General features: G+C 48.5%; 2 protein-coding genes across 8 annotated transcripts; one reads left to right on the plus strand and one right to left on the minus strand.

Moving 5' to 3' along the window:
- Nucleotides 1-3,075: 3,075 nt before the first annotated feature.
- TJAP1 (tight junction associated protein 1) lies at nucleotides 3,076-43,129 on the plus strand. 7 transcript variants are annotated; one of them, XM_088161401.1, is made up of 13 exons: nucleotides 3,076-3,155; nucleotides 4,304-4,380; nucleotides 25,990-26,084; nucleotides 28,133-28,186; nucleotides 29,170-29,242; nucleotides 30,237-30,395; nucleotides 33,435-33,463; nucleotides 34,122-34,283; nucleotides 34,892-34,958; nucleotides 35,428-35,457; nucleotides 36,673-36,780; nucleotides 37,466-37,549; nucleotides 39,224-43,129. In XM_088161401.1, exons 6-13 carry the CDS (start codon nucleotides 30,270-30,272, stop codon nucleotides 40,538-40,540), a joined length of 1,923 nt encoding a protein of 640 aa, XP_088017527.1. In that variant the 5' UTR covers nucleotides 3,076-3,155; nucleotides 4,304-4,380; nucleotides 25,990-26,084; nucleotides 28,133-28,186; nucleotides 29,170-29,242; nucleotides 30,237-30,269; the 3' UTR covers nucleotides 40,541-43,129. The 7 variants fall into 7 exon arrangements, with proteins under 7 accessions (XP_088017527.1, XP_088017524.1, XP_088017528.1 ...); XM_088161398.1 differs by lacking the exon at nucleotides 29,170-29,242; XM_088161399.1 differs by lacking the exon at nucleotides 29,170-29,242 and having other exon boundaries at nucleotides 3,142-3,266.
- Nucleotides 43,130-44,503: 1,374 nt separating this feature from the next.
- LRRC73 (leucine rich repeat containing 73) lies at nucleotides 44,504-50,872 on the minus strand. Its single transcript, XM_014876142.2, has 6 exons — nucleotides 50,360-50,872; nucleotides 49,730-49,890; nucleotides 48,572-48,694; nucleotides 47,282-47,382; nucleotides 46,540-46,723; nucleotides 44,504-44,941 (listed from the first exon to the last, which is right to left on the minus strand). The coding sequence occupies exons 1-6, from the start codon at nucleotides 50,629-50,631 to the stop codon at nucleotides 44,871-44,873; spliced, it is 912 nt and encodes a 303-aa protein (XP_014731628.1). The 5' UTR covers nucleotides 50,632-50,872; the 3' UTR covers nucleotides 44,504-44,870.
- Between the last annotated feature and the right edge of the window lie 467 nt (nucleotides 50,873-51,339).

Raw genomic sequence — 51,339 nt, forward strand, 5'->3', positions numbered from 1 at the left:
GCAAGCATTGATATGCAGTGTATTCTTCAAGCATACAGGTAGGGGGAAAGTGCCCCATGTATGTCTGAAATACCAGTGTGAGCTGTACGTCATGCTCTCCTCAAAACCCATGGTGGCATAAAACCACTGAGCTGTGCCAAGCACTGGGGTGCTGCAATGATGGATTTTTGTCATTGTTCCCTAGTTCTGCCTTCATCTTCCGTTTCATATTGCCAGAGGTGCTTTGAGAGAGATTCAAGAGATTCAGAGATTCAAGCCTCGAGAGCAGGATATTGTGTCTGCTTGTCTTTCTGTGCAGTGCCCAGTACAACTACATCCCAACCATCATGGGTGCCTTTGAGCAGTCCCATAAGATAAACAGCATTTTGGGTTGGGTCAGCACTGTTCTGTTCTTCAGCCACCAATGCTGGGGAATGTGTTTGCTTGTGAGAAGACTCCAGTGTTTTTTTGAGTGTTGAGTCTCTATTAAACTTAAAATTGAGTCCCAGCCGTCACTCTTACGTGGTGGGATGGCCTGAACTATACACGTGGGTATGTTTTTAGCAACTGTTTTATTGGCGGGTTGGCTGTATTTGTCTGGTAGGTGTATGCTCCAGGCATACTGGCAGAATGTGTTTGGCTGTCCAATTCGGCATCCACAGACTTGTTTGACTGTCACAGGCTGGCAGTATTTCGCTGATCTTATTGTTCCTGAAATGCTGTTAGTTTTGGGTGCTGAGCTCCTCTTGTATTGGCATATCCCAGAGTTAAAGCTCTGCTCAAACTAAGTCTCAGGTCTTTTGGTTTTGGTGGGCTCAGCCTATTCATGAAACATCCTTTGCCTCTGAGGGTTTCCCAGCTGATGTCTGCTGGGGAATCCTCTGTGCAACTGGAGTTAGAGAAGTAGCCAAGAAGACAAGTGTTTCACAGGAGTCCCTTCACCACTGACACTTCTAGGCAGGTGACAGCCTCCAAGTCAGCCACTAAGGGATTGTCCAGCACCTGCCATCTTCCCCACTTGACCAGGTTTGATGGAAAACTTGAGAGGACCAAGCCTGCACTGCCTTCTTCTGGTGGGGAGACATTATTTCTGTCATCTCCTTTTTCACTAGCCAGGACCATAGGCACTTCAGAGGGATTTGTCCCTCCACAGGGTGGCACCTGCCCCTCCAGGGGTTCCTTTTATTCCGTTACAAGGGTCTATATAAAGTGCTGCCAGCTGGAAAGTATTTTGAATAGATTCCTCCCTGCTCTTCACTAAGGGTCATAAATTCATCTGGTATTTGAGGGAATCTCAAATGTACTTCCAGGACTGTTTGCTGAGGGCTTTACATCCGCCAGAGGCCCCTTAAAATAAAAGGATTATTGGGAGTCAAGTGTTAGATTACCTGGTGCTTGTTAATTGAACTTCAGAGGCTTTAGCGAGCAACTGGCTCTAGCAGGGAGCTGCTCTTTGGTATTAATGGTGTTATATAAATGAATATAATGTAACCTAACGTCATGCTTCTGCATCATGTCACATCTCTGGGCTCAGGGCAATAATGAGTCCGGCTCACAAGCATACCGGATATGGGGGAAGGCAGGGCGGATGTATGTGGAGAGGAAGAAGGATTGGGAATCAAGGCCTTGGGGATCTGAGGGAAGTGTTTTGTGGTGCTCGGAGCAGGTGACTGGTGCTCAGCCAGCCCAAGTCGAGTTCCTGTCTCCCTTTGGAAGTCTGACCTTGAGATCTGATTTTGAGGAGAGTTGAGTTTAATGGAAGCAGTAAATGACGAGACCATCTGAAAATCAGCCTCTCTCCTTCTTACAGGACTTATTTCACCTAGACTTGGAAAAAGCTTGAAGGTCCTACTTTTACAAGTCACTAAAAGAAAGCAAAGTACTCTAATCATTGCTGCCATCAGTGCTCACCCACGGAAACCTGAACAGACCACAGCTGTGAAGGCTCCAAGGCAGCAAGGCCCAGTGGAAATGAGAAACCTCATCAGCTATGAAAATTTCATCAGCTGGTGCTCTGGAAGCAAGAATCTGGAAGTACAGAGCAGATGGGCAGCCTGGATTCTTGGAGCCATTGTCCTTCTGCTTGTTATCTGACTCCGGCACAGGGAGGATTTGGAGAATTTATGGGGGCACAAGTACCAAAGGCTTTCTTGAAATATCCCTGGCTGACGCGTGGTATGGTACAGACGGCACTTGCTGGGCACTCAGCAGACGTTTTTGCACAATATTCCCAAGGTCATGGAAGCGAGGTCCTGCTGAGCACCTGTCATTTATTGTGTAAGAGAGGGGACCATTTGGGCAGAGTTTGCAGTACTATGAGCCTGTTACTACCTGAATGTAAATCTGAAGGCTTTGTAAATGTAGTAGTACACTGAAGAACATTGTGTAAGTTCTGTCAGGACTTTTCTGAACCAGGCAAATTTCCTCAGAACTAGGCTCCGTTATTTACTGTGTGAATTATTGATTCATGAGATGTTTGTGAAAGAAAGGATAACAGGAAATGGAAGCAGTGGGTAAGTCTATGCACTGGGCAAGAGAAGCAACGGAAAAAGTACCTGTCTGAGCTCGAGTTACATAAACGGGGTGATTTGGTTAGAAATTTAAATGTACTGATTTTTCAAAGACCCAAGACTAGAACAACACAGTGAAAGATTTTGCAAATGAGTACCAAAGCACATTGATAAATTGTGTCAGGGTTTGCCTAGCTTTTGCCTGGCACATGCTGTCCTCAGCACCTCTCCTTTAAAAGGCAGACAGTTGTCCTTGGGGGGGTTTCAGGTGGGTTTCTCCATTTACTGCTCTCCCTTTCTCCCTCCCTCTCCACCTAGTCCCACGGTTGGGTTTGTATTTCGCTAGTGACAGGCTGGGATAAGTCCCAGTCTGTTGGGTCGTTTGTCCGAACAACGGATGCGTAGGAAGGGGCAGGAGCGGATCCCGGCCCTTCCCGTTCCGCCGCCCCTCAGGGTGCTCCCAGGTCCCGGGGCAGGCGGGAAGGGCCGGGAGCGGCTCCTGGCCCCGGGCACTGCCGGCGGCAATCCCCGTCCCACCGCCCCTCGTGCTGTCGGGACCGCCCTGCCCCGCCCCCCTGCGCGTGCCGTCCGATGACGCAGGCACGCCGCGACGTGGGGATTCCGCCGGATTACCCGGCGTGCCCCGCGGCAAAATGGCGGCCTAAGGCGAGAGCGCGGGGCCGGGGCCGGGCGGGGGCAAAGTTTGGGGCGGGCCCGAGGCGGGGCCGAACCGGCCGCAAAGTTACTGGGACCCCTGGTGGAGCCGAGCCCGACCGGGTCAGAGCCGGGCTGGGACTCCGGGGGCGGGGAGCGGGGAACGCGACCGGCGGGGGACGAAACCCCGGGCGGGGGCCCCTACGCCCCTGGGCATCTGCGGGCTTCGGGCGGCGCCCAGCGAGCGGGGTGGGCTTTTCTGTCCACGTGTGTGGCGAGGAATTGTAGAGTTCCCCGAGGACAGCGGGTCCGGGCGGGTCGCACCGTGGGCGGGGGGGGGGGGGGGGGGGCGCCAGCCAGGTGGGGCGGGGGCCGAGTACGGGAAGGCGGCGAGGCCGCAGCCCTGACCCCAGGGAAGGGACAGTCTCCGTGGGGAAGAGTGGTGATGCCACTGTCTCAGCCGTCAGGGCGTTACAGAGCTCTCCCCGGGAGAGACCCGTGTCAGAGAGCAGCGCAGGCACGGGATCGGCAGGCAGAACCTGGTCCACGCAGAGTGTAGCCGTTTCTGAGTGATGGAGAGTTAGGTGGTGTGATGGAGAGTTAGGTGATGTGGGGGATGAGAAGGCAGTGTATCTGCAGGGAATGTTGCTGGAGTAGGGGCTGCAAAACAGAGCAGGTCTGGACCAGCACGTGTGTTAAAGAACCGGAGTGTAACTGGCAGAGGCAGGTTGGAAGGGAAGAATCAGCATTCCTCCCGTGTCGGTAGGGGTTAATGGGAAATTCTCTGCCCGGTTGGACATCCTCTCTAGTGCAAGGGATGCTTTCTCCTATAGAACTAATGTGCAGCCTCTGGGAACATGGGGAGATTTTAAAGGAAAACAGGTGAACAGTAAACATTGTACGGCTCCTGGCTCAGAACTTGACCACTCTGCGTAGAGTGGAGTAAAAGATTGAGGGCTAATACGGATTCTTAGGTGTGCATGATGTTGCATTGGTAGGCATCAGGGTGTGCAAATGATACACAAATTTGGCAAGGCTGAGAATTACCTAGATCTGAGAGATGCCAGGTGAATCTTGTCCACTGGAAAGTATCATCCATCACGTGTAGATAGTTCTGTGCCAGTGAAAGCTTTTCAGAGCTGTGCATTTCTGTTTTACAGATTCAGAGAAGGAACCAGGATAAAGGGCCTATATAAGATGAAGCAATGAATCCTTACTGAAGCATCAGACTTAGCAGGTAAGAAAGCCAGGAAGGAGATAATGCTGAGTCAGACTGTGTTCTTTCTGTACCACTACTTGAATTTTTTGAGAACATGTGAACCACATACTTGAAACACTGCACCTCTCTGTGGTGTTCTCTTCATCATAGTAGGCCTGTGTTGCCAGAATTGAGAGGCCAGGGATGTCAGTGAAATGGGAGTGACCCTGAAAAATTCAGCAAGAGGTTCTGGAAAGAAAAGTTCAATTAAAGATGTAAGCCAGTGCTCTTGACATGCCGTCTGGGAAAGCAGTTCTTAAATGTGCTCTATCAGTGCCAAAGTAGCCATGCTGTCTGTATAATTCACAAGGGATCTGCCCAGCCATAATCCAAACGAAATCCTTTCTTGCAGTCCTGCTCTTGCAATAATGGCAATGTCAAAGTTAGGTGGTTCTAGTGACCCTCTGTTCTGTCACATTATTTTTCCACAAAAATTTTAACTGTTCCTGTGATGGGTGGTGCAGGTGTACCTGAACTCGCTGTTGAGATCCAGTTTAGAGGAGCAGTTATTTGGTACCCAGCAGCTGGTTTTTTGATTGTACACTGTCAGATCACCTTTATAACAACTCCTTTCTCACTTCTTCACTTCCTAGTAGATCACTGCAGAAAGCATTTGTATCCCAGCAGTGCTTTGCATACAGCGTGATTTAGCTTCTGGATGTTAAATTAAGCATGGATGTTAGTATTTAAGCTACCAAGTCTTGGCTGTGGTATCAAGAGGAGTTTTTCATTCCTTCCCAGGCACACAGTGTTCTTGAAATCCTGCAAATGCATTTCAGCAGGGCCAGTGTTCCAAAGTGCAGCCCATGGTTATCTTCATCTTTAATATTAACAAGGCATTGGGTCAGGAGGGGATGAGTTACTTGCCAAGACCTGTTGCCTCTTCGCTCTCCAAACCAGCTTTCTGAACTAAAGATGACCTTGCATGCTTTTCCACTCTGTTTCAAGTTGTTTGTTGGTTGCTGCTAAGTCACTTGCTTTGCAGCCAACAAACCCTCAATTCTTATCTCTGCCATCCACTCTAAATACAATCATGGTGTAGCTTGTCAGGGAGATAGGCTAAAGCTTTGAAAAAGGTGTAGTCTTTTGCAAGTCTGCCTGCTTCTTGTCCCAGAGCAGAACAAATCAAGTCAGATGGGACGAGTGATTTTTGGTCAGCATGCTGGTCTGAATGGTACCAGAGCTGGCTTGGAGAAAGGCAGCTGGTGTGGCATATAAAGTGTTTTTAGAAAGGTGAAGAAGGCCAAGCTATTTGAGCAGTACAAAGTAAACAAATTTTGATAAAATATAACTGTATTTTTTGGTAGTTGATTTCATGGCTGTGAATCTTGGAGGCTGATGGTTTTTCTGAAGGTGAGCTCCCTAACCTGTTAAAATGTCTGCCATATTTTATGGAGAAGCTGCTGAAAACTGGATTCTGAAATTTCCATGTATCACCACATCTAGTGTAGAGCCAAGAAGCAGTTCTGTAGGTTAGGTCCTGACAAATTTTCTGTGTTGTGTATTTGTTGTCACAGGTCTCACTTCTCCAGCCCAGAGTGACAGCAGAACTCTGTGCCTTCCGTGTTGCTGGGAGAAATGCAACATGTGGAGGTCTCAATAGGATTCCTCTGCTAATAAATGAGGATCTGGCTTGACACCTTTTTGATTCATCTTGCTCTTTTTACTGGGCTTGTCATAATAGAGCAGATTTTCTTGACCATTTGACTTGATTAATGCTTTGAGAGTAAATTTAAGGTTCTGAAACTGGGTATATTAATCTCCTTGCTTGAGGGCTTTTGGTTGGGAAGGTATCTCCTTTCAGTATGACACCCTAAGCTTTGGAGAGAGTGCTTGTTGGCATTCATGCCAGCTGTGTGTATTTCAGATCACTAGTAACTGGGTAAATGTGATCCTCTCTGAGATTCATTTTACGCAGGACTGCAAAGGAACTATGTGTGGAACCTATACAAACTGGATGAATGCCTTAGGTCATGAAATAATCCATCCTGTTTCCCTGCCAGTTCCCTTACCTGAGGGCTTTTCCTTAGATCTAGATTGGCTGAGTCTGTAGTAGGAAGAATGTTACTTTTTAAGTTGAAATACCTTTACAGCTTGTTGGAGGAGAAGGGCGATGCTATGGTCAGAAAGATATCTAATTTCTGCCACAGATTTATTTTGTTCAGATCATCGCTGTTTCTTACTCTTCATTCTTTGCTTGGAAAATAAGATTAACACTGGTCTTGCTAGGAATTTGAGGATGAACCCATAGGTGTGTAGATGCTTAGATACTGTGGTGTTTAATGCTTTAGTAAAGCTCTGTGGAAAAGAAATGGAAAGGGTATTTCAAGCTGTGATTTCAGAATGAAGCAGACCCCTGTCTGATCCACTGTCCTGTGTATTCTGTAGCATGGTGAAATTGTTATGGAGTTCAAGTCAGGCCCTGCCTTGTTCAAGGCAAGTGGGCATTCTGAGACCTCACCATTTTTGCCTTCCCAGGAACTATTTGCTTGTTTTGCTCACATCTAACATTGCCTGAATATTTTTGACTTCAAGGACAATTTTCTCTTTTTTGCTTCGTTGTTTGTTCCATTCTCAGAAACCATTCTCTTCATTGTTAGGATATTCATGGATGTATGGTTTTATTCCAAATATGCTCAGCCAGAGAGGGCCAAAAGCAGCAGCTTGCAGGATGTTTTGTATTTGGAATGACATGAGCCAGCCTCTCTGGAGTGTCCTCCTGGGAGCTGCTCTTCGGAAGGAAATAGCGTGGAAAACCATGTAGGAGTGTGAGAATAGCTTTGCAATGGTTGGAATGCACTATAAGCATCACTTGGGTGGGCTCAGTTTTTCTCTGCTTTTCAACAATGCTGGGTGCCAAGCCTGAGGAAGACTGCTGTGCAAGGGTGAAGGAGCTGGAATGTATTCTTCAGTTGAGGTGAATGCAATTCAGTGAAACTGATAGGCATCAAACTGAATAATGATTTTAAAGTATTTTCACATGATGTCTAATCTGTGGAAATTCACTACCACATAATAGCACTGAGGCTAAGAACTGAGCAGGATTCAGAAAAGATCAAGCACTTAGGAGTGGAAATGTTCAGACTTGCTTTAGTTAAAGAACTTGTTTTAGAAGGTGTATTTTTCAGACCTAATCCAATCTCTTAACAGGTAAAGGTTTGAAGAAAGGGTAGTGTGTTCCATAAATGTCCACTGAGGCTTCTTGCTCCAGCTACTAAACCACCTTAATGTATTGGTGTCAGGGGCAAGGTATTGAATCACTTATGTGCTATGTTAGGTTGCTCGCTGACCTTGCTTTTTGTGGTAACTGCATTAGGGTAAAAAAAAAAACAACAAATCACCAACCAAAGAACAAATCCACAAAGCACTGCAGCTGCTCTGATTAGTCCTGGTAGTTGAGGATTTTAAGCTGATGAAGAGCAAGGTCTGTGGATAGATAGTGTGGTTTGTAGAGGAGGACCATCTTACTGATGAACATGGAGACAAGCAGCTATTGTCTTTTCATGCTGAGTAGTCATGCAAAGCACTTGCTGCTTCTTCCTTTCGCTTGTAAGAGGGAAAAGAATGCGTAGAGTTTGGCCTCTCCACGTTGCAGTCTTCTTGTGGACTTTAGTCCGTAAGGTGTCTGAAAGGCAGGGCATTAAGGCTGTTGAAGTGACTCATACTGCAGCCTGAGTCTCAGTGTGCTAATGTCTATGAAGACATTTTGTGTCCTGTGCTCATGTCCAGTCTGTTGAGGATCAGGAGAATCATCAGTGCTGCAAGTACGTATAAATTCCATTTGATGCATAGGCTAATAAACATAAGTGGCAGTGGCATGAAGATTTTTAATGTTTGCCTAAATGCAAGGGAAACTGAAGGAAAGAGTCTGTATGTGTATTTTCAGAGACAGAAGCAGGATATTTAAGCCTCAAGATCCCTGTATGGGCCCTATTGGCTTCTCTGGGAACAACATGTGCTTTAAGGCACAGCTTAACCCTTTTGTGGCAGGGCTAACAGCTGAGAATAAACAGTTACCGATTTTCATAGAAGTTTTGTGTTGCTGTTAAAGTGAAATGGGTCAAGATTGGAAAATAAGTTTTCTTGCAACGCTTAGACTGATTTTTAGGCAGAGAGTATCTGACCAGCTTCTGGTGGCAAGAGAGAACTGGTTTAAATTTTTGGTTTCTTAAGGGACAGCAAATTCTGACCTGGAAGTCCTACAGTGACTTCTGTGTCTTTGGTTGAGTTCTGTATTTGTATTTTAGCTCTGTGATAAAGCTGGCTTTGGTAATGCCGTAGGAGTCATAACCGGATTTTCTTACTCTCGTGTTTAAAGTCTCAGTTGTCCAGCTGTGTTAATGTAACACTCATGCACAAATGGGTTTGAAATCAAAAGGGGCAGATAAGGTTGTCTCTGCAACTATTGAGGAATTACACATAGGCTCATAAAAAACCTTAGGCGAGTTTTACTTTATAGCATTTGTTTCAAAAGAATATGTTATTTTCCCAAGGTAATAATTAGATAATTGTTGTGGCTGTAAGGTTTTTGACCATTATTTTGGTATATGCTACTCAGAGTTAATGATTTTAGACCTGCATATACCTTGCTTCACAAGTTCTATTCTCAAATTCTCAAAGATGCCTTGCTGCTCTGTCTCCTAAATCAGACTTCTTCCTGCAGCTTTAATGTTCATTAGTGATGACTCTGCTGCTGCCCAATGGGAAGGTTAAAAATATTCTAGGGAGATGAGTTGAAATCTGGTGTCTCTCACATAACTGAATAGTGATTGCAGTTAATGCTACTGTTCTGGGTTTTTTCCCCTGGAGTATTTTATTTATAATTTTTTCATTATTGAGAACTCTTCTCCCTTATCTTGTATCTGTGGGAGACTTGTACACAGTGTACTGTATGAAAAGTATTTTCAAATGTAGGAAAAGAACAAAAAAGGAAAATGACAGGATTTTTTACTTAAAATTAGGTTGTTTTAAGTAACCTTTGTTGAGAATGGACTTCAAGCTTATATCCTGCCTTTAAGTGCATTTATTTTTCTGAGCAGAAAGTGTCTTGTGCGCTAAAGTATGCAAAATATCTTTGTCTCCCTTTTAGAATTTTACCATTGCTTACACTACAGTTATGTGACTACTGGGAAATGAAAACTTTGCTCAGAAGGGTTTTCTGAGGTAACTGCATTTTGCCAGAGCTAGCTCTGTTATTAGATGTCTGTGTAGGCACTCAGTCCAATTTCTTCTAGGACTAATGTGGAGAGTCATTTTTGGCAAACATCTCGTACCAGTTTGGTTTGATTCCTGAAAGCAAATCACCCTTGCTGGGCTGCAGAATTTTGGTAGATTCTACTTTTAAGTGTATTCATTTTTCCATTATTAGATGATGCCTTTGCAAATTGGTCCCCAGGTATATCTGAAATGGCTGTAACAGAATTCAGTGTTGTCAAGGCCCCAACTGGATGGGGCTGTATTAGTGTGCAGCTCCAGAGATGATTTACTGCCTGACTGACAACTTGCAATATAAACATTAGTCCAAGCATGATCTTGTCCCAAAACCCCGCCTACACAGGGAGCCAAGAGTCTTCCTGCCACGCGCCATAAATCGTTTATGGTTTGCTCATGCCCGTACATTTGAAAAGCAGCTGTGGAGTGGGGATTAGCAGTTTGCAGAAGGCCCGTGTGGGGCTAAATTAGGGTCTCTTGCTCTGGTGGTGAATACCAGTATCAGAATAGCAGGAGTGCTTCTCAGCAGTGGAAGGCAATTTACTCTGGGAATGGGGGTGGGTGCAGAGTATCTGTGAAGGTACAGCAGCCAGGAGAGAGCGTTGGATTGCAATGCTCCAGTTGGAGCTCTGATGCCTGATTGATAGCTGCCCAGCACTGTGTGGGATTGAACAAGTCATTGTTAGTTCTGTGGGTTTAATGTTTTATTTATATATTTATTATTTCTACGCATTTTACACACACATATATAGAGAGAGAGGGCCAGAAATGTAAGCCTACCTCTTCTGTCTCCTAGGAGCTGAAGGGTGATAGAATTTTTTGGTGTTTTTTTTACAGTATGAAGAGTGATTTCCCTTTTGCTAGCCCACGGTAGCAGAATCAAATTATATGCAAGGCCATTTGGGGCTTCACAACTAATTTTAAGCTTTTATAAGAAGTTTTACTGTGCCACTTGGATTTATTACAGCTTTGCGACTTCAACTCCCAAAGTAAAACTATTTTTGTGCTGGCTGCGATAATTTAAATTACCTCCCGGAGCTTCTAATGACTAACTTGTGTTCATGGTGAAAGCTCCCATTTATCCAAACCCTGAAAGTACAATCTGTTTCATAATGTAACTCTAAATGTATTGCTGCTTTATATCAATGGCAAATACATCAGCGCTTAAAGTCAATTGGTACCTTCAAGTCTTCCTGTAACAAAGAGAATATGCAGGTTTTGCTGTACAGATGGGACTAGGCAGTAGAGTTCAGAAATCTCCTGTGTTCTGGCTGAAGGACCAGCTGTTGAGCAAAGCAGATACAAGTAGATCATTTTCAGCTGTGTTGGTTACTCATTAACAAATCCTTTCTTGGGTGGGTTGGGTAAGAATCTGGGTGGAATGTGTCAGCAGGGTGTCCCCTCTGGATGCATATACTGAACGTAAGTGCTTCGAGATGGTACCATGAGCATCCACAGGGCTATGGGCAAAAACATTGGACTCTGGATAAAGCAGGTGATTGTTTCCAAAAGGACACAATTAGGAGACTTCTTACTATTTTGTTAAAGCTTCTGCATGGGCTTCACTCTCAAATAAGACTATTTTCCTGGAGCTTTCCACTTTGCTCTCTTCTGTTGGAGGTTTGGGGAGAGTAGCCGGAAGGGCTGATCCTAGGCTTATTTTAGTCTCGGAGTTGCCACCATTTTTCTTACTGCTTTTGGAGAAAGAATCAGACTATACAGCCGTTCTGCTCTGCTGAGATGGAGGCCAGATAGCACCAAATATATTTGTGGCTGTTTGTGTGGGCATTTTTAGATTTGGAAGGCACTTTGCTAATGAGCTGTCGGTCATTTCATGTCAGATTGGCTGAGTTTCCATTGAGCTGGTTCTTTGTTGTGGCAATGCATATGGACTCTCTTATGTTTAGGGATCCCTATTACCTATCTCAGATGGAGAGGGCTTTCCTCCTCTTTGCTATGTCCTCTCTCCCCACAAGAAAAAAATCATCACCTGGAGAGCTGTTAACCTCCAGATTGAATTAGGTGTTTTGCTGTTACTTATGTAGACCTTTCAGATGTATTCAGAGGTTAGAGAGGGCGTGGATATGTGATCATATTTTGAGCTTTCCCTCCTTCTCCTTGTTTTTGATACTGAAGTTGGAATTCAGCCTTCCCTTTTCCTGGGAACTGATGTGAAGGAATTGCTGTCACCCAGAGCGAAGCTCAATCTGCTTGCCTCGAGGCCCTGCCTCTCCAGGTTAGGACTTTGTCTGACTTCCATAGGCAACAGTTTGTTTATGAGCTTTTGTTACCTAAACCTTGTGGGGTAGGTCTGAGGGGTACTATTGTTCAGAGCGATGGAAATCTCCACTCAGCTAGGACGGGGAAGGGAAGGAGTAGAGTTAGTGCAGTTAACTCTTCCCCCCCACACGCTCTCCTTTCTTCCCTGTTTCCTCACCTGCCCAGCTGTGTAGTAGGTTAGCAGTACGTGTCTGTTCTTATTCTTATGAAAGTAGACTTTGTTCTCTGAAGACTGCTAATCATGCCCCATGGGGGTGTAATCAGTTATAAGGTATTTAATGCAGTGCAGGCGGGAACAGGCTGCCTGGCCGGGCTGGCAGATTGCAACACTACAATTATGAAGGGCCCCTTTCCCCCACTCACCCACCCACCGGTGGCAGGATGAGGGTACCTTGAAACAGTATTGAATCCACGAAAAGTAAAGATATAGTGGGGGAAGGGAGAGGAGAGGCTGTAGAGGCAGCTCCTATTCTGGGAAACAGGCAGACCTACATTCTGTGAGAGCTGCAGCCATTGCAGGTTTCACTGTTGAGACTTGTGGAGTTCAGGTGGCGTCACCATCGAAGTGATTGCACAGGGATGGCCCCCGGCAATGTGTACAACAGCAGGGGCTTCCATCCTGCCTGAAATGGGTTTTCTTGTGGTGGCTGGGGTTGGAGAGGTATGGAGTGGTTAGAAAGTGAGAAGCCCATTCTCCTGCATGCAGTGATTTGGACACCTAATCTGTAAATCCTGCCAGGCTTCTATTTATATCTTTGGATATAAATCTATTGGTAAATTTGGGCTTTCATGCCTCATTCTTCCAAGTGCTGGAGCTACTGCAGCTTACTGAAGGGAACAGGTAGCCTGAGGCCTTGAATTTCAACAGACATGAGAGAGTCTACTGGACCTCGGTCTGATCTGTTCTTGTTACTTAATATCAGATCCTTTACCTCTGAGGGCCTTGAAATGCACATGTGGGGTGTGGAGCAGCTGGGCTGCAAGCGTTATAAATCATCCCTCTTCCAGCAGCCTGCTAGATGCGTCGGTATGCCTCTGGAGCTTATGGCTACATTGACCTTTCCCCTTTCGGACTCCCCAGAGGTTACAGTGTTTCAGCCCTTAATTGGTCCTCTCTGAATTTCTTGACACTGTTTTGTGTCTGTTACATTCAAGACAGTTATGTTCTTGCTGCAGTGCTCTTGAGAGTGTTGGTTTTCCTGTCTGCTGCTGAGGGAGCCGTGGCTATTGAGTCTCAGAGTTAGCCCTTAGCACTGGGTGGTGGATTTTTCGTTTTCAGAAGTGGGTTGTTGTTATGTTGCAGAGAGTAAGTGCAGATTTACAATGTGGGGAGCTCACAATGTAGACTTGAGAATTCTGCTGACAGTTTCACATCTGAGGCATCCTTCAAAGTAACTTCATATTTGAGAATGTGAATTCTTTAGAAAGCTTTAGGATTGTAGGAGTGCTGCATGATGGAGGAATAATGTTTTTTCTGACTAGGGCATGGAGTCTCTTTGCAACTTTAAAATGATGAGGCTCTGAGATAAGAGGTACCTGATGTCTTGGGTATTTGTACGTTAAATTTTTCTTCTCTTGATCACTGAAATGACCTGGTGTCAGTGCTGTAGTGGAAGAATGTTGTACGGTGAAGGTCAAATCTCTGTATGTGGGCAGTGGAGACAAGCATTTACAGAAGGATTTTCGGGTAATGAGGAAGTGCCTCCATCCCAGAGAAGCTACTTGGCTTAAGGTAGGATGTTTTCCTGGGGATAGAAAAAGACCTTGGATTCTTCCAAGCATTCCTGTTGCCCAAAGTCAACTTCTTATTCAGCCCTGCCCCCTCAGCTCGAGAGGTCTCAGTGTTATATTTGCCCCTTGTCTCTTAGGGAAAGTCAGGGCAATTCACTTCCCGGGCTAGTGCACAGAGCTGTTCCTGCCCTGGACTGGGGCTGCTTCCCAGCCCGGGCGGCAGCTCTTCTCCCTGTGGCTTGCGTGCCCAATCGAGAACTCTCCTGCCTTGCTCTGTTTCTCTTGTTCCCATGGGCTCAAGAAATTGTTTGGAGAGCTTGACCCTCACACAAATGAATTTGAGGCTGAAGCTGCTGTTGGGGTCCTGACAGTGGCCATGCAGACAGGTGTGGGGAGAGAGCATGGCGGGTGTGTGGGCTTGCTACTTGTTTTCCTTCTCCGCCTGGTGAGGAATGCAATGTGTTTGCCTTCCTTGGCCTGCGGTTGCAGCTGCATTCCTGCAGTGGGAGTCAGCACGGCGGCGGGCGGCGTGCTGTTCATGCCCCGTGGCTACATGCTTTCAGCTCCACATCAAAGGTGTGTTTAGTGTGTAGCTTGTGCCATTCCTGGCCACACCTGGTGGCCTGAAGGCATGCAGGAGGTGGAGTCTGGCTGTGTTTGCAGATGGCATTCAGGGTTCAGACTTCTTGCTTGTGGAAAGGCTGGAGCTGAATCCTTGCTAAACAACCCCAGGAATGCACGGGGAGAGCTGAGCGGCACAGTCACTCCAGGGGCATGTCCTAGCAGCAATGTTTCCTTTATAGCTGCAGCAAAATAACTCATGCCTGCTTCTCCAAAGGAACTGACTGTTTGCTTGGGTGTGTTGTACGGTTTAATTTACACCGATAAGGCCAATTAAGGTTGGCTCTTCCCCCCTGCAGCCTTTGTGCTCTTGGCAATCAGTAGATAATTGAGTGGTTTGTGCCATCCAGTTCTGCTCAGTACATGAGATGGCTGCCTGGAGATAGAATGGCTCTGGGATTTAACCTGGGCAGGAGTGCTTCCCCCAGTCGGTGGGTAAATGTTCTGTTCCAACTTCTGGAAAATCTTTCTTTTTCTAGCTGTTACCCCAAGAGCAGAGGACAGGAAGTTTGCTGAAGGATGGCAGATCAGGATGTAGGTGTTATTTTGGGATCCTTGACATGATATCTGTTTGGAGAAATAGTTACTAGTTTGCTATGTATCCGTCATGCAAGCCAACTTTGTCCTCTCTACAAGTCTTTCATTTGCCTGGGAACTGTGATGCCATTTGGTAACATCATTATTATGGGCAGCCCATAGGCAAGGCTTCTGGAAGTAACAGCAGACCATCTTCTGTGTCCTGGGTAAGCCCCAGTCTGTTCCTTATCCAGTTTGCTTGGATCTTTTGCAGTTTCCGTTTTGGCAATTTCTAGTAGCCTGAAATTCTGTGACCTGCCAGTCATTTCCTTACTAAAGCTAGTCTTCTGCAGAAGACCTCCCTACTGCCATCCTTAGACAGTAACAGGAATGAATTTGCTCTCAGAAGTTCTCTGGCTTTATAACTTAGTTTTTGCTTTTTGGCTGTCACCATGCCCTCCACGTGAGTCACTGCAGAGCTCACCGCAAACACGGGTCCATGTCACCCTCTCTCCAGAAGGTTGTATCACTTTCAAAGCAGGATCTCGTGACAGGTGATAAAGGGGATGCTACTTGTTCCAAGGCTAATAGCATTGTAAAACAGTTAGAAATTATTCACTCTGGGCTCTCTTCTCTTTTGATTTCATGTAAACTGTGCGTTTTATTTCAAACTAGTTGCCACCGACTCCATACATGACTATTAGGGCTTGGATGCTGAGAAGGTGTGCTGCCTGAATCTTCATTTTCCTTCCTCTGTTCTATTGTGGCAGACTGGACAATATGCCCTGCAGCAACAGGAGGTGGTAGCAAAATATAAGCCTAAAATTGGATTGTGTGGCAGGTTACTGATAGAACATTTAAGTGTGTATAAGCATTGTTGTACTGGCTGTTTCAGCTTTGTCATGCGACATGGGCTATGGCTGCAAAGATGGAGGTCTTGTATTGGATTACATACTGCTGCTGCTGAGGCTTTCCAATTGCCAGGAAAAGAGTGAGGGAATAAGAATGAAATAGATCTGACATTGTCCAAGGAGGAAGTACGGCTGATATTGGCCTTTTATTATCCATCCTGTCAGTGAGTTTTAATATGTTGTGGAGTAACTCTTTTGTTTTGGCTTCCCTGCTGCCCTTCAAGACAGTAGGAATCCAGGCCTCTGTGCTCCTGTATCCAGTCTCTGGCAATGTGCTCCTCTGGCTACAGCTGTAACCCTCCCAAGCAGCTAGATCTCCCCCTGGTGGAATAGAGAGCAGAAGGCATGGCTATGGTTGGACGGAAAAATTGGGAATTGGTCTGATCCTGGGGCACCTTGAGCCGGCAGCAGATGTGGTGTTTGTCCAGTTGAGACATTCCTTAGTCCAGAGTCACAGACTCAGAAGGGCCGCACACGTGCAGCTGCATGAAGCTGAAGGCGTGAGTAAACAGCTCACTGTTGATACTGAGCAAACACCTTGTCTGTGCAACATCTGCCTGGCTATGTGTTGGCATTCCTCCATGGTCTTTGCCCTTAGATGAGCAGTGAGCTACTAGCTCTTCGGGCTCTTGTCTGACACTTGACAAAAAAAAGCTACCTGGAATGTGGTGGCTTGCTTTAAGATACCTGAGGTTTATTAGTCCTCAGTTAGAGCCCCGTTGAGGATAGATGATTTCACTTGTAGTTCAACTATTTTGCATTCCTTGCTTTCTCTCTGAGGAGCTGCATAGGGTTTACTTAGGGGGGATCTACAGGAGGGAGCCCTGTGCAGGGAAAGAGCTTGTTTGTTTGCCATTACTAAAGAGGAGTGGTTTTCCTTAACCTTAGAATAATTAATAGACTTATGCTATCCCAAAGGACAACAGTGGTAAAGGCATTTCAGTTTTACAAGAGCAATACCAGGCAGAGGATGTAAAGTAGTCTGGAGAAGCTGACCTTGTGGTAAACTGAAGTGATGGGCCTTTGCTGCAATTGCCCCTTGAGACAATTGGTGCTGATAATTAGCTCTAGCTGAAGAACAGCACTGGTGCTAGCAATGATGACAGATGTGGAAGGAGGTAGTTGATGAGAGCTCTCTCTGACTCATCTGCCACAAAGAGAAGTTGTGTCTGAAGGAAGAGCTGAAGCAACCCAGCTTGGTCACAAGTGGGGAATCTGTGATTATCCCCCTCCAAGGGAGGAAGGTGAACAGTACAGTATGTACAGAAGGACAAGCAGTGCAGCCCATGCTGATGACAGGCAGCCTCCCTGTGCAGGCAGGGGGTGGAGGTGTGAGTCTCCTCTGCTGTGGCTGGGATCCTGCTGTTAAAAGGACTGACTGGAGCCCAGGGGAACAGGGAGAGAGGAGCCATAGTCAGTTGCGTGCTTTACACAGGTCATCAGTGAAAGATAGATGGGTGGATCTGTTTGTTTTTCCTAAGCTGGATTAAGCCATGTTATATTTCTGGGTCTGAGCTCAGAATGAAATCTCTCAGTAGTTCAAGGGTGCTAAAGACTAAGAGAATAATTTTTAAAAACCCAAACCAAACAAATGAGGCAAACTGAGGCAGATTAACTACAGGACCACACCACAAAAAAGAGAGAAGATGCTCCAGGGTTACATGCTGCTTCAGGAGCCATGCTGCTGTATTGTTCAGAGTTGAGACAAGTTTTGTGCCTGCTCCTGCCCTTGGCTCAGGCTCTGAATCTGCTAGGCCAAAAGCATGGATTTGAAAGCAGTCTCCCTGTTCTGCCTTTGTGGTCTGTTGAGATGACTACTGCCAGTGTGTACAGGACTGGATGCTCTTGCATTCAGCATTATGCCTGGATGCAGAGGCTGAGTGGAAATGAATGAGGAGTACTTGTTTTAGTCTCCAAAGTAGGCAGTGGCATGGGTTAAGTGGGAGATCTCTGTGCCTGGTAGGAATCCTGCTTTGCAAAGGAATCAGTAGTAACACCATTTATAACCTCTGGGAAGAAAAAGGGCCAGGGTATAATCAGCTTTGGGAAAGGGCTGAAGGGCTGTGATGACCCCTTTTCCCTTTCATCCCTTTGGCTGGATAGTTTTATTCCTCAAACACCACTTTGCTTCTCTCAGTGCTGCTCTGCTTTTCCCTGACAGCCTTACATCAAATTATTGCTCATTGCAGGTGATGTGATATTCAGCCAGCTTGGTTGAAGAACACCCCACTGCTGTCCTCACACAACACTGGTATCACTAGTTTTACTTCATTATGCTGACTGCTGTATGTATTCAGTGCCATAGAGATCATAAAATATTTCTGTGCTAGATCTTCTCTGATGAATAGCACAGAGGATGTCTCGAGTTTCCATGGCAATGCTTCTGAATGTGCTTCTGTCACCAAAGAAAGAGGGACTTCCAGTTGATTAAGATTTGAGGATTTTGTCTGAGAAAGGGGATGGTGGTGAAACTGCATATTAGTTGTTTGCCTGCCTTTGGATGTGCCTCTGATATATAATTTGGAGAAGGAGGAAGCTGACATTTGGCTAATGGCAGAGACGGCCTGTGTCGTGCAAACTACAGCTGGACCCCTGGACATGCTTAACTGTTCAGCTACAGATGCAGCTGCACAATCACTCAACAGTTAAGCCTGTACCATTCTCTGCCTCTCATATCTGACCATCTGCTAGGGAAAAGCTAATTAAACCAAAACGATTCTTGCTGGGATTAAACCCCAGCAGCAGAAAAAATTGAGTATAGTACAAATATTGTTCAACTGCTGGATCAGGGTTGCTGCTTTATTTGTTCTTATAAAGAATTGCAGGCTATTCAACTCAGTTGCTGTCAGGTAGGTGTTTAGCTCATGCACACTTTCCTTCTCTTTTATATCCCAGATCATTCTTGTTTTAAGTGCAAGAAATAAGGCTGTCTTGCTGAATTTTTGTGCAGTTCTTTTCTTATGACAGCTGAGTCTGTTTTTTTCTTTAACTTGCAACTTAATGCAAAACCAGTGCACAAAACTGGGGGTTTTGTCCTAGTGCCTCAATTTCTCTACTTATTTCCTACCTTCTTTGCATGTATTTATGGTGAGAATGAATCCTAGAGTTGGTGCAGGGCTACATAGCTTTATAGTTGCACCAGTGTGAATCTGAGACTTAAGACCAAACAGTTTATTGCAAAAATATATCTGCAGCCCTTTGAGAGTTGAAGTTTAAATCATATAAAACAGAAAATGTGTAAGTGTGATTCCCTTAGTAGCTGAACCCTTGTGTACCTACAGTCTTTGATGCCAAGTGATCTGGGCTTCAAAAGAGCTCTTTCAAAAAAAAAAAAGAACTTACAAGTCAGGTTGATTTCAGGGCTGCTGTGTGTATTCAAGTGACAGTTCACCACTTTATTCAGAGTTGTGGCACAATTTTGTTTCTGAAGGCTGATGAGGGATTTAATTCTGTTCGAGGGGCTCTAAGAAGATTCTTGATAATGTATTTCTATGCTAAACTTGGAAAACTTGCACTGAAGAGGAAGTTAGTTCTGCACAATGTAGCTCAGAGGCAGCAGCAGAAGGTGGCCCTGAGGACAGAGAAATGGTTGTTGTTGCTGGTATGGATGTGAGGAAGACTGGTAAGCTTGAAGAGACACGATTGAAAAAGCAGGTAGAGATGAAAGAGTGCCAAAAGAATGAAGATAAATTTAATCTTGATATTCAGGAGGAAGAGATTCGAATAGTTTTTAATGAGGAATGGAAAAAACACTACAACTTTAGAATTATTGAAATTTAATTTTGACAGATAAGTTTCCTGGGGAAATGCTGTAGGAACTGAGGAGATGAGAGATGATGTTAGAGTGTGGGTTTGTAGCATGTTAGGTCTGTGATCTAGGACTTAGTTTGTGCTTACATATTTTGGTAGAAGAGGGTCAGTAGTAAGACTATGCCTGAGGGCAGGAAGATAACGTGCTCTAACTCCACACTCCAGTTCGCTCAGATAAACTAGTGGTGAGCCATACCCTTAGGAATGAGCAAGTGGAGAACATTTGTCTTCCAGGAACTCCTCCAGGTATGTTGGACATCAGCAAGCAAAAGCTGTGTGGGAGTATGGAAAACAATATACAGTGTGAATATTTGTGATCACCCTTTCCATGTTGCTTGGGGAAAATAGAGAAAATATTGAGCTGCACTGGTCTGAGCATTGTTATGACATTTATTTGGCATAGGATTAATAAAACTTTCAAGACATATAAATATCAATACCTTTAGTATCTTAATATACCTTGTGTAGTGTAGTTGGCTTATTTTGATTCTGAGAGAGGCCACACTGTTGTGGGTTTGGGGTTTTTTGGAAGGAAAAAATCCCAAACCAAACATGAAAACAACAAAATCTTTGGAAGTAGAAAAGTGCAAAAAAGGGTTAATGTCAATATCCGTAAGGATTTTGCCATTGCAGGGAAGTTATACTGATTTAACTTAATCAGATTAGAGACAGCTGTGATTATATTAGTGCAGCATTCCTGTATAGGCATCCTTAATTTAGTTTGTGTCTTGTATCTATCTATTTAACTTAAGTTGTTTCAATGTAAAGTGCTCTTAAACTGAATTAAGAACATTTGCCCAGGAGCGTTATACTGCTTTATATTATTTTCTAAGTCAATTTAATTTAGTACAGTGTATATGTAGACAAGACCTTGGGGAAAAAGCTGATCCTTTTTATTACTTGCTGAACAGTCTGTCATGTTTGGCTGCAGCCATGTGATCATGGAATGAAAGAGCCTGTTGTGGTGCGTGTTGGTGGAGGATGGGTGAGCTGATCATTGTGAGCCTTTGTACAACTTGGTCATTCTTAGCCGTAGTGTTCAATTAAAGTAGGTTGATCCTTCTTGTAAATGAGGCTTTTTCCTGTCTAGAACAGATGTGAGACCCCTGTAATGTTATTTTAAGTTTCGTCCTCAGCCTACCAATAAAAGTGCCTGCAACGTGGTTAGTGTCCTGTTTAGGCAGCAAAAGCAACACCTTAAAACTTGGCACAAATGTTTAATGTTTGGAAAAAATCAAATGTCTGAGCTGGATTTTGCTACTTTTCTTCATTCGTAGCTTGAAATAAATGCCACCCAGTTTTTATACTGTTTCCTTCCTGGTCTGTGTCTCCCAACAGTATGTGCCACCTGCTATATGTGGTAACTTACACACATACAGAACTTACGGCCAAGGAATAAGTAAGTACTGCAGATGTCAGTTCTCTTTCTGGTTTGGATAAATCTAGTCAATACATCTTGTGTTCTGCTTGCTGGTAAAGGCTCTGTGGGAACAAAATGGCATGTGAATTACTCTGCAAGCATGGTTGTAGTGATAGCATTTCAGAATAAATCGGGCTGCTGTAAACAGCCGTTTTATTTTTTGAAATTTGTTTTTGTCAGCACCTGCAAGCATTAGGGCTGGACTTAGCGCCTCCTCAGCATTGCAGATGCTCTGTGGGCTAGGTCATTGTAGCAACTTGTCCATCTGTCCTCTGTAAATAATGCAAATAATGTGCTCTGCTCCATTGTCCCACTGTGTAGATACTGCATAGTGTGTCAGCCATCTGTGCATCACTGAGACTCTGGGACAGAGGGCATGTTTTCGAGACTGGATTATGGCAAGTGTATAGTTGAATATTCCAGCAATGGAGCATTCTCTAGCATTACTTTATCTCTGCTAGAGGGACAGCTCAGTGACATTCAGTTCCTGGCACTGAAGAGATGGAGACTGCAGTTTGCCCAGAACTTCTGAACCAAAGCCTGAAACAAGAGGACTGCTGATATTAATTGCTGGGGGTTGTGTGAGACTTATGAATACTACCAGAGGCTGAGAGTCTGCAGCTCAGTAGTTGAAAAATTTAAGCTGCTTCTACCTTGTCCTAGTTAAATACCTTTTGATTTTATGCTCTGGGAAGGTAATGTATGATTTTTCCCCTCTTCCCTTCCTACACAGCACAGGATATGAGAGAGGTCTGGGAAAGGAATTCCTGCATGGTGATTTTCTACAGAAATCTCCCTCTTTCATTTCTCTTCAAATGTTTGCTTGTTGTAGCCATTCCCTTGCTTGTGTTGAGAAAGTTCAAGGCCATGATTCTCAAGTTTCCCTCGTGTGACCTATCAACTTTACCCAGATACATGTTGTTAGAGTATCAGGATTTGCTTTTCCTAGCTGGGTCCAGACACATCCAGAAACTTTTGAGAGATCTCTTAATCTCCATGAGTTTTTTTTCTAATGTTCTGTTTTTCCTTTAAATTTCTGAGCAATATACTCCAGATGTCTTCTCATGGGAGATTTAAAAGAACAGGTAAGAAGACAGAGTGAGGAAGGACATGAAACCCAGGGTCCTAAGATGAAGAGACTCTGAAAGTTTGTAGCCTAAACTACCTTGTGAGAGTTGGAAGGATCACTGAACAAACTAAGCACGCTTGTGGTGTGTCAGTAGTTCTGAATGAGAAGCTGTCATTAGCCCTTGATGTAGCTGTCTGTACTAAAAGTAACTTGGTAAATGACCTTTTGCTGAGCTGGTTCTTGTGCAATTTCAGGTGTAGCCATTAAAGGTGGTTCTATGCTTTATATGCATTAAAAAGCTGGTGCTCATTTCCTGGTCAAAATCTTCTCTGGGTATTTTTACTCTCCATTAACATTCCTTCTGGGGATTGAATTCTGGTCCTTTGCTTCCTGTCCTGTTCCTGTTCAGATGTTAATCAGCTGGTGCATTGTATTCCAGTTACATGTTAATGATGCTAGCATTTCTTGGTCAATGTTGATCAGTCCTGGCTTCTATAAAAGAATTAGGAAAGCTAAGCTACTCTTAACTCGGCAGAGAATAGATAATAAAATGCACACTTAAGGGTGTGGAGTGCAACTGAATTATGGGGACTGAGATCTTTGTACTGCGGAAGGAGAGAACAGGACTGTAGGAAAATTGTGATTCCGATAATTTTTCAGAAAATTCTGCATGGTGCAGTGGATATAACTGATATATGATATGTCCTGTGGTATTTCCAGTCAATGAGAACTATGTATGATTGGAGTCCAGGGATTTCATTTTCTTTGGAAATGTGTTAGGTGTTAAGTAGGGCTTGTTACATGGACTGTTGCTCAACAGCTAGCCTAATCCCTTTTTCATGATAGCTCTTGGAATTGTTCCCATGCAGAGAACGGAGGTTTCTGCCTAACAGTCAAGGTTAATTGGTATGGAAAAGCAGGAATGAGCAATAATCGTCCTGATACTCAGTTTTAATCCAAGAGTCACTATAATGCTATTAGCCAGATCTGAATCATGAGCATTAACATACAAGCAGAGCTGAGATGTGAGTCTGCACTTGGAGTTGTCATGCTTTTTTTTAAAATGAGCTCCAACACAGCCAGCAGTAGAATGGATCTGAACATTCTTTTGAGATGCCTTCTCTGAATGAAAAGATCTCTCTCATTAAATATTTAAGGAGCCTCTAATAACCTTGCAGTCCTTTTCAATTGTGCTTGGCACCAACAGTCTACAGGTGCTGCTTTTAATTTCACACAGCTTGTTTTTCTGTCCTGGGCAGACATGCCTTGGTGCAGTTATTGCATTGTCCATCTCCCTGGTTATTTGTCTTGGTTAGGCTTTGTGCAGCATCTTTCAGGTAGTCTGGCTTGAGACTTTTGAAAGGTAAGGTTTTCTCTATCCATTAGCACGGGAAGGCAACTAGACAAAAGTCTCTTGCGTTTGCTTTTCATGAAGCTAGCCGGAAGATACTGATACCTCCTAAAGCAGGATGTGCCAATATCCTGTATTGGATATGCATGCAGAATATAGGTTGGCCCACAGAGAGTGAATATTCCAGGTTAACAGTGGTGGTCAGATACGTGTCACAGGACATTTGCTTCTCTTGTGGGTATTGTACCCGCAAGTTGCTGGAGTGTGCTGACTATGATAGCCACAAAAAATCTTTCTGTAGTGTTGCATTAGAAACAAATGTGACTGTGATTGTGTAATGGAATGTATTTTTTCAGTAATACGAGTTTATGTTTCTGAATAAAAAGCAGTGCTAAAGAAATGCTGCTGTTAAGATGAAAAAGCTGGAAAGGTGGTACAGTACCTGAAATAAGAAACTTTATCTGCTTCATAATCACTGTATTTCTCTGGAGGAAGGGACACTGCTGACCCTTAGCACCGGTAAGAAGGCGGTTTTGTAAGGCTAGAAAAGGCAACACAAGAGAAGATGATGAGGAAAAGCCTGCAAGTCCTCTGCCTCTGCAGGAAATGTATAGCTGCTGTAACTACAAGCAGGCAGAAGCTGTGTGCATCCTATAACCAAAGTGTTGGCTACCTCAGGCCTCAAGGGACTTGCCAAATGTCAGGAAGAGATACTAGGTGCCTACAAATGTTGCCCTTTTTATTTTTCTTGTTCTTTCCCATTTTGTCCAAAGCATTCCTGTTTGAACCTTCCTTTCTCTGCTAGGGACTTCTTTCTTGTACTGGAGATAAAGCCATGCTCATGGGTGGTGGTGTGGTTTTGTATGCATGCCAAGTGGCTGTTTATTCTGTACAGGGCTCACAGAACTGTCTTAAGCAATTCTGTGTGAGATGACATCTCTTTGTGGTGTGTGGTAAAGGTTTTGCCTTTTTCAGATCACACAGAGAACAGAGCTACCCTGCAGGTGAATTTTACACTGAGGGATGCTCTCTGGTAAAACCAGCTAGAGTCAAGCTTGTGTGCTGCCTGTACAGCTGCACTCTGTCACTGTGTTGTGGTTAATCCCAGCTGGCAACCAAGAACCACGTAGGCACTTGGTCACTCTCCCCTCGGCTCCCACAGGGATGGGGAGGAGAACTAGAAAAAGTAAAACTTGTGGGTTGGGATTAGAGCAGTTTAATAATTGAAATAAAGTAAAATATAATAACAATTGTAACGGAGAGAGGAATAAAACCCAAGAAAAACAAATGATACACAGTGCAATTGGTCACCACCTGCTGATCAATGCCCAGCCTGTCCCTGAGCAGCAGTCAGCCCTTCTCAGCAACTCCCCTCAGTTTATATACTGAGCATGATGCCATTAAGTATGGAATATTCTTTTGCTTTTGAGTCAGTTGTCCTGACTCTGCTCCCTCTGAACTTGGTCAGCTGTCCTGACTATGCTTCCTCCCAGCTTCTCATTCACCTTGTCACTGGCATGAGAAACTGAAAATTCCTTGAGTTAGAGTAAGCACTGGATAGTAACAGCTAAACCATCAGTGTGTTACCAACATCATTCTCATCCCAAATCCAAACCACATCATTGTACCAGCTACCAGAAAGAAAATTAACTCTGTCCTAGCTGTAACCAGGACATGGTGTCCCTGTGAAGAAAGAGTTTGTGTATGTTTTGTAGTGTGAGTCTTGTGGCCCTCAATAAGCTATTCCAGTGGAGCTGTAATTGTCAGTGAGCTTAGAAATCAGACTGAAACAACAGTGGGTAATAGCTAGAAGACAACAGAATTGGACCTACTGCAGGTGATAGATTGGTATAAAGAGGACTGTAAATGTTAAGGAACATTACTGATGAGAGATGGAAAAGATGGATAAAAGGAACTAGGAATTTAAGTTTCCTCTTGTATTGCAGTGCTAATTAGAATAGGTGAAGAGCAGCCTCCTGCTGTAGCTCCAGGCTAAAATTGAACTTCTGCAGGGTAGCCTTAATGTGGACTTGACAGCAAGCTCCTTCAGAGAGAGGCTTGTGGATAGTGTGATGAGCAGAATTAGTGCCGCCTTCTATTTCTGGATATTACCTATATCCATTTCTGCTTTGGAGCACGAGGTCCATCTGTTTTGCAGAGAGTGTGGAACAGAGGTGTGGTGAATTGAACCACCTTGAGATTCTCACTCTGTGGTAGCAAGAGATGCTCAGGTATTGTAGATGAGGAGGCCTTTGCTGTGCTGTTCACTGCAGGGATGTCTGCAAAACAGAATTATGTCGGTGTGGCAGAGTGGTTGGAGCAGAATGACTGTGACTGGGTTCTTGATGGTGGACAGGAATGCAGGTGGGGAAGCAGGGACCCCTGGAGCTATGGAGAAAATACAGCTGCCTTTCCGAGGTCAGTTACTGGTCTGCACAGGCATCCTGCTCAGTGGAGAGATGGTTAAAATACCTGTGCTTTCAGGATGCAGTAATGTCATGGAGCTTTTACAGTGGAGGAACCTGGCATTAGATAGTCTGATGGTGCAGAAGTTTGCTGTTGATTTCTGCCCTGGCACCTGGCTACAGGTTGCTCTGAGCATGCCTGGTTCTTTCCATGTTTTGTGCTGATAGGTGACTGACACCAAGTTTCCTTTCTCATGTTTCAGGAGCTGTTGGCCAGATGCTGCTGAATGTTGACAGGAGAAAGCTGATTCGGAGACAAACGACCAGAAATGTTTGGACACGTCGTCACTTTGGATCTGTAAGTCCTTGTTTGAGGGGAAGTTGCTTGGCAGCCCTGTGAGTTTTTGAGTATCTATGGAAATTCTCAGATCATAAGGGTAGATTTCAAATCCTGGTATCTTTTCCAGGTAAATGGGAATGAGATGGCAGGTAACATGGTTGTTGCCTCTAGGGTAGGAAGCAGGAGAGTTGTTTGAGCCTGAGGAACTGTGTGCTGAGAGACAGGGAGGCCTTTGGCATGTTTCTTCCGAGCACAGCTGCAGTGGAAACATGCGTGGACCCATGGGTGCAGCTGTTCCTGGAAGCCTCTGTCTGTCTGCCATGTGGCTGGTGGTTATGCCTTGATGCTGAACCAGCTTCTGCTGGGAGTTGATGGAAAAGCGGATTCAAACTATGCTGGCCTGATCCTTCCTGGAGGCGCATGTTCTCCCTCTCTTTCTCCCCTCATACTTTACAGTTTGCCCCACAGAGCAGTTCCACTGTTGTGAAGCTGTTTTTCCCTGTGCTAGTTGAGACCCGACTCCAGCATTGTAGCAAGGAAAGAGGCCAGACAGCTTGTTGGGGCAGGGCCAGCACTGGGGCACCTCTTCAATTTGTTTTGGCAGAGCTTGATTTTGCATGGTGCTGGTTGCCTGCTTGTTCCATTCACCTTCAATCTGAGTCTCCCTGTGTGTGTATAACTGCTCCACACCCTGCCTCCTGTCCCACCTCCCAGGGCTTCATGCCACTGACATGGAAAAAGTAGCAAGCAGCAATAGTGCTTCAGGGAAAGGAAGGCTTTACTGAAGTCTCTCATGCCAGTGGCAGAGTGATGGCCACAAAGCTACTCTCTTACAGCTGACTAACCCAGATGAACCCAATTCTCTTTTTGTAGTGATAGGTACCTGTTGTGGTTTGATTTCCACTGGCAGCTAAGCATCACACAGCTGTTGGCTCTCTTCTCACCCCTCAGTGGAATGGGGAGAGATTTGGGAAAAAAGTAAAATTTTGTTGGTTGAGATACAGATAGTTAAATGGGACAGAAAAGGGAGGGAATATAATAAAATAATTAGAATGTACAAAACAAGGGATGCACAGTGCAATTGCTCACCACCTGCTGACCAATGCCCAGCCAATTCCTGAGCAGTGGCCTCGGCCAGCTTTCCCCCTAGTTTGTGTACTGACCATGATGCCATAAGCTATGGGACATCCCTTTGGACAGTGGGAGTCAGCTGCCCTGGCCATGTTCCCTCACAGCTTCTTGTGCCCCTCAGCCTACTCACTGGTAGGGTGAGAAGCTGAAATATCTTTGTCTTAATGTAAACACTGCTTAGTAACATCTAAAACATCAGTGTGTTATCAACAGTATTCTCATCCCAAATCCAAAGCATAGCACTTACTAGCTACTAGAAAGAAAATTAACTCTATCCCAGACAAAATCAGTTAAACACCCCAGGCTTTGACCAAAAAGGAAGGTTGTTTCTGAACCTGTTTTGTGTCCCTGGTTGGCTGGATATTTTACAGAAGCCTAACAGCAAGGTAGAGTATGATATGCTGCTTGATGGAAGTCAGGGAGTAGCTTGCCTTCCTCCCTTGTGGAGGTGTGGGTTATCACAGCTCTAGGCACAAATGTTTTGGCTCAGACAAGAGCCTGATAATTGCCAGCTCATTTGTGGGTAAAAAGGACTGACTTAAAAGGATGAGTGAGATAATTGTTAGCATCACCAAACTTCTGTACTGAAGGCTCCACAGTTAGCATCCCTTTGCAGTGGCAGGGAAGATTAGCTGGGAGAGTCCCATTCTAAAGGAGATTTGTTTAGTCCTTTCTGGAACCAATGTTGCTTTGAGGCCATTGCTTCATGAATTTTGATTTTATGTGATTCCAGTTGCTTGAGTGCCTTGAACATGTCCTTGCCGTGTGCCTTTCTGGCTCTTGTTGGGTTATGTGGCAAAGTATTTCTATGTTTATTTTCTTTACTATCAGAAGGTCTGATATGGGCTGAGGCAGGTACCTGGAATGAGGTGGCCATCCCAGTTGTCCACCTGGCTGTTTTGGTAGATGCTAAGCTATTTGTTTCTCTTCTTCAGGTCATCTGAGTGAGTGTCCTTGCTTCATGAGGCTTTGGATCTGAGCCCAGGCTGGTAAGTGCTTATGTCCTTATGAACTAAAGAAATGATTGTGATTTCAGCTAGGCATATCTTCCTGCACATCTCCTGTCCTTAGCCTGGCAGAAATTGAGAGAAGAGTCCCCTAGACCACCTGTTTAATAGTGGGTCATTTACAAACCATCTTCTGGTCAGGTTTTCTGCCTTTCTCTTTGAAAAAAGAGAAATATCTTCCCAGCAAATCAGACCTATCTGTTTTGCTTAGGGATGCAGTGAAATGTGCATGCAGTATTATGGATGTAATTTTTCTAAAATATTAGAGATCTCTGCATCTACTTGAGTCTTTTTAGGAGAAGGGACTTTGTGGGAATGACTGCAGCAAGGGGAAGTTTCCAGCATTCTGAAGGGGGATATTTACAGGTTAGTCCTAGGAAGTTGTTTGTGTTGTGGAAAGGTGCGAGCAACTTTTGTGAGCTTGTGTTTATAGCAGAGTGAAGAACAGTTTGCAAATGTACTTGTGAAGCGTAAAGCCTGTTATGACTTGGGACTGCTCTGTGCTTTGGGCAGACACCTCCCACTTGCCTTCCTCTCAGGGGAACTCAGTCTGGGTGTCAAAAGAGGCATCTAGATTAGAGCGGATAAGAATTGGAGAGAATTTTCGAGGCTCCATTTAGACTCTTACCATGTAAAATGCCACTGTCCAACACACTAAGTGAGTGAAGTCTGCTGGGTCATGGGCCCCATGGTAGCCATTGACTGCAGGTGTGTAAACGGGAGTTGTGTGGCCCTGTTTGTAGAAGTGGGGAGAGAGCATGATCTGAGTGGACACAGGTCCTGCACTTTGAAGTGCTGAGGCTTGCTGAGTGTAAGGGTCCTGCAAAGGGAATGAGAATTGGGTACTTGCTCCAAATATAGGACAACTATGAATGATGCATGTGTTATCACTGAGGAAAGTCTGGTATTGGGCTCTGCAGCGCCTGCTTGATAGCTCTTAAGACTTCTTGTCTCATATACAACAGGGTGGTTGACATTCTGGTTGCTGTGGGGAAGTCTTCCTGCTCTCAACTGCAGACCTAGAAGACGGAAAGGAAGGTGTTTCTTCCATGTGTACAAGACAGCTGCTTTTCTTCTACCCTATTTTTTGCTCTTGTACTGCTTCTGCATCAGGAAGAATCCCAGCATAGCTAGGGTGAAGGAGCTAAGCTTTCCGCTAGTGGTACAGCTGCATGTCTATATATTGTGCACTTACTTTAAGGGTAGTGAGGCACTGGAACAGGTTGCCCAGAGAGGTTGTGAACTCCTCATCCCTGGAGGTTCAAGGCCAGGCTGGATGGGGCTCTGAGCAACGTGGTCTAGTGGAAAGTGTCCCTGCACATGGCAGGGGAGTTGGAATGAGATGATCTTTAAGGTCCCTTCCAACCCAAACCATTTTGTGATTCTGTGTTGAAAAATCTGGCCTTAAGTAACAAGGGGTCAAAAACATTGCTCCCTAATTTGATGCCACCTGTGATTTGGAGGTTGTCTTTGTCTTTTCTGCCAGAGTAATCAGTTCTCCTTCTGACAAATCTCCTGTGGTCTGCTGCACTGGGGTCCAGCGTAAGCCAAAAAGTTCTGGGCTCTTTAATGGCTGAAGTCTCCTCCCACATAGTCCCTGCTGACAGTGACAGGACATGATCAATAACTCCTGCTCCAGCTGTCACTGCTGCCTATAAGGCTTGCAGTTTCCATATTGAAAAAGGCCTTTCCTAAAGAGCCTAATCAATATGCTGCTGTGAGGTCTATTCTCATTTGCTATATATAATCCGGACACACACAATTACGTGAGTGAGCGTGTGTAGAGGGGGGAGAGGATGTGTCAGCCCTCTGCTCTCACTGGCGAGGAGAAGGACACAGCTACCTCTTACTTTGCTCCCTCTCCTATAGCTGCTGCTCAAGGCTTGTGGCTACATCCTTTACCTGCTCTATTAGCATGCTGCATGGGGACCTGCTCTGGGACTCCAGGGGAGCTGAATTCCTGCTGGGTCACTTCTAGGGTTCGATGGAGCAGCCGTGACTCTCTCTTCTGTGCCCTTTCTGCTGTTGGTAGGTAACCCACTTTCGGAGCCGCGCAGGTGGGAGGATGTCGAGCACAGCCCCATCAAAGAAGCCTTACCGCAAGGCGCCCCCGCAGCATCGCGAAATCCGACATGAGGTACCCATCATTCGTGACGACCAGGATGGAGTGATCTTGGCTGAGCAGAGTCAGGTAACAACTTGCCGGGTGACAAAGGGCTTAACACCATTGCACCAGCAAATAGGGTTTAGTTACACCGAGGCAGGCCAGCTTGAGCAGGCAGAGGGGTTTGAGGTTTGCAACCTGAACTTCTCTTCATCGTGGTCCCTGGAGTCCAGCAGTGAGAAGGAAGTGGCAGGGTGCAGAGCAGAGTTGAACATCAAGAGCCAGACTGTCTCTCCAGCACTTCAGCGTGGTGGGAAGATGGGGCAGCGAAGTGGGAAGCAGTGCCCAAACCGCAGTCGTGGGCACCACAGCAAATTTGTGAGCCGTAGCATGGAGACAGTTCTGGTGTCTGGAGATGAAAGACACCATCCCACTTCCTCTTACAAGAGCAGAAGCCTGGAACGCTCACTTATATTTAAAGAGCCTCCTGAAGTCCTGACACCGAGGAAGTTCCGTGTCTCCTCTACAAACCTGCCTCTCAAAGGGATCCTGAAGCAGACCAACATGACTGGCTCATGCCCTGAGAGCTTATGCAAGTCCCGCTCAGTAGAGACACTTTGCCACAGTGGTGACTCACACAAAAACAGTGATCCTCAGCTCTGCCTCAGCCCTAGGGAGAAGCACTCCCTGGAGCAAAGCAGCAGCAGGGCTGCTGACTCTGTCAAGCGCAGGGAGAAGATCACAGAGGAAAAACTGCAGTTCTCCAAATTTCTGGATGAGATTACCCAGCGAGTGCTGAGTCCCAGCCGCTTGCGCTCACTGAGAGAGACTAGGGGAGCAGAGCAAGACCAGAACTCCCCCCTTTTTCCTAGAAACTCCGTGCCAGAAGGCCATGGGGAAGGTCGCCCGAAAGGGATCAAAACCAAGCATACAACTGAAAGATCCCCCTGCCCAAGCAGAAGAAAAGCAGAAAAGAAAAGTGAGGGGCTGGGAATGGCTTCGGGCCAGAGAAAGTATGCTGAGGAAGCTGAGAGAGTTTCCAGACTAAGAAAGAAACCTGTCCTTAGGAGGAAGGACAGTAAGGGAAAACTCCATTCCTTGGAGAAAAGGGTAGTAGATCTGTATCAGTATGAGCTGCAGCAGCTGACAGACGTGGGGCTGGCAGGGACCTCTGGGCAGCAGCATTCACTGTCTTCATGGAAAAGCAGTGCAGAGGGCAAAAGGGATGAAAGCAGTCCCTGTTCACAGCTATTACAGCCACACCATCAGTGTGCTAAGCTTGGGCAGAAGCGTGCAGTGGAGCCGAACTACCCAGAGAAAGGATCCTGCTCCACTCCAACATGCTGGAGTCGGGAGGAGGGGCCTACCCCATCTAGATCCTCCCCTTCCTTCAACCTGGCACTAAACAAGGTAGGTGCCAGGGTCGCCGACTTGCAGGCAGAGCTCTCACAAAGGCTAAATCCCTGCCTAGATCTCATCTAGTCTGTAATGCCAGGGCAGAGAGTGAGAGCAGGCCCCCAGACCTCATGTTATGGGTGCTTAATCACCAGAAGCTGCTCTCTTGTGGGTGCCACTCATGGCTACAGGTTGGGTGTATCTTCCTGGGAGTAACCAGCTTCCCTTTGGCCCCAGGAGTTAAGGAAGGTAGAAACTGGTGTTGTTCTCCCCACTGCAGACTTCCCAGGTGTTTGTTGGTTGGAGGCCCTTCAGGCTGCTGGGCAGTAGGTGTGTGCAGGAGGCAGGAAGCTCTGTTGTCAAGAGGTGTTGGGATGTTTTGTGTGCTCCGTGTGCCTGGCTCTCACAGGGTACTGGATCTTTGTATGATGGCTGTTTCAAGTCTTTTAAGCTTTCTCCTCTTTTCTCTAGCCTGCTTTAAGGAAATGCCATTAGCTTGTATTAATAAGAATCACATTATCCCCTTTGCCTGGTCACTATCATATGCTGTTTGTGCATTTGTGGGGGCAGGGGAGGCAGTTACTAGATAATTCTGTGTGAATTAACTGATTGCCATGTGGAATTAGGAGGTAAGAAAAGAATGGATTGATGCTTTGCCCTTAGAAACAGGAGGGTATATACAGGTGTTGAAGACCATTCTCTTAAAGTGTGAATTAATGAAGGAAGCAGCCCCATGATGTCTTAAGGCCAGAACTGGGATGGTTTACCTTATGGAATTGTTAGCAGCTCAACAGCCTCGTCCTTGGCTGTCTGACATGGTCTCTCAGCCCAGAGCTGACTGTGACGCTTTAATAAAAGTGTGACAGCACGTGGGTTTGTGAAGTGCTCTTGGTATCAAGCACCAAAAATAATCCATGGGCAGTTTGGACTTTGTGAGAATGGTCAGTCTTGGGCTTTCACAAAAAATGCGATTGTTTCTAGTGCTAATAAAATATTTCCCAGTCATCCTGACAGGCAGCAGCCATCTCATGGGTTAGCACGGAGAGTTCAAAATAGCTGAGCTGTGTGCTCTTGTCACTGCTCTCTGTCTCCTTGTTCTGCAGGGCCCTGCTCCAGCTATCGCTGGGGGTCTTGCCTATAACATTTTATTTTACAGGCTTTTCTGACTTTTAGTGTTTCTTCTATCCTAAAATAGTTACAGTGGCTGGTTTCAGGTCTGCAGAAAGAAACCTCTTTTGCAGCACAATCTGGGTGGTATAATTGGTAGCCACATTTTTCAGCTCCCAAATGATTCTCTCTCATGATTTTTGTGGGGCTTCATGGGCCCCACAAGTGATTGCTGTGGTGATAAGTGAATCCTGTGTATGCTGGCCTGTGAGATTCCTGCTGCCCACCAGCTGTGGATATGGAGGAAGATGAAACACCTGCTAAGGTAGTGATGTTACAAGAGATGCTGAGATTGCACCATGGGAAGGTAAAGCTACCTAACTTGTGTGGTAGTTTCTAGTCCAGCTCTTCTACCCTGAACCAGAACACACAGTGTGTTTTGGTATCTGACAGCTGAGCAGTATGTACAAATCCTTGTAGCTCTAAGCTTGCCTAGTATGAATGTCAGAGCAGGGGAGGAAGAGTCAGAGCTAGGGCCTAACAATCAAGACTGCCTTTTAGGACAGTGTGAGAGACCAATTCCTCTTCTAAAAGAATCTCATAGCTGTTTTCTTCCCCGTGCAGGAACCCTTGACGGATGCGGAAAGGATGAAGTAAGTGTCCTGCTCCCCCTTTATGCCTGTCATACTGCAACTGTGTGGGTGCTGATTCCTCACATTCTGCCTGTGCCACCTGTGCAGTGAAGTTGACTGGCCCTGCAGGCTCCTCTCAGATCTTCAGTCTTCTTGGGGCCATGTGGGCAGAGCTTTGGTCTGTGCCTTGCCAACCTGTGCCTTGCAAGTCCCTCCTGCTGGAGGAGGAGGCAACGTGGACCCCCAGTGCAGATGCAGGCAGAGGAGTTGATGGGTGTGGAAGAAAGTAGAAGTCTTTAACAGAGGTGGAGAGAGGATTTTTCCCTTCTATTCTTCTAACCTGGACTGGGATAAATTATTGATTGGTTTTCATTCATCAGTGAGGGACACTGGAGCTGTGCAGCTCATCTGTCTTTATGCAAGCACTGTAACCTGAGAGGGAGCTGGGAGCCAGCTGGCATGTGCTTCTTTGCCCTTGCTCCAAGAGTGTTTGTCTGTCTTTCCTGACAGAGATGTACCTCTTGCTTCATGTGTTGGAGTCTCCCAAGCGTTCAGTTCCTGACTTCCTGGGGCCCCTGTGAGGGCTCTTGGGCCCTAGTGCAGGGCAGCGGGGTGGGGATGCTGATGTGGAACACTCCTTATGCACTCAGTGGTACCTTGCTCCTGGTTCCTGCCCCAGGCTACTGCAACATGAGAATGAGGAGCTTCGGCGGCGGCTGACTTACGTGACTAACAAAATGGAGGCAATGGAGAGGGAACTGGAGTCAGGTCAGGACTACCTGGAGATGGAACTGGGCCAGAACCGTGAGGAGCTGGAGAAGTTCAAGGACAAATTCCGTAGGTATGACAAAGAAAATGAGAGGGGTAGAGTTAGATCCCTCTCACCAAAGACTCCCTCAGCTGGCGTGAGCAGGCTGTGCCCTGTTGTGCAAATTAGAGGTGTGCTGCATCCTGGAAAAGGTGCACCTCCAGACTCTAGGGGAGATAAAGGCTCTGCAGCCATTATTTCTTCCCAGATACAGTGTAGGAATGTTGCCAGCATGAAAGGCTGATGACAGGGAATTCCTCATCTGTTGTATATAAGCACGTGTGCGAAAAATGCCACTGGTGGCTGCAAGAAAATGCATCATTGTTTTATCTAAAACGTATGTAGGTTAAAAATCGGTGCCAATCACTGGTCATGTGCTTAGATGTGACATAGCTCAGAGGAGTCCTCCAAAGTCATCTACATCCCCTCCTGCACCTTTTACCCTGCCAGCCTCATCTTGTCTCCAGTAACTTGGGGTCTGAAAGCCATCATATATCAGAGGTGAGGCATAGTTAATGTGCCTAGTTGTCTTAGTACCAGTCTTTCTGAGTTCTAGAGTTGGTGGTTTTCTTGGCACCTATGAAGGCAACTTGAGTAGGTGCCTGAGATCCATTCCCAAGCATACAATCTTGTTTCTGTAGGTTGCAGAATAGCTACACTGCTTCCCAGAGAACCAACCAAGATCTGGAGGAGAAGCTGCATGCCCTGGTGAGTTTCCTATTAAGTCCCTAGAGAGATGAGATGGAAGAGACCAGTGTGTGTTAGGAGCAGATGGAGGAAGGGACCCTCTCTTTACCTAGCAGATGTGGCAGTGGGTGAGGGGTGAGATTCTGGCCATGACCATCTACTCCCCATTCTGGCTGGTGTCATGAGTGGTTTTCTTGATTTACAGAGCCCGTACTTGGTCATGCATGAGAGCTTTGGTTCCTCACAACGTAATTGCATGATATTCCGTCATGTTGCTTCAGTCCCTCTCAAAATGCCAGGGATGTGTCAGCTAGTCTTGGGGTGGTCATCCTGGGAGGACGGGGGCAGTCAGAGCAGAGCCAATGTGCGTGTATGTCTGTTGTGTGCATTCATAACACTCATGGCTGTTTCTTTTCTCTCCCTCCCCCTCTCTTTCTCTTTCTCCTCCCCACGCTGCCGCTGGCACACTCTGGGCGCACTCACCTCTCAGGCCTCTCTCAGCCAAAGCTGGATTTTTGCAGTTGCGTCTTTTCGTTTGTGTGTTTTTCCTTTTTCCTCTTACGTGTCTCAGCCTGTTGGTCTCATTGTCAATCCCACATACACCATCTCAGACGGAGGGGCCCCAGCCCTCGTCCAGCCAAGGGCTCACCTGGTATCCAGCAGCTGCCCGCAGATGCAGCAGGTCCTAGCTTGCAGGGCTCCATCTTGAGAGTGTTTGACTCTGAGCCAGCTGGAGCATGGCATGTTGGGAAGTGGTGCCCATAAGCAGTGGCACTGCACGAGGTGTGGATGGCTGTGAGCCTCATTTGCTCCCTTTCCTCACCCTTCTGAGCTGTGAGCAGGCAAGTCAAATAGCTGAGGTGCTGATTGCTTCCTTGTAGCCCAGAACGAGATTTCTTTGGTTCTAGAATATGAATTTCTTGGGTTAATATTCCTTCCCAATTATTCATTGTGCTGGTGCCTGAAGAGACTGCATACTGGGGAAGTATTGGCTCCCCTATCCCCTTGCATGTTGGTGTGCTGTACCTGTGATGCACAACTGGCCCTGCTGGTCACAACACCCTTGGGCAGTTTGGAAGAACTTCTTATGACAGTGACAGCTTGGTTGTTCTGAGCTTTTATCCCTCTTTGCTGTTACATCTGGGTCTCTGTCAGCCCTGTACCTGAACTGTTAGGGAGTCTCAAGAGGCAAGGTTGCCTGCTTTTGGGAGGACATTAGCTGAACTTCAAATGAAGTGACAGGTCCTTTTACTTAGTAGAGCAAGGCTTAAACTCTTTCAAGATGGTGCCTTCCCCCTTTTGTCCATTCAGTATTGACTGCTGGATCTTTTCAGGCAGTATTGTTTCAGTTTCCCCAGGAAGGAGGGCTGGGTACCACAATCTCAGAGGTCTTTGCTACCAGTAGCAGATTGGGATTGGTTGCTCAAAACCACTAGTTCTTTTTGAGGCACCATGGGAACCAGGGGCAGGGAGGAAACATGCTGATGCTGCAAGAAGAGATACTACATTACGGAGGTTCAGACTCAAACTGTTGTCTCTGTAGCTAGCAGAGCGACTGGTCCCATTTGGCTTTTGGAATCACCTTCCTTTGAAGAGGGTTGTCTCCCTTGTCTGTCTGTCTGGAAGTTTTTTGTATCCCAGCTGAACACGTCATTGTGCTATGCTTGGGCTGAGGTGGGTGGTGAAGCTGGGTTCTGTGCTAGAGTGTTTTAAACCTGGTGTTCTCACATCCCAGATAAAAAAGGCAGAAATGGACCGCAAGACACTGGACTGGGAAATTGTAGAGCTCACTAATAAGTTGCTTGATGCCAAAACCACCATCAATAAGCTGGAGGAACTCAATGTAAGTGTCAGTCTGCAAATGGCTGTGAAAGTGTGTGAGGTGTGGGGTTTTCCTTTTGTTCAGTTATTAGTGTAAAGGAACACATGAATGACTCCAGTTTGCATGGCAGTGCAGGAGCTGTACATGATAGCAGGGACAGACAAACAGAAGAGGGTCTGAGGAGTTGAACAGGAAGAATGGATCGTCAAGTTTGATGTATTTGCTTAGGGTCTGACCTGAGTATGGGCTGTACCTGTGGAGGGATCATTCACTCCAGAGCTGGGACGGAGCTGATTGCCTTTTCTACACCATTAATATAGCAGTTCTTGGATCCAGTGCTTGGCTCTATTAACTGCTCTCAACTCCCTCCAGTCTGTTGGCATCATCAGATACGGCTGAGCTGTGGGATGGGAGAGAAAATCTGGTGGGATTCTTTGGGATGATTAAAATCCTCAGAGGGAGAGGGGCTTGATACACTGACAGAGGGTATTCCAGCAACAAAAACTGGAGTTGAAAGGGATACCTAGGCTGAATTGTAAGAAAATACACAAAAGTATGGGGAGGAGGGAATGGCACTGCCCTCATGAGCAATTCATTAGATGGCTCTTCTGGTTTCTCTTCAAGCAGTATCTGGTCAGGTGGTGCCTTTTTGGGTAAGAGCTCGGGTGAGTCTGACAGTGTCGCACACCTGTGCCTTCTCTTGCAGGAACGCTATCGACAGGACTGTAACCTTGCAGTACAGCTGCTCAAGTGTAACAAGTCTCACTTCAGGAACCACAAGTTTGCTGATGTGAGTAGTAATCCTGCTGAGGTGGGGAAGAAGGGCTCATGGGCTTTGACTGCATTTTGCTTTCTCCAGCTTCCTCTGCGTGGCTGCTGCCCTCTCATTCTTCAGTCTCAGAGGTGGGGGGAGGTTCTTGTTCCCACTCCCACTGAGAAGGCAGCACAGAGCTTCTGCCAGCTCCTCTTTCATGACAGCTCCATTTCACTGTTCAACCAGGAGCTGTTATAAAAAGCACAATAACCTTGAACTTGATAGCCTGCTGTGTGCATGCTGGTAGCTGGCAGGAAGACAGACCTCTGTCTTACTCTGCTCCATCCTTTTTCCTTCCTCACCTGGCCACATGGAAGGGCCATACTGCCTCATAAGAAGTAGCAGTAGTCTGACCTGATGTTACTTACTACTCTGAGAAGTGTGTGAGGCAGCATTTAGGGTTTTCTGGGCCTTCTGAGCAGGAGAAGCTGGTACCAACTCACTCCCCCTTGTGGGGAGGGATGAAGGTGGGGGCAGTTTGGCTCATCCTGCTCTCATCTCCTTTCACATTAGTAGCATCAGTTCTTTGGTTGAAAGTATTGTCCAGGCTCTTAGCCCAGCTCTCTCTTTGCCATACCTCTAGTCTCTGTCCCTTCTTGTGTTGCTCTCAGCAAAACTACATGCTTGTCTTTTTTAACTTAGCAGGTGACCACTATGTCACCCTCCCCCATTGTGTCTCAAATTAGCACTCTTGAGGTCAGTGTATCAGTTACTGCTGGGGTAACCTTGACCTCTCTCCCAGCTGTCCCCCCTCTCTGGAGCTTTGAATTGTGCCCCCCAGAGCGCTGTGTTCCACACGGCTGCCACTGGAGGGGGTTTGGTTCTGAGAAGCTGTGCAGCCTGCCTGCCTCAGCCAGCTGTTGTTATGCAGTGTGCCCTGCATGCCCAGATGTGAGTGCAGTTTCCTTCTGGCTGTGATGGGACAGACCTCGCTGTGCCACTGAGTGGCTTGGGGACCTCTGCTCTCCACTTTATGCTTCACTTGCCTGTGGTGACCCAGGTGAGGGCAGCTTGGCAGGGTGATGGGGAGAGCAGTAGTGCCCATTTGCAGGACAAGGAGTAGTGCTTAACCGCTCGTGAGACCCCAGTCCAACAACTTTGGTAATCAGCCCTATGTTTGTCTCTCTGAAATGGAGCAGGGTGATGTGTTGGAGTTGGTAGGAACACAGGAAGGCATCGATCCTGGTCTGCAGGCAGGCTGCCAAGGCAGCATGGCTACAATTATGCATTCAGGGAGCACTGTTGATCTCAGCAGTGGGGGCTGTAGAGTCACTTCAGTGCAACCACCAGCTGATTTTCCACAGATCAATATACCCTTTCCTAGCATGTGCTGCCTGAGCCTTATCTCTGTGCTCACAGGCATGTGGGACTGAGCCCACGTGTTGTCTTTACCTGTTGACTTTGCCAAACAGAGCCTGTGAACCATGGCCTAGAAGCATGACTGCTGTGACAGTTAGAGAGCCTTGTTAGTCACTCATGGGGCAGGTTTGCTTTGAAAAAAGATACCCTTCTGAAGGCAAGGTAGGTGAATGTTAGGGTCAAGATAATGACTATGAAATACATGTGTAGGTTGGTTGGAAAAGGCAGATTATATGAAACTAAATGGCTTGCATGGCAGCCCCCTTCTAATGTCCTTTTCCTTCTCCCTAGCTTCCCTATGAGCTGCAGGACATGGTGAATAAGCATTTGCACAGCACACAGGAGTCTGCAGGCCCTGGCCAAGAGACATTCCACACCTTGGCTCCATCTGATGTTGTGCCCACCTCAGTCATTGCCAGAGTTTTGGAGAAACCAGAATCTCTGGTTCTGAATTCAGCCAAATCTAGCAGTGGCAGCTGTCCCATGGCTGAGGATGTCTTCGTGCATGTGGACATGAGCGGAGCCCTTCCTGATGCCTGCAACAGTGCAGGGCAGATGGGGAAGGAGGGAGGAGATGCGGGGAAACAGCAGAACGGTGGCTGCAAGCCACAGAATAGTGTGGAAAGTGTGCCTGAGGAGGTGCCTGCCTTTGAGAAGCTAAGCCCTTACCCTACTCCCTCACCTCCCCATCCTATGTACCCAGGGCGCAAAGTGATTGAGTTCTCTGAGGACAAGGTAAGGATCCCAAAGAACAGCCCCCTGCCCAACTGTACGTATGCTACACGCCAGGCCATCTCCCTCAGCCTGGTACAGAGTGAAGATGAGAGCTGCGACAGGCACCGGACACTCCCCAGCAGCCCTGCTTCAGAAGGGCGCCGTTCAGCCTCCAGCTGTTCCTGTCAGCAGTCCCCCAAAGCAGCCAGGGCTCACGGCTCTTCCCAGAGCAGCCCGTTCAGCAGCCCTCCCCAAATCCCGAGCGCCTTTGCCAGCTCTGCCAGCTCTGAAGAGGACCTGCTGGCTAACTGGCAGCGTATGTTTGTGGATAAGGCACCCCCCACCTCGGAGCGAGTGCTGATGAACCGCACAGCTTTCAGCCGTGACACAGCCCCCGAGCTCCAGAAGAGGTTCAGCCGCTCCATGCAGGAGTTGGGTAGGGCAGCGTCAGCTTACTCGGATGGTGAGGAATCTGCACAGAGCTGCAGCTGGACCGTGAGCCGGGACTCAAGTGTGGACACAGACAGCACCGAGTCCAGAGCCCGCAGGAGCCATTTCTCCTCAGACTATGGTACAGATTTCTCCCAGGATGAAGCCCAGAAGCTGTTGCTTGAAAGCAGTGGAGGCACTGCTGAGCCTGAAAGCCCCTCACCAGAGAAGCACAAGGACTATGTAGACCTTGGCTTGCCTGAGAGCCCAGCCGAGGAGAGAGAAATGCTGCTCCAGGGAAACAAGGAGAGCAGCCAAGGAGGTGTCCAAGAGGAAAGCGGAGAAGGCAGGGTCAAGCCTCCTTTCAGTCGGCCACACCGCAGCCCCAAGAGGATGGGGGTGCACCACTTACATCGCAAAGACAGTCTGACACAAGCCCAGGAACAGGGCAACCTTCTCAGCTGAGGCAGAGCAAGAAGCAGCCACGCTTAGCAGAGCTGTGGGATGCGCCCATCAGTCTACCTGAGGGAGAAGCCTCCCTTAGTACCCTCCTCCCCAGGGAAATCTGCTCTGAGATTTTATATTTATTCTCTTCTTTTGCTACCTGGAAGAGCTGGGATCTCCCTTCCCCAGCACGTCAGACCCACAGTACAAGCACACACAGTGTGCAGAAGCACACCCACTGCCCTGACACACTCGCAGCTCTCTTCACAGCCTCACACTGGTGCCTGTACCAGAGCTAGTTCTTGGTACCCCTTGTCCTGGTGCCTGTGCCTCTTTTTGATCTCATCCCCCTTCTCACTCAGGTACCTGAGGCCCTGAGTGCTCTCGAGTTGTTTCCCCACAGCTGCTCTGCTCTCTTTTAACTTGTGCCAACAGAGCAGAGTGCCTGTGTGGTGGTGTCTGATTCCCCGGGAGCCCCAGGGACTGTGACTGGGGCACGAGGACTGTCCCAGCAGATGGCTGTGTGCCGTGGGGATGTGCTGGGATTGCTGGTGTCTCATTTTCCTCCTGGGTTTTGTTATCTGCCTCTGCAAGGTCACTGTCGTGTGTCTCCAGGGCTGGGCCTGTGCACAGGGGCTGGTGCTGTGGTGTGGGGCACGGGTGCTGCCTGCTGAAGTGGTTTGAGAAGGCAGTGCCTGCTGGGCACTGGAGTTTGTGTCTCTTCCCTCACACCTCTTCCCTTGCTCTCTGTGCTGTTGTTTTGTTTGAACGGTGCTGATGCTTTGCTCTTGGGTGGGCTTCTTTCTTCTTTCCAAGCCTTTGGTTTTGGGGTGTATTGTTTTTTTCTTTCCCCCGCCCTGCATAAACAGACACAGCCGTTGGCAACCAGTCTGATGCCTGCACTGAAGGTGTGTTGAGAAGTCAGAGCTATCAGAGCTGCACTTCCCACTGATCCTGGCCTCCAGCCTGCAGAAACCCCTCCAGATTCAAGAACAAGGTCTTGCCCCAGGCAAGCAAGGCGTGAAGGATGCTACCGGGCTTTTCTGGGAAGGGCTTGGTGCAGGGCCAGCAGGGATGCGAGGGCAGCGTGCTGAGGAGCTGCTCCCTGCAGATGCACTACCTCATGGCTTGGTAGCAGCCCTTCACTAGGGTCTCCTTGCACGCCCCCTTCTCTGGGAGGCCCCAGGCTCTGGTGTCTCTCTGAGGCCTCCCTTTATGGGTAGGGCTCTGCGTGTTTTTCCTAGCCTAGTGTGATTTTGTGTGACTTTTCTTCTCAGTCTTGTGTGCTTAGTGTCTTGTTGGGGGGGAGGGAAGGGGAGAGGTCTGTAGATGTAGGTATTTTTTTGGGGGCTTAAAAAGCCCAGGCCTCCTGTTTTTAATTTTGTCTTGTGCCCTTGTCTGTCTGGTGTTTCTTGGCTTCCATGGGGGTGTGGGGCAGAGAACAGCCAAGTTCCCTTCACCATACCCCCTTCAAACCTTGCCCTCCACCTGCTGTCTGGTTTTTGAGTTGCATTAGTGTTGTCCTCCCACCCTACACCATGCGGGCTCTCCATTGGGCTGGAGGAGAGCATCCTTCTCTCCAGGAGGGAGCATCTGTTCATATACTTACATCAAGATTTGCAGCCAAGAGCTGTCTGGGGGCCCTGCTCCCCTCCCCAAACCCCTGTCTCTGTAAAGGGCTTGCAGCTTGTAGCTGGGGCCAGCCAGGGCTTCAGCTTGAGCCTGGAGGCTCCGGGCCAGTGAAAGGGAGCTGCAGGCTTCTCTGGCAAGCTGTGTAGGTTTTTTTATGTACCCTGGGCAGAGCTGCTGCCTACACACTCACCTTTTTTCTCACCTGGAACAGTTGTGGAGCTGGATGCCACCCTCTAGTGGGGAGGTGGGACTCAGTATTTCACTGCAGTGTTTTTCACTGTGCAGACAGGCTGGTGCTGAGAGTGGGAGCCTTCTCTGAGCCTGCAGAGTGTTCATCTCTCCTGTCCCGGTTGTGATGGGGGGATGTCCTTGTGTTTGCTGCCATCAGCCACTCCACTGCTACATTTCTTTTGTTCTTCTGCAGCACTGCCGAGGGTTTGCATCTGCAGCAGCTGCCAGATCCTGCCTCACTGATGTCACCTGGGGTTGGATGCTCACTGAGCCAGCTGCTCTGGCTCTGAGGCTGCAATGGGGGAGGTATTGCCCCCAGGGCTCAGCCCCATCTACCCTGAATCCTGGCATGCTGGTCAGTGGACAAAACTCCTTTCCTGAGGCAATTGGACAGAGCTGGCCTTGCTCTGCTTTTGGTCAAAGTAGACTGAAAAGCAAAACAGTGAAGTGGAGGGTTGGCAAAGGTTTGCCCAGCACCTCACCAGACACTTGTGCTTTGCAGCATTAGGCTGCTGGCAGAGGTTGAGAGGGAGTGGTGGCCTCAAGCAGCAGAGCCCTCTCTTTCCCTGTGGGTATTGTGTCCTCTGCACTCGTGCCCACCTCCAGCAGTATTGGCTCTGGGGCCTTGAGCCTGTCCCACTTCCAGTGTCCCAACTCCAGACTGTTAATCTGTAACTAATGTGTTTTTTTCTGAGATTTTCAAGCTGATGTATATTTTAAGACCAGAAATAAACTATTTTAAAAGTAGATGGCAGTGGCTATATTTTACTTGATACTATATAAGACCTGGACTGGAATGATCCTGAGCATGTGAGGGTGTAGAGCTACTCATAGTACAGTGTCCCAAGTTTGTTGAACTATGTGTGCCACCCATTGTCTCTTCCAGGGAGAGCGATCCTATGACCTGTAAGCTGATGCTGTAAGCACTCCTCATTGTTACTTGTAAGATTCTGCCTACCCCATTTCACATATTTTGCTGGCTGTACTGGTTGATCTGTCTTGATAGACCTCTACATTCTCATGTAGTGTAGGAGAAGGTGTAGCTAATCCTTTTAATACTTGGTTTTCTTGGAGTCCCAGCTTTTGGAGTCATCTGAGAGTATCACTTCAGAAATGGAGTGACATGGGACCACTTAATATACCCCCTTGCTGGAGTTCCTAAGAGGTTTATAATTCTGGATTCAGTATTTTGGTGAGGAGGGAGGATTGGGGGTGACTGGACATACCCCAGAGAGGAAGCCCTCCAACTGTGAGACAGAGAGTTCCTGCAGGATGCTGATGTAGACAGTTGGAAGTGTTTCCTTTTCATATTGAAGGGTGCTGCAGAAGTCAGAGGGCTGTCATGAGTTTTCCTCCATATCCCAAGTTCCACTGCATATACCGTTCTGACCTGGCTGCATGCAAACCTAACACTGGAAAGAGTGTCTTGTTTCTTTGTCCCTGTAATTAATGATTTTATTCCTTGTTCCCTTGAGTAGCAGCTGCTGCCACAGTTTAATCTTCTAGCCTAATCTGAGCCTTGAAACACGATCTTCATTGTCAGCAAGGGACGCTTGGCCAAGCAGTGCAACCCACAGTGCTGATGCGGGCTGAAGCCTTCACCAGGGTCTATAAGGCTGGTGTCAAGCTCCCTGCAGAGCTAGATTACCCTGCAGAGCTAGATTAGCCTTCGCTTCCTCCTGGCCCGAGGGAGGGCCTGGGGCCAGAAAATTGGGCTGTCACCGACTCGTCTCCAGGACCGGGCCCGAGTCGTGGAGCCTCGGGAGGCGCGGCAGAGAGCGCCCGTGAGGCGGCGGGCGAGGGGCTGGCGCCCCCTGCCGGCGCTGCGGGCCCGCGGCTCCTGCCCGTGCCTGGCCTGGACGGGCCCGCAGCGCCTGCCCGCGCCTGGCGCCGGCCCATCCCTGCCCGTCCCTGCCGGTACCTCCCAGCCCCTGCCCGTGTCTGCCGCACTCTGCCCGTCCCTGGCGCCCGCCCGTCCCTGCCGGTACCTGTTGGCACCTCCCAGGCCCTGCCCGTACCTGCCGCTCTTTGCCCACACCCGCCGGTCCCTGCCCGTACCTGCCGATACCTGCCGGCGGCCGCCCTCCCGGGGTCGCAGTGGCGGAGGAGGACGCTGCCGAGTGGTGCCACCACATCTGTGACCTTTATAAAAGTCTCATGGCGACAGCAGTACAAGCGATAGAAAGGACATCTCTTATACACATCTGAATAAATACAGCCTGCGCTCTGCGGGCGCAGCCGGGCGTGGGGGTGGCAGGGCGGCGTGAGCTATACATGCGGCGACGGGGACAATCACAAGCGGCCGACGAGGCGTGTGACGGCACAGAGACGCGTGTAGAGGTTCGCTCGGACCAGGCTCCTGCGCTCGGAGCCGAGGGAGGCAGCGGCAGGAGGTGAGATGTGTGAGAACAGAGCTGGGGAGCCCCGCGGAGGCCGGGGCGGGCGGTGCGCGGGGCTCTCCTCGGCAGAAGCAGGCACGGTAGCCCAGCTACATTTCTGTTTCTGCTAAGAGGCTGTCACCGAGGCCTGACGTCATCAGGACCATCTGGGAGCTGGAATCTGTGTCGGGAGAGGGAGAGAACCATGAGCCGATCCCGCTGCCAGAGAGCGCAGGGCTCTACTCCGCATCCAGAGGTGAGGATGAGGAATTAAAACACCGCAGGGTGGGAAGAGAATTCCTGAGAGAAGTGTGAGATTAAGTAGGAACTAGGCCTGCTCTGGCCACACTGCAGAACAGAATCGATTTTTGGGGAGGGGGAGAAAGTAGAGACAGCAGCAAGAGGCCAGAGGAACATCCGGTCTGAGGTCTGAGTACCCCCGACATGCAGGTGATCCCGGTTGTGCTGGCCCAGCTGTGCCCTTAGCCAGCCCTGCACAGGCCTTTAAGTCTGCACTCATCGAGTGTTTCTCAGTAGAGAGAGAGTGTCCAGGTGGGGCAGGCTTCAGACTGCAATCCAGCCAGCACTACACAGGGTGGTGGTGTTGCCTTCCCAAGAGCAGGGAATGCCATGGGCAATCAGCCATGTTACAGCAGCAGAGGCCTGGAAATACTGACTTTCTGCACTGCATGAATGGAGGGTTTGTGCAGCCTTCCCCTGCCTGCCTCGGGGAGGTGAGGGCAGCTTGCTGGCTCTGCCATGGCTCAGAGCAACAGCCAGGAACACTGTGATTCTCCCCCAGCAAGTGAATCAACTGCAAGGAGAATGTAAGTAAGAAACTTAGCAGGGTACCAGTTTCTATCCGGAAGCCTTTTGAAACTCAAAAAAAATCTGTTTTTTCCTGTATGGGAGGGAGGAGATCTCTAGTGGCAGTCCTGCACATTCAAAACTACTGCAGAGGAATCTCTATTTCAGGAAGTGATTTCTGGAAACTAGATCCAAAACTTGGCCAAACTGTCACTAAATGATTTTTATGAGTTTAATAGATGAGGATCCAGATATTTTGAGGCTCAAGGATTGGTTGTGCTTGTCTGCTGGTAGTCTGATATGAGAATTGTGAGGGGTGAAGAACAAATGAAGGTAAAAAAGGCAAACCCTCTAACCAGCTGGATCACAAGGTGGGCATGACAAAATACAGTATCATATATGCAAACTACACAGAACTGGCTACTGCTATCTCTGTAATACACCTTTTTTCCATTACAAGCAACAGACAGACAGTGGCACCTGGCTAACCCTTCACATCTTTGGGACGTAGGGATAGGAACAGCTGATGCTGTGCGGATTGCAGGGAGGTTCTGGAAACAGTGAGGAATGACACAAATTTTGGCTAGGATATCTGGCAAAGGCTCCCAAGATCTTTAATATTCCTGCCCTTGAGTTTTAAGACTTTCAGATTTCATTCCTGCAGCATCAGGAAAAATGCCTCAGAGGTACTGTTTCCGCTCTTTGCAGCAGCCGCATTGTCCTTGGAGGCTGCCTTTCCCAGAGCGGTGCAGCCCAACGCTATTTAACATGAAGGTCACACCTGGAGGTGTATGTATTCCATGGAGGTTGTATGTGTTCCATAGAGATTGTATGTATTCCAGTTCATGGGGAGAAGGGACAGACGCATTCACCAACCCTACTGCAAGAGGCCAGTGGCACTGGAAACACCCCAGACACCTCAGTTCTTGCCCCTCAGCTCCTGCCCCCCAGCCCAGCTCCCAGAGCTCTTACTGTTCTGGCAGATCCAGGGGTTCTTCTCCCTGGCTGTGACTTCGTGGGCCTCTGTCTCCTCCTCTTCCTCACCCTCTGAGAGAAGATCAGAGATCTGCTGCTGCAGCTCGGGACTAATGTTGTTCTCCGCCAGGATAAGTGTCCGTAGGGCTGTGGGGTAATTCTCTACCATGTCCAGCAAGGTCTGGGGGGAGAGTGAGATAAACAGCAAGCATCACAAAGGCTGAGCAGAAAAAGTGTCAGTGCTTTGTCTCCCTGAAAACTCCAGCTCTCCCCTCCTTACTTCTGTCTTTCCTTGGCCTTGGACCTCCCTTCATCAGGCTTTATGAGAGACTGAGGACTTCCCATCTTCCTATGGGAAGAGCCAAGCTTGGATTTTCTGGCTCTGTCTAAAGAAGAAGGGGCTGCTCTACACTGCTGCTGTCACATATTCAGGCCCATTCCCTCTTACCACTAGAAGCTGGAGATCTGAGAGGAGAGTCTGTGTAACTGAGCCTTGGCCTGTGTTTATCCACAGAGATTTAGTTCTGATTCTCAGCCAAAACTCCAACCTCATTTCTTCCAAGAAAACAGCCAGGGGAAAGCAAGGGGAAACCTCCCTGGGTGCAGGGAGGGAAGTGGGTGTGTGTGGACTCCAGCATGTGGTTGGAGGCAGGTGTGGGTCCTGGGGCCTCTGCAGATACCCCAGACCTGCGCCCTTGAGGTGCCAGTGATGCTGTAGAGTAACTGTGGGCTCCCATACCTGAGCTGACTGGTTGGTAAGTCCTGTTCCCTCCAAGTCCAGCACTTCGAGGGTTCGACTGGAGGCCACAGCGACAGCGAGCATCCCGGCTACCTGGTCACCTGTGGGAGGAGGAAACCAGGGCTGTCAGCAGTTCGTGCCTTCCCTCATGTAATGCCACATGCCCTCATGGGAACATCCTCTGTGTATTTCTGCCATCAGACAACCTTCCAAATCTGTTACCTCGTGGTGGAAAAAAAGCTATTAACTGAGAAAAGAGACAAAGAAAGGTGCACCATTTTGTGGTCATGGGAGCAGTCACTGATTATCAGGGGGAACATGAAGGAATACTGTGAGATTGGTTTTATTCCCCAAAGAACCATATCTTCCCAAATCTCCTTCCTACTCGAGGCAAGGGCCTTTAACAGTCCCTGTAGGGCATCCCAGACACAGAATAGGAACTAAATACTTCAGTCTAGAGAAAGGCTGGAGTCAGACAGAGGACTGCACCAGCTGGCAGACTGCCTCCCTGGAAAGGGCGTAGACTTTGAGGGGGGATGCAGCAGGATGAGGAGCATTGAAGATTGATGTTGGTGAAGAGACACGACTCTAGAATGTGTTCTGACATTCTCTGTGGAGTGTGAAGATGCCATACAACCGTGACGCCTTCTCTTGGAATAAAACCCAGACTGCTGTCAAGTAACACTCTGGGGCTTTTCCTGTCTGAGAGGAGGTACCTGGTCAGAGAAGAGGGCCTGGCGGAGGCTCTGCTTGCAGACAGGTTGAGGAGGGGAGTATCATCCCGATGCTCAGAGCAGCATGGCCCGATCTCCTCCTCACCACCTTGCAGCAGAGCAGGAGAGAGTTTGTTTCTATGGCAACGAGTGCCAGGCTCTCCTCCTCCTCCTCCCTGCTCCTCCAGGAAGATGAAGGGGGGAGCGCGGGGACATACTGCATCTGCCAAGCCAGCTTCAGTGCCCAGGGCTTCAGGAAGAAGGGAGACATGGAGGGTCAAACGTGACGACAAAGGCGGCGAAGTGGGCAAGGCAGAGCCTCCTTTCTGTACCTCCCCGCAGGGCATGTGGCCACCTCACACAAGCAGAGCAGTGAGGGTGGCTTCCCCTGCAGCTGAAGGTGCCTGGCAGGGAGAACTTGCTGCTGGGGAACAGAGGGCACCTATGCAAGGAACTGCCCCATCCTACTGCTGATGCTCTGCTGCCTTTCCAGAGCTCAGTCCCTGGCCACCCACTGGTGGAAATCACACGAACACTGGGAGGCAGGAATGCTCCTCCTCCCCGGCCCCCAGCTTACCTAGAGGGTTGTAGTCCAGGTTCAGCACGCGGAGCTGTGAGCTATGAGCCACTGCAATGGCTAGGCGTCCCCAGCCTTTACTTGTGATGCCTGGGTTGGCACTCAGTGTTAGCTCTTTGAGGCCTGGAGAAGAGAGAGAAGCCAAACCAGGGCCTTAGGGTCCCAAAGCAGGCAGAGGAGAACTTGTTCAGCTCACCAGAACAGATTTGGGTTGTGTCCCCTCTACTCAGTAGGGCTTAAGGGCTTGGTTTGCTCTGACAACTGTCATCATATATTTCAGTGATCAGTGAAATATTTCATTGCCTTCAGCTGTGGCCCTTCATATAACTGTGCTGCAACTGCCCCATTTATCTCCCAACCTGCATCCTGCTTAGCCTAAATAGCAAACACAATGGAAATTAAGGGGTGTGTGAGACCATGACTGGGCGAAGAAGGTGACATGAGGTGACAGGCTGGAGAGAGGGTAACAGGGACAGTAGGCTCTGAAACCTGCACCTGAGAGAGGTGGTTGGCAGAGATAACAGCATCAGTGGCATTGTGCACACACAGAGGAAGAGGTGCTGGGAAAAGGTGGGAAGCACTTTGAGAGTCAAAAGAAAGGAGTGGTATTACCTCAGCACATGCCAGCTCTCAGCTTGAGTGGGTCAGTGGCCTCACACCACCAAAGATCATTCCCTGCAAAGACCCGAGTCTTCGCACGAAGGCTGTGACCATGAAACTACATATTCATGGAGTGCTCCCTCAAGCAGGGACAACTCCCAGGCACTGATAATAAAGCTAAGTGGTGAGGTAGGGGTGCACAATATATTTATCTACGGTGATTATCAACACACAAATGCAAAATAATTAATTCAAAGTCCAAGCTGTCCTCTCCTCCAGTTTCAAATGCTGCTGACATGAACCAGAAGCAACCTGTTAGTCCCTGAGCTCCAAACTGCCAGCAGGACAGATCAGTAGCAGAAAGCCCAAACCTGCCCAAGGGAACCACTCGTCTATTGCTCGGCTTATCCGCTTTTCTTAAGTTAAGGGAAAGAAATCCTTAGCCCTGGCAAGCCATAGAGCCTGCCTCCTCCAGGGCTGAGGGTTTAGTGCTGCATACATCTGATCTATGTGAAAGCTCCACCAGTCATTGAGCAGCCCACAGCCCCTGGTGCTTACCAGACTTGGCCCCATCAGGCGGCAGAAGCCCACAGATAAGGTTGATGCCTTCATCACCCAGCATGCAGTCTCCTAGATCCAGAGCCACCAGCGAGGGGTGGATGGAGAGAGCAGGGTTGAGGAGGGCCAAGCCTGCATCTGTCAGGGGACTCCCATGGAGGCTGTGCAGGTAAAAGGGAAAATTACTAGGGAGTCTTCTTCCTGGGGGCTAGCTAACCTGACAGGGAGGAAGAAGCAGACAAAATGAGATGGATCACAAATACTAACCCCAAGTGGGCAAAAAGCTTTGGGAAGCCTCTGTCGCTAGGGTCGGCTGGCTGCTACGGTGGCCCTCCTCTCCCGGCCGGGCCGAGGGGTGCAGGGGATGCCAGCTTTCAAGGGGCAGCCCCACTAGCGGGGCTGGAGGACCGGGACTGAGAGGCAGGGCCGTGCCCAGCCGGCGGGGACAGAAGTGGCTCCCTCCCAGCCAGGTGACGGGCAGGGGCTTATCCTCCGCAACGTCAAGGGCATTTTCCCTCCGGCAAGACACAAATTCAGGGACTGACCCCGAGCTGATAGTCCCCCGAAAGAGCCGTCCCAGCCCAGGAGGGGCCGGGGCCCCCTCGGCGGCCCCCGCCCCACTGTACTTACAAGAGGGACTGAACGGAGCGGTTCGTCTTCAGGGCCTCGGCCAGCTGCTTTACGCGGTTGATGTTGGAGACGATGCCCAGGTTGAGGTTTAGCTGCGCGAGGGAGCGGGACTCGGCCACCCCGCGGCAGACGTGCCCGAAGTCCCGCTCGGAGAGCTGGCAGCCCCGCAGCGACAGCAGCCGCACCGAGTTCTCCCGCAGGCTCTCGCAGATGTCCCGGATCTCCGCCCCCGACAGCGTCTCCCCGGAGATCTGGATAGACCCCGGCAGCATCTTCCCCCGGCTCGGAGCGCCGCTGATCCCGGGGCCGTGCCGGGGGAGAGCCGCGCTGCGCGCTGCCGGCCGGGGCGGGCGCCGCCGCCGCTGCTGCCGCCGCCGCTGCCGGGCAATCCCGGCCCGGCCCACCGCGGCCCCGGGGGCGGCACCGCGCTGCCTCACCGGCGGCCGCCGGGCCGCCCCGCTCCGCCCGGCGGGGCGGTGGGACCCAGGGCAGCCATCGGCGGGGGCCGGTCCGCACCGGGGCGCGGGGTCGCGCCGCCCCGCAGAGCCGGGCGGGGGCCGGGCAGCCCCGCGGGTCTCCGCCCCGCTCCGCCCGCACCTGCCGGGCCGCCCCGCCTTCCCCCGGCCGCCGCTTCGAGCCCTCCTCCCCGCACGGCCAGCGCCTCCTCGCGGAACGGAGCAGGCGTGGAGGGGGGTCTGGCATCCCTCATCCTAGCCCGGCATCCCTCATCCCTCGCCGATGCCATTCAAAGCCCGCGAGGGCGACGGCAGCGCCCGCTGGCACCTGCCCGCTGCCCTGAGGAGATGGCGGGGCCAGGGCCGGCCGAGCTGGGTCCCAGACATTGGGGGTGCCGGAGGGGAAGAAGGGAGGATGGAAGAAGCATCTGGGAAAGGCTCTCCATGCCAGCCCCACTCCCACCTAGGGAAAGGAGCCCAAGCCATTGGGCCATGGCGCACTCTGGGTGCTTGGTCCAAGGCGCT

Source organism: Sturnus vulgaris, chromosome 3 (assembly GCF_052056855.1).
Source record: "Sturnus vulgaris isolate bStuVul1 chromosome 3, bStuVul1.hap1, whole genome shotgun sequence".
In the NCBI taxonomy this organism is placed as follows: domain Eukaryota; kingdom Metazoa; phylum Chordata; class Aves; order Passeriformes; family Sturnidae; genus Sturnus; species Sturnus vulgaris.

Coding starts and splice junctions, on each gene's coding strand:
- TJAP1 (XM_088161404.1), top strand. CDS start 30,627: ATGGGGCAGCGAAGTGGGAAGCAGTGCCCAAACCGCAGTCGTGGGCAC. Junction 33,464..34,121: donor ACGGATGCGGAAAGGATGAA/GTAAGTGTCCTG, acceptor TTCCTGCCCCAG/GCTACTGCAACATGAGAATG. Junction 34,284..34,891: donor TTCAAGGACAAATTCCGTAG/GTATGACAAAGA, acceptor TTGTTTCTGTAG/GTTGCAGAATAGCTACACTG.
- LRRC73 (XM_014876142.2), bottom strand. CDS start 50,631: ATGCTGCCGGGGTCTATCCAGATCTCCGGGGAGACGCTGTCGGGGGCG. Junction 47,383..48,571: donor CCTGGACTACAACCCTCTAG/GTAAGCTGGGGG, acceptor CTCCTCCCACAG/GTGACCAGGTAGCCGGGATG. Junction 44,942..46,539: donor CCCCTGGATCTGCCAGAACA/GTAAGAGCTCTG, acceptor CTCCCGACACAG/ATTCCAGCTCCCAGATGGTC.